Here is a 60,948-nt window from a genome sequence, read left to right as displayed (position 1 = left end):
AAGTTAATAGTGGCCAGATTTCTACACCTATGTATTTTGGGTGTAGATACAGCATGATACAAAGGTGCAAACTAGGTATTGAAAGCAAATGCTGTCCTGCTAATGCAGAGCCCTGACTGTAAGTAGAACATGTTAAAACAGACACTAATTTTACAAAAAATGGAAATGTAATCTTGCAGTCCCAAATCCAACACAGCCTTCTCCAGTTTAAACCCTCTAATTGTGCTCCTGGGAAGTGCATGCCCACTATGCATCTTCTCTGTGAATATAGCTTTGGATTAGATTTTTAGGTCTCTTAAAACACAGAACGGTAATGTGCAGGTTATTACAGATGGAGACAGATCAATACATCACAATACATCACATGTTTACAGGTAAAGTGGAGTCAAATAATTCCTTCCACTTGAATTTGATATTATATTTATTACTTCTTTTTAAGTTCTAAATACCATTGACACAAATTAGAAATTTTGTGATAGTACCATGATTTTTAACCTAGCAGGAAAAGGCAAAACATGATTTGAAGGTTGGAACTCCAATGAGGTGCAGAGACCAGTATTCTGCACATGAGGAAGGGTGGTACAGGTCATAATGCTAGATCCCCAGCAACATTTGTACTAAAAGCTGGTCTATTTTTTAAAAAATAAAAAAAAATTAAAAAAAAGAAAAGAAAAAAGAACTGAATTTCATCCCTGATTTTGTCAACAAACTCCAGTGTCAGATAAGTGCAGTCAGTCATATTAAACTTTTCATAAATGACTCTCCTAATTTCTAATTTTCTGAGTAACCATCTTAAAAATATTGAGTTTGTTTTTCAAAGGTCCTGAATAATTAAATCCAAGGGAAAGACACATAGAAAATTTTTTAAGTATGCTGAAGTCTTTGAAAAAATCAATATTTTGTGATACAATGTTTGCAAGTTTAAGCTGCAGCTGTTTTGGTACACATCTTGCTCACATGCAAATGGAGATTATCTTCTTACGTTGCCTAATGGGCATTTAGATAATAAATTCATTACATGTAAGGCAAAATTTCTGCAATACTTGGCTACCTAAGAAAGTCAGATGGAAGGCTGGTAGTATTTTTTTACACATCACATTTCCCAGTGGCTGCACGTGAATTCTGTACTCATATGACTCCCTCACACAGTAGTGATATGAGAGAACAAGTTTCAGACCTATACCATCTCTACTTCATTTTTTTTTTCCATTTTTTCTTTATAAACTGGTTTTTATGGAAATTTAGTTGAGCTGATCACTCATAGTATACATTAATCATCACATAGTGTTTAATAGCTTTACATAAGTATGGTGGTGCTTAGAAATTCAGGAAGGCATAAGGCTCTCCAGTTTCATCAGATGTGTTCTGGGCAGACAACAGTGTGTAGTTAAAAATATGATACTGAAACAAAGAAAATTACATTCTGTCCATTTTTCACTTGAAACAACAGCCAAACACATTGCTTATAGCAGTCAATTTGGACATTTCTAGGGCCCTGAAGAGAGATGGGAAAGCTGTTGGGCAGAGCCATCAGGTGCACTAATGAGATAAGGGAGCTGGAGAGATCCTTTGAAAATAGTTGTTGGAGAGGCTAGGAGGAGGGAGTTTGGAGGTTTGGGTTTTTCATTTTGGGGCCACATATGCTCCAGGAAAGATTCATATTTCCTATCTCAAAGGAACACACATAGCATACCAGTAGGAAATACCAAACAATCATAAGCAGTGCCCAGCAACTTCTGCTCTCAGTGGATGTAAGTACAGAGATGATGAAAAGGCAGCTAAACACCAAATTGAATAACAGTGACTCTAAAATAAATCACAGTACTCAGTTCAAGTGTAACCAATATTATCCACATTCTTTTGCCAAAACAATAAGAAATTATTGTCAATTCTGGACAGACATTTTAAGACAATATTTCCTTTCCTTCATTTCTAGAGAAGAAAACAATTGTGTGGAGAATGTTTAAGAATGTATCTTTTTTCTTTATCAGACATTCCATAACTGACTAACCTGCTTATTCTCTTGGAAAAAAAATAAACCAATAAAAACAATTAGTTGAGTTGAAATTGTATGTTTGACAGTTCAGCAAAAGTTCAATTTTTTCCAAAAGTGGATATACTAAACTCTGTGGATGAGTTTAAGTAATCTAGATTATCAAAGCAAACTCGAAATTACTCAGGTAAATAGACATTTTTATTTACAGAATTATTTAAAATATTTTTTTTCTCTTATGATCTCTACTTGATTAAAACATACAAAGATTGTTCCAAAATCATACATGACCCAGAAAATAGAGATCTGAAAATTTTTCAGTATTTCTTTTTAGCTTGCAACCTTTTTCTTTCCAGTCAGTTCATGACCATTAAATTTTATATGTATTTTCTTCCACTAATGATGACAGAAAACTGATCCAGAAAAGTAATTGTGCTGGATTTCTTCAGTTTAAAAGAACACTTCTACTTTTCATATGGAAAAAAAAAGAATATGAATAAAAAATTCACACATGGTCTTATGTTGTTTCAAAGTCAATGCTCTTTGGATCTTTTGTCTCATAAACCTGTGGGGTTTTCTGGAAAAAATATTCACACAAATAAATGCTTTGTATATTTTAAAAAATAAAAATAACTCATTATGCTTTTTTATGACTATGAGATAATCATATCTCTTTTGAAACACCTCTCTGCAAGTGTAAACTACAAAATGCTCTCAGATCTTTAGGAGATCAAAAAGCTCATAGCTTTGAAAGTCAGTCTCAGTTAACTGCAGAAACTTCTACACATTTGGATATTTTATGATTGTTAAAATTTTGAATATTTAAAGACAGGACTAAGATTGGCAGAAAGTGGGGTAAGGTACTTCTTGAATGTGTTTGTGGTAAGGTACTTCTTGCATGTATTTGTGTTCAAAGGAGACTAGTATACAAATCTGCTTGCAGAAGAATTAATTTTGGAAATCTTAGCCAGTAAGAACATTAACCTTTTCAGACACTTTAAAATAGATTTATTCAGAAATTCTTTTCCTAATGATCTCACCCAGGGTTTGCTTTGACGTAACTGGGGCTTGTGTATCGAGCTGCTGAAGATTACTAGATTTGCCCTCATTCTATCTGAGGAAGAATATTTCCTCCTTCCATCCAAATGAGGTCCTCCCAGACCAGTCTATTAGGCAATGAAAGGAAGAATGGGGTCAGCTAAAGATGGCAGAACATCATGGAAAACAAATGTCTTTTGAGAATAATGCATTACAAGATCTTCTGATGAAGGAAAGAATGGACCAACCCCTTTTCCTCTCTTCTCTTCTCTTCTCTTCTCTTCTCTTCTCTTCTCTTCTCTTCTCTTCTCTTCCTAAGATTAAGATTTAATAATTATGTATTTGAAATGCAAAGGCAAAAATCATGTCTGTCATGTTATTTCACTTATAATTTTCATCATATCTGAAAATTACGTTGTGTATATTTTTTGTCAAAACTTGAATCAACACTAAGGGTCAAGAACACTACAATTGACTACCCTAGCAATGAACTTATCTATTCTTCATTTTCCAGATACTATCGCCTAAGAAAAAAAGAAAACCTTTTATAAAAGGAATACAGAATAAGAATATGGTAATGGGAGGAAGGCAACATAAACCAAATCAAGGAACAACACAATATCTTAGAGTTATATTTAGTCACACTCAGCTGGGACGTGGGAAAGGAGACTAATTACAGAGGTTAGATGGGTCAGAAGTTAGGAAATTAACCTTAGATTTAGAAGACTCACAATCTATTCCCTACTCTGCCACAGACTTCCTAGGTGAAACTGGTCAAATCCTTTTACTTCTGTCTTGATTTCAATTCTTCACATGCAAAACTGAGGATAATAATACTTCCCCCACACATTCTGTTAATGATTTTCATTATTTGAATGTTACAGTGGTTTAGATTGTATAGATTCGGGTAAGGGCAAAGAGAAGGACAAAAGAAACGGTGTTTTTCTGAGAAGCTGAACTGCCTACAGAGAAAAAGACTCCAAAATAATTATAACCATTAAGGCAAACTCTGCCTTCAATGGGTTGCAATTCAGATAGCTGAAATTTATGCTGTAATGTCACTGTGGGTATTTATTTCCTTAAATCTCCTCTTTGTTTAAATCAGAGCCCTACCATTACTTTGGCCCATTTTTTTTTTGTGCTGAAATAGAATGGTATTTATTAATAGGTTGCTCTTTTAGTTTAAGTCTATAATTTAAAGTAACTATGAAAGTCAAGATTCAGTAAAACCTGCATCCAGAAGTTCACAGAAGCTCTGGTAAGGGTGGCAACTTTTTTGAAAGTGTTCCTAAATTATATCAATTGCATGGTTTGTTTGTGGTATTATATACACTTAACAGTTTTCAGAGAACTAGCGGACAATTGAATCTGTTTCTGTACATTCATTTAATTTAAAAATATATATTTTCTCTGTCTTATATTTATTATTTTCAATATAGCTGATAAACTGCTGAGGCTGAAATATATCAGGCCACTATGAATCCAGTATAGTAAGGACAGTTCATAATTGCATCAAATGCATGATTCTTCCTTTAAAAAGTCAGGCCATGAAAAGACATTTCACAGGGAAAGTTAAGGGTAGCAAAAAAAAAAGACCAGCCAGTAACTTAATTTATATGCACACCCACAGACTCTTTCCTACAGCAAATAGACAGACAGCTCAGCTATCTACAGCTTTCTCTCACCTTTTCAGTACCTCTGTGTATCATTTATCCACATGAGCATTCCAAGGGGTAAATGGGAGTGAGAGCAATTAACTGGGCAGTGCAGCCTAATGGAGTTGTGGCCCTCGTTATGTTCCCCTTATTTGCGTCACCTGCTCCAACTCTGCTTCTTCAGAGGCATCTGCCCAACTGCACAGCACTCTTCCCTGCTTGTGCAGGTAATGCTCTTCATGTGGCCTCTTAAATGGAAAAATTTATCCTCCGGGAACTGAGTCACACTTCAGGTAATGATGATGCTGAAGCTAGTAGGGGACAATGCAAAGGTTAACATTATTGTTTGGCAGCTGATATATTAACGGTATCATCCAGTTTTCCTGGGAAAAGAGCAGTGGTTAGCTTGGTCGTGGTCACTATAAATTTCTGTAAAATGAAGAAGATCCAAAGAATAAATTTAATTCAGTCAAGAACTCACTAAAAAGCATTCAAAGATAGGGGAAAATATTTCCAAATTATTAAAATTTATTTCATCGGGTATAAATGTTGATCTCTATTTGATAAAACCACCCTTTCAATCCACCCCCCCAGAGACTTCTCATGTAAATCAACTATGATTTACAGCTCGTGCATGACTTTATGCCCTTCTAGTAAAGTCTAAGAGTTACAGACTATTGAAATCAATTAAACTACTTATCACTATCCTTTAGAGTAGGCTATAAGGACAATACAAAAGTTCTGAGATTAAGTTGTTTATTAAAAGCAAGAATCAACAGAATTGATAGGTAATTTATTTCCAAATATTATGAAAATGCCTACATGCATAATGATTACAATGGTATTATAGGTTATGTCAAAATGGTATGAAAAATCTTAGAGATTAAACACATCTAATCAAAGATTTGTAGCATTTTATAATAGAGATCTAGCAAATTTCCATTAGTCTATAAAGAAATCTATAAGTAGGATTTATAAAATACATCCATTTTCTTTTTTGAATTCATGAGTGTCACTATATAAGAATTTGCATCTTAAATGAAAATAAAACACAGAAATTCGACCACACAATAAATATTGCAGAAATGAGACCTTTTTCAATACCTGTGAAAGCCTACAAATTAAGAGTTTAATGTAATATTTTGCATACTATTTCATACTTAATTTTATTTTCATTATTCTTATTATATATGACAAAACATTCATTAATTTAGGGTTTCTGTTGACATTTTTGTCTTTTTTTTGGACTTTAAGCAGCACTCTTGCATGCTGCTCTGGGGAAGGTTTGAGAGGGTATGAGTCTTGGGTTTTGTCATTGAATATTTGAAAACAAACAAGCTTCGAGTAGTAAATTTGCAGACAGATTTGCTCAAAATATCTTTCCTAAAGCATAAGAATAGATTGTTTTCCTTGTTTGTTACTCCCAACTCCCACTCCAGTAGCAGATCCAACATATCCTGAAGACAGCACAGGACCCAAGTGGAAGTACAACCAATATACTAATGACAAAAGTTGTAGTTCAGAAAAATAAAGATGAAATAGCTCTCCTTTGCACCTACACACCTAAAAAATAATTTTAACCCAGTTTTGTCATCTGAAAATACTTTCCTTCCACAAATTCTTTTTCTTTTTATCTCACACAATTTTAATATAACAAAAAAGACAAATCTCTACATTGGATTCCATTGCTCCCAGGACTGACTTGGTGTGAGTCAGATCTCAAGACCCTGAGTGACAGCAAACATACCACTCAACACCACTCATATAGCAAGAACTGACCAGGGCCAAAATCATCTCTCTAGTCAATCTCATGTTGATTCTGCTGTGTAAAGATTTTGTGTACAGAACCAAGAGAGCAAGGAATTTAAATACAATAGATGACATGAAATCTAGCCCAATTTTGACTTAAGGTACATGGTGGAGTGACCCAAATGAAACATTGATGATCCCATCATATGCTGTGTGACTCCCAAAGGACCAAAATCAAAGCCACAAATAACTGTCATTTCTCAGGAAGATCCTTAAACATGTTGATAAACTTTACTCCTAGCCATTGGGGTTTTTTGTGCAGCTGCTGAAACAGTACCTTGTCCTGCAGTATTCAAACTGACAGCAGCCATCCATAGCAGTAATTGCATATAACATTCCCTACAACAGAATCACAGTTGTCCATGTTTGACCCTGGCATGGAAGCCACTCATAAACACACAAACCCTCGTTTAAGCAGCAGACAGATCAGGAGGAGGGGGAAGTTCCCAGCTTTACTCCTGCCAGAACCTGGCTGTGCCGCTTGGCTGTTGGATTTGGCTGTGACAGCTTCCACCAAAGGGGAGACAGGTCGTGCTGCCCTGTGACTGAGAGTGCTGCAGTGCAGGTCTGGGGAGCCCCCTCCAGAAGCAGCAAGATCTCCTCCTGTACCCTATGTGAAACAGTGGCTGTCAGGGCAAGTTTCCTTCTGCCTACCCCAACACAAACTTACCTGTAAAAGGGTTCTTGAAGCCATCTCAGAGCAAAAGCTGTATTCTCTCAACATATCCTTCCTCCTTTCCTTTGGTGAAACTCATCTTTCTGAGTTAAAAGGGAATATATCTTATGGTGTAAATTGGAATCCAGACTAACATCTCTCTAAAGACACTTATAATCAAATAGCATAAATCATATAGTTAACCTTTTGACACGGCAATTTTAATTAATACATTTTTAATCATACATGACAAGTTGTATCTCCTAATGAGTGATGACACTGGCTCAAGAAAGAAGTACGTATTGGGCCTCAGAAATTTTGCATTAGGCATGGCTGTGTGGATTTTAACAATCACCTTACTTCCCCATTCAGGAAAGCTCCTGAGCTGAAGCTTCAATACGAACATATGAGTTGCCTACTGACATTCTAAAAAAAATCTCTTTGAATCAAAGTCTTCACTTCCAGGTAGCTTTTTTCTCAATATGGACAATAGAGACTACTTAATCTAATTGCACTCTCACAAGAACAGAAGGATAATTCCTAAACTCTTTGGGGCTAAAAGATGTCACTCGCACTTTCATCTTGAGATAGTTTAATTACTAATCTCTACAGACGGGGTTTTCTTCTTATATGCAGTGAAGGAAGATGCAGGAAAAAGTTTTTATTTCCTTGTAATGTTAGTGATGTGTTTGATGGTCCAGTTCACTAGAAGATCAACAGCATGTGAAGATTTCCCCAGAGACCTTCATCGTTACTGGTGTAGATCTCACCACAATTCAACACATTTATTGCTCTGTCTCTTTTCACAGATGGCTGTGACACTAGTTTTCCTTCTTGGCTTTTTTTAGCAACTGTACTTTAAAGAAAACAAGCTGGACTAACAAATCTTGTTAAGATTCTAACATAAAGCACTAAAAGGGTAGAAAAAATCTCAGTTAAAAGTGAAATGTACCATATGCCCTCGAACAACTATGCATCATTTAGAACTGCCTTTGTGACTGTCTTATTGTCCCCAATTGCACCTGGATGTATGTAGAGATAAAACTTTCACTACAAGCTGTAAATAGCTTCCTTTTCATTATTCTTTTTGTCAGTACTGAAAAATACTTTTTTTATAGGTTTTTTCCTGAGAGATTTTATATACAAAAGCTGTGTAACGGTTTCATAGATATCCTTTGCTATGAACATTTTTCGTTCAAGAATGTAAACCAATTTTAATTAATGGGGATGAGTTTTTAACCTACTTCCCTTTTACAGGACTTACTAAAGATAAAAGTGATGTATGGAGAGTTGCTCTCTTTGAGTATGTTATAACCCTTATTTGCATAATAGAAGAGACTATGCATAAACCTAAGAGTAATCATAAATGTATATTAATGAAGACATTTATAGACACATGAAAATGTATGCCATGTCAGGAAAAAAAATCTAAGATATTATTGTTGACAGATTCAATACAGATGATGTAATGTATGTTAATATTATTATAAATTCTTATTGTTATTCATAGGCTTATATTAATATTGTCATTATGAATCATATTCTCTCAGTTCCCATGAGAAAATAAAAATACATGATGGAAATACACAGTGGCAAAGTGGCATTGTCATGTTTATATTAATGTCAAGTTCAAATTAAAATTAGTTCTAAAATTAGTGACAAAGACATTGTTTTTGCATTTAAAAACAATCAGTATTCATGTTAATGCTGCTAATAAATTGATATTGAAATAACCAGCTTCAATAACTATAGATTGAATGTGTTTGTTGTCAAAGTAAGTGGAAATATAAGCTTTTGAAGTTGTCATTACCGAGCAATGAATAAGGAAAATGATGTGCAGACTCTTTGCTTATGAATATGATGGTCCTGATTCTTTTTCCTGATGACATTTATTTTGCCCTAGAGTTGGTTTATGGATGTCACACTGTTCTGTGGGGTTTTTTTGCTTATGCCACAGAAGTCAGGTTTAGGACTTGTTGAAGGGCATATATGGCTCTGAGATTAAAACAGAGGGTAGTCACTGGGTATCATAGGGTTGACTGAGCAGTACTTCACCTTCCTTCACCTCAGTTTCAGCTTTGGACCACATGCAGTGTTGAATTATCTTTGGTCCAGCCTGCTGCAAGAAGAATCATGATGTTTGTTTGCTCCATTCAATTTCCTAGGAAACATTTAAATGAGAACTTATGCTAAATATAGGGGGTTTATTAACATGATGATTGAAATTGTTTCACCTTTCTTCTTCAGCCCTGTGCCAGTGAGGAGTTGTTTGTTGTATACAGAGTACAGTCAGCATTTTTGTTCATTGTAGGCACAGTTTGTGGTAACTGGGAGTGGGGCTGGGGCTGAGCCACATCCCCAATGGGCTGTAACTGTGTAGGACAGGTGAAGAGTGTTGAGGGCAAGGAGGCATGGAATGCTGAGGTGTACTGAGCAATCACAAAAGGGGAGAAAGGGCACACAGGTGTAAAGGATGAAAGAGGAAGGGTATAAAAGGTTGTACTGAAGAGCAAGAAAATGCTGATGTTTGAAGACTTCTTTGGTGTCAGTCATACCTCCACCATCAGTTCTGTTTACATCAGGTAAAATAAAGTACCCAGGGTTTGCTAATAACAAGCAGACACCTGATCCTTTCGCCACTTTTTCTCCTCTATTTTATTTTCCTTAGGCCAAAAAGAGATAGAAAAAATTGATATACAAATAGGACTTGGTATATTATCATTTCCCGGACAAAAGCTAAAACAGTTGTAATACACCAAAATATATAATGAGCACCACTTGTGAGAATCAGAGTTTGGATTGAATTATGTTGCTAATTTGAAGAGGATTTAAGAAAATCTAATAGTTGATCCTTTGAGAAATATGGTATCTATACAGGGAGAGGTTAATTTTGAAGTTGAGTTGTATATGGATTCTCATGGACACAACATACTTTCTATACCAAGCAGTACTTGCAAATGCACATCTGTATGCACAAAGGACTTTGAATGCATATAAGAAACTATCTCTTTATACAGTAATTTAATTTTCTTGTTTACTTTCCATAGATACTTCACAATGTAGATAGAGATTTTCATATTATTCTACCTATGGAACTTGTCCTTGTTTTCATAAATATTTGGGCTTAACTAAGGATACAAAAATCTATACAATGAGAAACTATGCACAAGATTTATACTTTAATTTTCTATCCATCTTTCTATTCCCTGACAGGTTACATTTCATTCAAACTATGCATTACTAGTGTCACAGGGGTATTGATAAAAACACAAAAAACCTGCATAGATGGAGCAACCATACTCAGTTGTTATCCCACTTGAGAAAAAATATCTCACTCTCTTTTACATTAATGTAAACTCTCTAGATTATTGCCTTCTCTGAGTTGAACTGAATTCTGCAGTCACACTGGTTAAAACCTAATTTAATCTACATGGGAAAATTTATTTCAAAAAATAGGCTAATTAGTAGTCTGCACTAGTGTACAGATGCCCTAGGTAGTAGTGCACAGAAACATTTGTGAAAGATGAAGAATTCAAAAAGATATAACTTCAAACTAAACAGATTTAAAGTGAGAAAGAAATGTTACATCAAGTCCACCCAATAAGAACTGATAATTTTGTCTGCAAAGCCCTAATCTTGTTTCCTGTTCAGGAAAAGATGACCTCAGTAATGCATAGAACCCTGTTTCAGACAAATATTTTATTGGCATGATTATTTTAATAATGGAAATTATCCCACTAAAATCTATTTACAAAATCAGTGAGTAAGATACCTCAGAGAGCTTCATCCTACAGTCTCTTTTAGAAAAGCACTCCTTTTAGCCTAGAAGCACAGATCTTTGTATCAATGTCTTGGCAAAAAACCAAAAGAGAACTGTATTCTAAAAAGTATTTCTGAGTTTAATTTTCCACCTAATGTGCAGAAAAACAATCAAGGTCTTTTCTTTAGGTGTATTTTCAGACTGTCTTGATTTGTGTATGGATAGCTCTGACATTAATAAGTGATGGTGCCACATTTGGATCGTGCCTGTTCTGATACCTCAGAACTGGAGAAAAAGACATCATTCCCTCCCCCCTTTTTTTTCTGCCCATCCACCTTTCATTTCTAGGGGATGAGAAACCATGTCTAACTCAGGGAAAGGAATGAAACACAGACATGCTACACAGCAATCTGCAGCTTAAGCCTGGCAAGAGATCAGCCTCTAAAGTGCTCCCTTTCAGAGAAGCAGCTTACCTACCTTCCATAAGTATGTGAAAGTCTGTTTCTTTTCTATGTTTTGTCAACACTTGTTTATCTCATCCTACCAAATCTCCTTGAATTGAGTTGTGTGTCTGCAAAATGAATCCGAAGCTCAAACAAGCCATTGACATTCTCTGCTCCCACCCAAGAGAAGTTTCATTTTTCTGCTGGCAATGATCCATGACATTTAAATTCTGTCTTCCACAACAGGCTTATAGAAAACTACAGAAAGAACTACAGGCCCAGTGCAGGAAACATAACTTTATCATTCTCTTTTAAAGCAACTAGCAAAGCTGGTCAGGATAATGTGAATTTTTGTTTACTAGCTCATTTCTTGACTTTTTACATGACTGACTTTGGAACATGCCGTAGTATGTCATTTTCAAGATCCAGGCATGCAGAACAACAATAATCTCCATGATCGTGAAAGAATAACAGCCTTGAGACTATACATGATTTTGTCAAGAACCAATTTTAGACCCATTTTAGCAAGGCCAGCAGCTGCTGTTTTAAACAGAAGTGAAAAGGGTGAAAAACTTCCCCAAACAACCCCAGCTCTCAGCTGGCTTCTGCCTGGCCATGTTCATGCCACCACTGGTCTGAAGGGACTCTAAAACAGACAGTCTGGCTGTCTGGTGTATTTCTTCTCACTTACTCCTAATGTTAACTCAAGGCAAAGCTTCTCTTTGATGTGTCGCCTTAAGGAAGCAGCATTACCAGAAACCTTGTCTCTGGGGTCTACAGAAATTCAAGCTGTAGGGAAAATAAGACCAGACTTCTGGAAAATTAATTTCCTTGAAGAGATGTCCCATTCAATGTCACCTGATAAAGTTCCTATGATTTCATGGCAGAACTCTGAGCACTCAAGTCTTCTTCCCACTGACCTTTAACTCATGCTTTGCATTCCATATTTTTCCTTTTACATCTGACTAAAAAGAAATTATTTCTTGCAGTAATTTGTGAATCTGATGAGGAGCATATAGCTACAACTTTTCTTCTTTCCTGCAGCTCACAATTCCCATACCTCTTATATTTAATTGAATATTATTTATATAATAATAATACTAATGAGAATGAGAAAGATATGCTAAATGCATTCTTATAACTACAAATTCATGATTGCTTCCTGACATATGCTCTCCAGGGTTTTCCTCAAACTTACTGTAAAAATGTTGGAATTCCTATGGGGAAAATATTACCATAAAAAAAATACACTGTTTTTATATGCAACCTATATTTATTTAACCATAGTTAAGCTTCGATATTTTTCTCATCCTGTTTCATAATTACATTTGTCATGTATGAGTTCAACCATTTCTATATTTGCTATTGGGCTGAGTAAAATAGTAGGGACCTTTTTCAATGTTCCTCCTCTTTCACTCTTTCAACCATTGCAACTCTGTATTTACTGGTACCTTTCTGTAGGTGGTGGAACTGGAGGCTATAGTGCAGGTGTGATCTGACCAGAGAGGTTTAACCACAACGATGCTGTGCAAGTAATTGTTCCATTGCTTTACTACACAAGATCACATTGCTTTTTATTGCCACTGCAATGCATTACTAGCTCCTTCCTAGCTATTTGCTAGCTGTCAGCTCCAGATCTTTTCTAGCACAAGGCATTTCACATATCTCCTTGAATATCTGGGCTTTGGAAGCATTTTGGTTCTGTTATATAAACAAATCACATTTTTCTGCCTGAACATGTGTCAGAGTATCCACTTATAGGAAAAAAAACCCAAAAAAACAAAAAACCAAAACTTTTAGTCACTACAACTAGGGACATGAAAATAGTAATATTTTCTCTGGCCAGTACTCTTCTGGTGAGATTTACTTGCTTTTCTCACCATGCTGCAGAAGGAGAAAAGTGTTATGTTCCATATTTCCCAGACCTAACAATCCAAAGACATGTGTGGCCTAATTAGTACTCATCAGCTCCTTATAAACACATGCATTAATTATCACTGAAAGATACTTGATACCATAGAAGACCTCATGCAAATTAGGCAACACTGGCTTTGCAGTTAACCTAGTCTTGACTTCTGTCCACCTTTCAAACTCTTTTTTCTTTTCCAAGTATCTAAAGAGTTTTCAAGAACAGAAGGAAAAGGAAGAATTGTACCAAGAAACTTGCTGACCCCAAGTGATTCTGAAGACAGACAAATCTCTTTTCTCTTGGTTCCTATGGAAACATCCACCTCTACTCTCCTTTATCACCATATACATTATTTCTCATGTCTCTAGGTATTTTCTTTCTGCTTCCCAAAATGCTTGAATTAAATATACTCTTCATATTTAATCCTTATGTGATTTGACACTTCCCTTATCATCAATGGAAGCACTCAGCAAGATTTCAAGATAATCTTTCACCCACCCATTGGCAAAATCCCCATGATTTCACTAGAGGAAAGGATGGACTGTCAGAATTTCTACACAAAACTGTTCCTATTTTAGATGTGCTTCTTCCAAAAAGACCATGGGTGTTCACCACTAAGGTGAACTGCTGAAGGCCACATCTACCACAGTAGGATGAACTGCTGAAGGCCATATGCACCTCTCTTCAGCATCAAAATCACATCTTGCCTGTGATATTAACATAGCTAATAACTGTAAGCATGTAATTATGTGCATGTAGAAATGTGAAATACAGGTTGGAAAGAACATATATTGCTTCTTTTTCTAGAGCAAAGTGGTACTTGTGATAGGTTCAGTACTTTAATTGTACCTTTAGGAAAAACACAGTATCAGAAGAAAACATTACAGACTGTGAGTGATATGACATACAAATCATTAATAGATCATTTCAGTACTGATGTATTTCCTATTAAGTTTAAATGAAGGGAGCACAGGAAGACAGAAACTCTTTTCTGAATGCCCAAGCCTGAAACAGTGTTATCCTGTATCTACATGTGAGTTTTTACATTCCCTGATGAAAAGCAAATTTTATCTGACTTCAAGATAAATGGTTCTTCAAGCTTTTTGTTTATAGCACTACTTCTACCTTCCCTAAGGAGAACTGTCTTTACCAAGGATATATCATCAATGAAAATTACACTGTGGTCTCATGAACAATTTTTTCAGCAACAGTACCTGAGTGCAAATAAAAACGTACGGCTGTGGATAAAGAGAGAGAAATGTTTTAAATTAGTTCTAATAACAAAACCAATTGCAACACCAAGTCATGAAATTATCACTAAACAGCAGTGATGGAACTGAATACTTAAGTGTGAAAAGAAAGCAAGCTAAAGACCAAGTGCTGGGCATATTTCTAAAAAAAGAGAAGGCCCAAGTAGCCTTCAACTTCCTTTCTTTTTGCACTCTTTGCGTTCTTACTAGATGATGTGCAAAGATAGAAACATTTATCATTTTAAAACTTGAGAAAATTTCAGAGAGGGCTTGTGTTTGGGGGCACATAAGTCTCAAGGTTGTCTTTTTGCCAATGTGCTGTACTGTTATTACACTCAGGGTGCACTGCTGACAGTCACTGTTCTGCAAAAATGACAGAAAATAGGGAACCAGAGTAAGCAGTTTCACTTCTTGCACACAAAATGTCAACTTAGCTGTTATCTTATGGCCTAAGTGATTAGCAGAAATACACAATCATTTCTGAGGCTGTTTACTGTATCTGCCACAGAGGCAGCCAAATTCCCAAGCTATCTGAAATCCTCTGCTTCCAGTTCTCAGGGTTGCTTGCTTATATTAGAGATGATGCTTCAATCTCTCACAGTGATTTTGCTGCCAAATTTTTGTGTGTTGCTGTATTATTTTCTAACTCACTTCCCTTTAAATCATGTTCTCTTTTACCAGAAGGTTGAAGTGATGGGGCACTTTTCAGTACAAAGCCACCAGTCAAACATTTGTTGCATGATTTAAACATGTGGTGAGGGAGAGACTACCTGTATAATTCCATTGTGTTGTTTACTCAACATACTGAGATAAAGTCCCTAAAGGCACTGTAAGTATTAAAAAAAAAGAAAAGAAAAAAAAGAAAAAAAGGTTTTTTTCCTTTCTCATTCTCTTACTCCCTCATTACTCACTGGGATTTCTTCCAAAATTCTGGAGGTCAGTGTGAGGGGTTTTTTATAACTTAATGCTTAGAATCTAATTCTACACTTGTTTTTCTTCAAGTAAAAGAAAAAAAAATAAAGTGCAAAACTTTTCTCTCAGTTATAGACTTTTCTGAAGAGAAAGTTGGATTCTTAGCTCCAGTGGGAATTACATTTTCTTTTCTCTCTTCAAAATGTGTCTGGTTTTCATAAGGCCTTTAATTATCTAACATATAATTGCCTGATTTGTCTTTTCTAATGTCTCATTTAAAGCAGAATGGTTAAATCTGCCCCTTCTGACAGACTGTAGCCAAAGTAATATTTTATTTTTTAATTCTGAGATAATTTATTATGATAAATAAATTACTTTGTTATGGTAGTGAATTACATTCATAATTGCTGTTTTATTGGCTTTAGGGCTCATTAAAAATATATGTTTCTGCTGTAGTAACTATTTTGCACCAATGCATCTTAGTACTGTGCTTTTTAAAAATATATACTATATTTGTAATAAAAGTACTGAATTTATAAGCTATTATTCACCTAGGTAGAGACAAGATCATCTACAATACATACTTGTGAGAGACTCCCCAGAGAATCTTAGCATGAAAAAAAGAGGGTTAACATTCTTTGGGTGGACACAGAACTCCAGTACAAGTCCTCTGACCCCTTATTCTTTATGTGAAATTACATCCAAGCACCAACTGTTTTCCACTAAAAGACTATTTGGAAATTGTATTATGAAACATTAAAGAAAAGCTTTTTCTGGGGACACCAGATATGTATCAACACTCCAGGATTTCTGAAACTGGCATCTGTGGAAATCACAGGTCAAAAACATCACCACACCCTTCTTTGGAGTGTACATATTTTTTTCATCAGTTCATAGTAGGGATATGATGGAACAGGCAATAAATGAGACTCTAAAAATGGTGTTCTATAGAAAGGGAATGTGTTCGCTGTTTATATTCACATAATGGTAAACTGAAAAAAGGGTGTCATCTTGCAGAATTCCTCCCTCATAAGTGTGCATCACACTTAAGAATTTTATGCTGAACTAGAAGCAGCTGTGAGAAAAAGGCAAAAAAAAAACTCCTCTAACTTTTGAGCTTTTTTAAAAAAGTCTTTAAGAAATAGTGCACTGTGTTTTGCTTCAGTGATAGTAGATGAAACACCTCCATGCAGGTTTACCACTGAACAGCCACAGTGGTATTTGTTCCAGACTTAAATGTGCTTCCCACTGACTTTGATTGACAAAGGAAGTCAAAGATGCCTAAGACTTTTGTTCCTCACGGGATCGACCAAAAAACTTTGATATATCTGCATTAGGCACAACAATGTCTGTTTTAAAGAATTTTTCCCCCAACGTATCATCCAAAATCCAGAGCTTTGAGCTGTGCTTCCTATATAATATGATAGATTTAAGTGCCTTATATGTATGATCCAAAAGCTCACACCCTTACCTTGGGAAGCAATTGGATAGTCAAAATAGAAATCCAAAGGTGTACATTCTGGGGTTTTCTCATCATATTGACGCCTATCAGCCAGGACTGCCCATGACATAAGGGTAGTCACAGAGCATTGCTTCCCTCCTAACACTTTGTCCGAGCATGGGTTTGTGGGGTGGGATGTGAGAAGTCATTTTAGGCCAGTCAGTTTTCATGTGGATGGTTTTCATGTGGACATTGCCATGACATGCAATTATTTAATTGCCTTAGCCAAACATGGAACCAGATACGAGGTGGTTTCGGCACAAAAATGGTTGGGGATTACACCAGACCTGAAAGTCGACATATTTTGCTGTGTAAGATCTGGAAAACTCTAGGAAGTAATGTACTCACCTTCAGGGAGCAATGTGAGTACCTTAATAGTCACCTCCTGTCCAATGGTCTTAACCTGAGCAGTGGCCGAGGCTGTGCTTTTTTTTAACTTTGAGGAGAGTGCCACTGTACAGGTTTGGGAGCTGAGCTGAAGGGCAGCCTAGCTTCATTCTCAAAGTAAAAGCTAAGCAGCAGCAATAATGAGCAGGATACCCTTGTCCATCAATGGCAAGCTAACTGCAATCTTTTTAGTGACCATGTATAGTGGCCAGGTCATGTTTCCTGTCACCAGAAGGCAAGAAAAAGCACTCTACAAGTCCTGCTCTGAGCTGAACAATTCTCAAGTAACTCAGGCTGCAGATTGCTGCTTCCTTAGCAATTACATTCAGGAGTGGTCCCCAATTTCTATCTTAAAAGTCAGCTGTCAGTTCCAATTGCCAGTTCTTCTCTTCCACAACTTTTCAGTTAATGGACTGATTTCTGAACTGACCTGGGGTTTGCTTAACCATAATAGGAAAGTTCATTCAAAATAGAATGTTGGGCCGTCTCTAACTCAGCTGATAAAATCACTCCCCTTGCAATGACAGAAACATCAATATGTAGAGAAAGTAAGGAGATTTTTTAGTGTTATTGAAGCATTAGCCTTGAATGCTGGGTTTTGGTAATAAGAAAATTACTCTCTCCCTAGCAGTGTTAGGGCAAAAGGTATTCAACATGATTACATTGCCAGCAAGAAAATTGACATAACAAGGTTTTCTGGCTTTATAACCTGTATCCACTAAAGCAGGTAATCTAGCTGCTAGCCTGGTGAAAATTACCTGTTTAGCGATACTCAGTGGTAACTGATTTCTAATGCAAACGTTTATTGCAGTCATTAGTTTCAATATCTTTCCTATTTGCTTTCGCTAGTGGTGATGATTTTGTTTGTTGAGTTTTTTCATTATCCTTTATTCCAAAACTTGAGTCTTACCAGGCCAGAGAGTCTCAGGTTAAAACAATTTATGATCAGATCTCATCACATTGTAATACCTCTACCTTTCTCATGTTGCCAGATTTACAGACCTAGAAAGTGATGGTCTGAAAGAGATTAGTTGGATTATTAGGACTCCAGATTTGCAGATAAAAAGGCTGGAGTTTCATCCTCCCAACCCTCCAAAGAGATCAATTCTTCTAAATCATTTAGTAGGAAAGGGATTTGACTGAATTAGTGTTCTCTATGATTTTAATTTATAGAATCAGACCAGTGGAAGAAGACCTATGTTACCAATATGGATTCAAACAGTTTAATGACCACATAAAATTCCTTTACACCATTTTCATAAATAATGTTTGGGCTAAAAAAAAAAGCCTAATGAATATTAGAAAGAAACAGAAAAGGAAAAAAATGCAGTTTGCTAAAGTTATCACTGAATGTAAAACTGAGATTCCTAAACTATAATTTTCAAGTAGCATGTGCCACTGAGCCATTAGCATGCACAGAGTGCAGGTCTTCACCACGTCTCAAGGCAGATATTCTTACAGGAGAGTTTCACTACAGCCAGTCTTCTGATGGAAAATTTTGAGTGAATCAGCACCCATTCATTTTTCCTTCCTTGGAGTCTCTGACAAGTAGTAGTTTTGTGATATTTGTCTATTAGGAACCTGGTAGAAATGAGCAAGATCTTTCACACATATCACATAGTTTAAGGCAAAGATTTATTTCCTGGTATTTTTGATAGTTACATTGTGCCAAATTATAAGGTGAAGTTTTAATGACACAGAACTCTATTCAAGTGTTGTCAATGAAATACCTTGCTCTTCCTTGCAGTTAATTAGGGTTAGCTTTAAAATTTCATCAAGGTCAAATATTTCTGATCAAATTTGAAAAATAGATTGACAGGCAGTACTGGACTTTTTAGTAATAGCATTCTCTTGTTTTTATATGGTTTTGGATTTGGAGACCATTTTTCCACATGAAAAATTACATGGAAAATCAAAAAGTTACACAGATCTGTTTGAAGTTGCTGTTAATAGGATTTCCAGCTATATTAAAGACACCTAAAGGATACTTTGTAAAAAATTCTTGGTACAAAGTAGCTAAAAGATTTTGGTGTAATGGTCAACATTGTGAGATGGTGAACAAACTGGTAAAGCAGATGGTGGCTGATGTGAAAGCAGCTCCAGCACATATAAATGTTAATGTCATTGAAAAACATGAATATGAAAGGGCATGCGGTTTCTACTTTGTAAATATATAAATTTCACTGACATTGTAAGAAAAAAAGTATTGGAACAAATTTGCCCTCCCCAGGAACCCTCCTCTGTGATATATACCTTGATCTACTACATGAAACCACAAGACCAGGTATTAAAATGGAAAATTTCCATTAGATGTGATTCTAAATGGCTTAGAAGTTCTTAAAAAGCTCTTCTGCAAGCCTCATCTAATTTTAAATTAAAATCCATGCTTGTCAGTCTTTTCACCTGAGATGAAGAACATTGCACCACTTATTAGGCATTTCTGGCCTTCAAAAGAAACCTTCCTAGAAAAAGATAGGTCTTGTAATCTGCTACACTGTATGAAAATTAAATATTTGCCTAATTTTGAAAAATAATTGGCATTCTTCTTTTTAGAAAGATTTTAGCAGTGCTGGAAATTGCTCCTGTAATCTAAAGTAGAGGCCAGAATCTCAACTAATGTAAAAGATTTTTAGTTCCATCAAATTCAAAGTTGCAAGCCCATGTACCAACTCTCAATCCAGAAAGCTGTATGTTAAGCTTCATTCTATTTGGGAACTGAAAGAATGAAGATATGATGTAGCCAGACTGCTCCTTCCTAGCATTGTCAAGATTATATTGATGTTGCCATACAAGTCTGACCAACCATCTTAACAAAGAGAGATTTGTTTAAACCAAGGATGTGTGTGCCTTGCAGGCCTGTCTCAGAGAAGATAGCAATTTCCTCTTGCCCTTTTTCAGTACTCTTTATACATAGTTTTATGAAAAGCTATAATATTCCCAGAGACATAGAAAAGATCCAGCCAGTCTTACTTACTCAGAACTGAAAGTTTTAAGGTTAGTCTTGAGGGACATTATTACACTGCAGGTCAATAATGCCTCATAACCTTTGCCATGCCTCCTGAGGGCAAACACACATATTGTGATACCCCATTCTGCTCTGCTCCAGATGAAAGCCTTTGGAAAGGCTGGCTTAAGGTTAGGAGTTGTATGAAGGAATGCCCCCAAGGATGCTCGGTTAGGGCACCAGCCTCGCGTGGAGCAGCAGCAAGTTTGCCTCCCCTGAACCTTGCTCTGTGTATCACTTTATCTTTGAAGCAAAGGTACTAAAGGAATTCTTGGCTCTAACAGGAGATGACAAAATGTTTTAGATCCATGCTTCCCAGACCAGAGAAGCATCTGAGACTTCTCTGCTCATAAACACGACATTTCGAGGCTGAGGAAAGATGACACTGGGTGGGAGGCTTGGTTTGGGGTGGAGAGGCCAGTTTAGGTGGGAGTTTAGGTTGGGGGAGATTGAGTTCTATTCATTTTAAGATTGACTATGTTCTATTCCATTTTGAAGTTTCTCAGATAAGGATAAAAATTGCTCCAGGAATTTTTCAGTGGAGAATCATTTCCATTTTGTAATGCACTTATTTCAACAACCTTATCTTAACCTCCTGAACTAGAATGACCATACTAGATTTTGCTTCAGTGACAGGCTAGTGTGATAAACTCAGTTTTTAAGTTACAGTCTATTGGATTATAGAAGTGAAAATAAAAATAGCCATTTGACTTACTGAATCATAGCTAAAGGAAACACTTGAAATCTAGACTACATATATTGTGTTTTGTGCTTACACTTTCCTTTTTATTTATTGTTCATTTTGGTAAATCAGGATGTCATATTTCCTTTCCAATTAAAATTATTCCTTTATATTGTAAACTAGAAATTATTTTTAAATTGAAAGGAGCAAAGAAAATTCTGCCTTGCCTCACAAGTCCATAGAAAATCAAAGTAAATTAATATCCTCTGTCTTCTGCTAATAGCAGAAGTCTTGCTGCACAATTAACCTTCCTATGTAGGCTGCATTGCTTAAATTCTAAAACACTTGGATCATGGGTCCATTTTCGCTGATAGGAACCACAAAAATTAGCAGAGAAAATCATATCTTCAGCTGACATAAATAAATTGCACTGAGCTGAAGTTTGTTGTTCTGTACTGATCTGAACAAATTTAAAATCTGGTCTTTTAATGCGTAGGAGGAAAAGTTCAATAGTTCAAGAAGTTTATATTGCAACAAACCTTTCTGATTTGGCTGTAAGAAATCTGTTTCAGAACCAGTCTGCTTCCAACTATCAAAGTTTGACCCCAAAAGTTAATAAGAGTGCATTGCACTCCCAAAGTAGAGGGTTTAAAAATAATTAATCATTTTGAAGGAGCGCTGTTGCCATATTTTTGCAGGGTTTTTTCCCATCTACATTTCCTACCAAAGGATTTTCTTTCAGATTTGGAAGAGATACAAAATCTAAACTACCTTTTTTTTTCTCTGCTTTTGCAATGTCCATTTCCTTCTTGGTTAAAGTAAGGTGCAGCTTTAATGCTTTCTCTAGAATCAAGAGAAATCCTTGCCAGCCTCACAGAAATAAACACAATAAGGATCATACTAGGAAACATGGACAGAAGATGCCAAGACATGTTGATGTGGTGTTGCATTTTCTTGTCCAACTTTAAAGTGACAATTTGCTGTTAACAATAGATGTATTTTCTATCAGGATTAATTACTCATGTCAAATTGTTTTTAGGCTCACTCAAGCACATTCTGATTTTCAGGCTGCTGAGCATTGAATCAGGACTATTACATCTCAAGTGCCAAGCGTTTGTCACCTAATCATCCCTTCTCCATGCAGTCCTAGGACTCCATCTCATCCAGGAATTTTGAAAACTTGTTCCATACCCTGTATAAGCCCCATCTCCAAATCAGTCCTTCATTTCACAGCTGAAGCCACTGCAGGTAGAGTCTCACACACCAGAAACCATTAAACTCAAGTTTCTTTAGTGGCTCTGTGGGACACAAGTAGGCTCAGCTCTTCAGAAAAGAAGGCCATTTATTTAATCACCTAAATGTAGATTTAAGTCCCTATTGTTGAGAATCTAGGCTGCAGAATATGAGCCATTTTCACAGGGACACCCTGGCCCCTTTTTCATTGCTCTAGCAAACAAAGCAGCTGTAAATCCAGCTGGGTTTATGGCTCTGTTGTATTACTGGAACAGCAGAAAGCAGCCAAAGAACACTAGCGAACCTGTCCATATATATCAAATACCTCAACATTGTCATTTTTAACTGTCAGATTTTTCAGATAAATAAATTTGTAACTTTAATGTTGGCTGTATAATGGACAAGGACAGTTAAAGAAGAAATTCCTGCTTTCTTTGCCTTTCTACTACTGAAATCTTGGCTTTTCTAGCAAGAATTTGCTTTCCTGAGAGCTACCTGTCTAGAACTTCTGGTTGCAAAATGATGCCAGTATATAAGTGATTTCACCTTTAAGTGCATGTTAGAATAGATTCCACAATAGACACTTTCATCGTCACCAGTCAAAGAGCACATAGTAACACTCTGTGCTTTGTCAGCACCAGAAAAGGTGCCTGTGTGAAGGTATCACAAAGCATTCTGTGATGGAGATGAAAAACCAGGTCTGTCACACAGCTGAAGGTTTAGTCAGCCATAGTTAATGTCCTTCTTATGATAAAGGGTGTTAATGCACACTTATATGTGCTTTTCATATGGAGTCAAACTCTGAGAAATAATCTGTCATTTTGCACTAGCTTGAGCATCTCTCCATCAGTTGTTTGAAACCATTTAACTATTCCTATTTATTTGGCACACACATGGGGGCCTGATTTGATGAGTGTATTTACAAAATTGCAGGTGAAAACTTTTAATCTGATCAGACCTTTGCCTTATTGTACATCACAGCTGGCAGACAGCCCTGCCATTGAACATGTCAACTCCATAGTTAGAAACTAGTTAGGCAGTAAGCCAAATCACAGAGCTATACATTAAATTGCAATAGATATATTCTGACTACATAATTGGTATATTCTGTACTGGGAGCAGTCACTTCACAGTTACTTCATTTTCCACTTTGAGGCGACACTTCCCTAAAGAGTATTTCAGTGCAAATATATTCACAATAGAAAAAAATCATAATAAATAACAAGTAGTAATAAATAACATATGAAACATTAAAAAAGTTATAACAAGTTGTACAATTTTCTGGAAATGTATTCTCAGTGCAATATACTGACAGAGGCATTAAAGAGCTAAAAATCTATTTATGCTAATTATTTCTGTCACTAGAAGGAAAGCCAGCTGGGAATAGTCACAAACATAGATATGGCTTGTGTTTTCTCCTCTAACAAAACCATGCAATGGCCTTCCCAAGGGGCCCAGTACATCACCACAACTGCTAGCAGCAGCCAGCACATACACTCTATGAAAACATCCATGTCTTTAGCTACAAATCACAACTTTTGTATTTGCTTCTATTGCAAGCAGGATTTCCTTGTTTCCACTTTTTTTTAAAACAAATCCAACAATTTGAATATTTTACTTCTATAAGAATCAAGCAATTTTTCACTTCAGCAGAAAGAAGTTGGTGCACAGCCATGACAGCATCACTTCTTGATAATACCACTACAGCTTTCTGTCCTACTCTTGCACTTTTCCTTCAACTAAGATTTGCTGAAACTCCTTAAGCATACTCCTATTTTCATTCTTTTTTAAGCCAAACCATCTCTTTCTCTGCAGATGAAAGAAGGATTTGTGTGAAAATATTTACAACTCCCTCAGCTGCTGTGATAATTTGTGTTAGCTGCCTTTTCATCCATCACTGACCCAAAGAGCTGAAATCAACACAAAAAACTTCCTTTTATCATTCTCCTGGCCATGCCTCTGACATGTCCTCTCTACCAGAGGCAGATATAATTCCCTGGGCAGGAGATGGACATCTACCAAAGGAAGTCCAAAAAAAAGGGGTATTTACACAATGCAGACAGTAGGAAATGTGTGAATTATGGTATCAACACACAGCAACCAAATTTCTGGGTAAGTAGTAAGTGCCAATATAAATGACTTAGTGCTGTGTGTGCCACACCAGACACCAGTGATAGGTACTCTGCCTTGGCCATAAATATCTGTTTAGTGTTCGGCACTGTGAGGTGGCAGGCCTTGGGTCCAAACTTTGATTGACTAAAAAAACTCTCATGAGGCAGAGCAAGAACAAGAGGGCATTTATTAATATAAAAGTAGCATTCAGGGGTTGTGCCAGGACCCCTTCATTTATTCAAAGATAAAACTAAAACCAGTTCCTTCCCCACAGATACATTAAGTTATGGTCCTGATTTACAGCATGTCTGCAGTAAGTGGCCATGTGCATGTTTTTGTTCCACTGTAAATGTGAAGTTCCAAAGGATGAAGAGGGGAAGATATATCCCAAAATTAGCTGTATGTTCCAATATGGGTCATAGGATATTTTTCTTCACCTTGAATAATACTTTATTGTTCAAGTAATACTGCTGGAATGCAAATACATTCCTATAATTTGGAGACAGATGATAGATAGATAGATAATAGATAGATAGATAGATAGATAGATATTAGATAGATAGACAGATAGATAGATAGATGATAGATAGATAGATAGATAGATAGATCACATGAGCAAGCCAGCTCAGTTTAAACACAGGGGAAAAAAATTGTGCCAGCTATAATTCCATGAGCTGTATTCAAGATATCCGTGCTATTTTGAAAACTCAGCTATTAATAGCTATATGTATATTTAATATTATGCCCCTGTTAGCATATGTTAAAAATTCCAAGTCTTCTTTTTGACAGTAAAATTGTCATAAATTTACTTGTTCGACTTTAGGGAAGGCTGGGGTCTGAAATAGCAGTGGTGTCACAGGTTAAATCTCCTCCAGTGTGTGCCTGCTAGCTAGGTCTTCTGATCATCAGCTGAAATTCTGGGGACAAGATGAATGGTGAATTGAATTTCTTTGCTGCCTTTCCCTAACATATGTGTGGCATCACTAGTTATATCCTGGGAAAGGTACTTAGTGCATTGAAAATGCACCAAAAAGATAATGCTGATTAAAAAAAAACCACTCAGAATAACTGGCTGAATAAGCAAATCTAAGCTCTTTTGGGGAAATATTAGTTTGGGCTTTAAACATTTTCAAAATGTTTAATCTATGTAATTTCTTAATTTTTTCACATTATTTAGAAACACAACAAGTACAGTGTACAGTGGGAGTAATATTATGTTTACATATAATAAGAATAATATTGTATAATTCTGTAATATTTTAAAATATTCTATTTATAATTTTATTGCTTAAACTTTGATAGCTCTGCTTAGTTGATTTTTTTGTTTGGCTTTTTTTTAATCAAGACATCCTCAGGTTCTTAAAGTTTTGGATTAAAATTTTTGATAGCAAATATAATTCCAAATTTAAAAGGAGAATTTTAAGAGCAAATTGAATATTCATTAATTTGATGGGCACAATTTATAAAGTAGAAAAAATACTGAATACTGAATATTCAGAATAAATGATTTTTTTTCTTGCCTTTTCCTACTTAGAATGAGGATTTAGCAATAACATAATTATATATTTTAATATAGTCTGTTACAATCCCAACCTTGGTATAATACATACATAATGCTTACTATATTACAGGTCTGATTTTATGATAAACTGTCTGGCTTTTTCAGCTCTGATATGATATGTGCTGACCACTGTTGGGAGAGGTTGCCTAAAGGAAAATGCATTTCCTGGCAAAATCAGCAGGAATTAGCCTGATAAAAAATGGTACATGAAAAGATGATGTTGGAGGAGAAGTGGTCTTTTCGTGACAAATTCAGCCATTGAAACACCTTGATAAAATGCATTTTTCAGTGAAGAAATCCACAGCCTTGACCTTCAATGTTATTCTATATCACCCCTATATATGCATAATGGCTCTATTTTTCATCAAGAGAAGTTAGTCTGTTCACAGCAATGCATGCACCTGAGTACTCCTAATTTGAAGGGATGTCTCTGCTTTTAAAACTCACAGTCACCTTTTGCTGCAACACGTGGGAGTTTTCCTAGCCTGAAACGCGTGAGTGGCGACATAAATAAATGTTAACATTAAATTCAGATATCACTGTTCCAAATGTCTGAAATGCAAAAAGCTATGTCTAGTTCTCTGCTTTATGTCTACACATGCCAAATGTCTCCTATGTGCCAATGTTTATAATAAGAACCTTTCCTAATCATTGATGATCAGAGCACAGGGCACTTCTCCAGGCTGAGAGACCTGGGCTTGTTCAGCCTGGAGAAGAAAAGGTTCTGAGGAGACCTTAAAACACCTTTCAATACCTAAAGGGTCTAGAAGACAGCTGGAGATGGACTTTTTACAAGGGCATGTAGTGACAGGACAAGGGGAAACAGCTTTAAACTGAAATGGGAGTAGGTTTAGATCAGATATTTGGAAACTTTCTAGTGGAAAGTTTCTCTGCCCCTGGCAGTGGGATTGGAATTAGATGGAACTTTAAGGTCCCTTCCAACCTCAATCATTCCATGCTTCTATGATTGTAATTATCTGTGATTTGGGGAGTTCATACAGTTTATTGCCCCCATCCACTGATATGGTTTTACTGCAGCTGTGATGGGCAACTGGCAAGAAACAGAAAAAATATGTAGCTTTTATTTGACTAATTGATGTTGCAGGAAAGCTTTGAAGAATGTAAACTTTCTTCAGTTTTTTTTTAATCCAAATTAAGCATTGTACTGACAGTTTGAACATTTTGAATGGATGTCAGTTAATTAACTACTGTGGCAGTGAGTTGACAAAACCCTGTTTCCTTTAACAAAGAAACTTTAGAAGACCCTTAGTGCATCTTACTGCCTAACAGAAACATCTGCATAATTTCTAAGCCATCTATCAAACATGCATCTGAATGCTAGCCACAGTTAAGCGAGCTACATAAAAAAATATTAGATTATGATTATACTCATTCCATGACAGGAAACCTGTTTATTAATATGGGGCTTTAAATGCCACTCCACAAGTTACAATACAGCACATATTTCTACACTGGATTTCAACATATATTATTCAGCACTTGTTACCTTATAAAGCTTTACTTGTTTCTTCCATGAATGTCTTATTCTCTGTAACTACAGATTTTTGGGTTTGGGGGAAGAAGAGAAAATAATGAAAGATCATAAGATATCTTAATTCCACCTCATGAAACTTTTTAACAATACTTTCTCTGTTATAAGGGCCTTACAAAAAGAAAATTCTCAGTTTCACTGGTAAAATCTTGAACAACATTCAGTTGAATATTGAGCCATGTATTCTTTTTTTTTCTCCATTTCTCTTCTGCTTATTTTTAGTTCTTGAATTTATGATAATCAGCTCTGTTTCTTTCTTTATATTTGCATTCTATTTTTGTAAGGGATGCTGTCTTGGAGCACTGGTGTTCAAAACTGAAGGGTGCCAGACCCAAATCCCACGCTGTGTGGTAGTCTGAAAGATTATCTTCCACATTACAGTGATTAAATTAGACCAGACAGTACCATAGACCCTGATGTGCATGCAGTTAATACTTTGAAAGGACAGAAACTGTTCCCAACAGCTTCAAAATTGTCCAGCACAGAGTAGCTGCTGTGTGGGCTTTTATCCTCCTACAGATAACGTCAAGCATATCTACTGCTGTGTGCATTCTGCAGCCTTGATAAGAGGAAGAAGAAAACTTTTCATGACCACAAGACATAGCTAAAACTAGAGCTTTCTCTCTGGCAGACTTTTGGGATTAAAATAGTAATTTTTTTAGTTTTATAGATATTGAGGCCATAAAAGTATTTGGATTCAGTTTTTTCTGGAGTTCCTACTAGAAAAGTCTATGCAGCTGCAACGCACTTAATAATTACATTAGTCTTAAATAACTAGAAACACAACCACAGAATATAGTGACCTTAGAGATGGGACAGATAATTACAGTACAGTGACAGAGAAAACTTCAGACAGCAAAGTTGTTGTCTTTACTGTTAGTGATAATGCTGCACATTTAAGTTATGTAATAGTTTTATATGTCAAATTAATCTTTTCCTCAGCACAATCCTAGGAAAGCACCTTTGTTTCTATGCACTCTCTAAAGTACCTGCCTCTGTAAATCATCAGTCCATGTTATTATTAGTCTTCTGCATTTACTCTGTAACATTATGGAAGGTGGCTTAAGCAAAATGACCTGAAGCACTGCAATGCATTTCATGGACTTGAAAACACTACTGGAGGGAGAGGAAGGAAACAAATGCCCACCTATCCTTTTTCATTATTATTTTGTTTTGCTTTGCTTTATTGGTTTTGTTTGGGGGTTTTTTTAACATAGTTTTCTCCTAAGGAGATGAAGGCACTTTGATGAAAAACATAAACAGGTTATATACTCTCAAATTAAACACATGAAGTGAGTATAGCAGGAAGAGGAATATCTGTATTAGGAGGCTAAAATCCACAAAGAACCTGTCTTCTGACTGCTGCTTTGTCTTGATCCCATGTTTTCTTTGGCAGTGAGGGCAACTTAAGCGCCCATGTTCCCAACAGTCCTCCCAGCAATTAGATATATTTGTTTGAGGAGATTTGAAAGGTTTGGGAAAACTCTTTGCTGTTGTTTTGGGATGTATTTTTTTTAACCAGGAAGGCTTCAGGAACCTGCTAAAGAACCTGGCACCCTAGCCTGCAGTAGCACAGCTGAGGCAAATGTTGAACAGAGAGGTGGGAGAGGACAGAAAAGGTCAAGGGAAGAAGAGAGCTCAGATGAGTAACATAAACATGTAGTTACACCAGAAGTCTATGGGCTCATTTTTGGCAGCCAGTGCTTGGCCCTGAGGATGCCATCAGGCTCTGAAAGCTCCTTTCACCCAGTGACTCCCCACCTGTCCTCAAAGTCAGTGCTAACATGGCACAGCCACCCTGGGACCAGGGACCAGGATACTGTGAGAGGGCTATACAGGATGAGCTGCTGGTCTCCCCTCCTCCCTTTTTGCTCCAGAGCTGCATTTACACTCAGGTCCTTGCCTGAGCTACTTGTCGGTGTGTCTGCACTGGCTGTGTGTCTTGCTGATCCTGACCTTGATTTATTTCCAGGTTGTCCCTGGACCTGTCCCATCCCTATGGACCCAGAGTGATCTGGACTGGGGCTGACCCTGGTACTGTCACTGGACCTGTTCTGCTCTTCTTGCTGGAGTTCCACAAAGCTGCATCCTGTTTGTGTGAGGGCACTGCCACGCTGTCACCCACACACACAGCTCTCCACTGCTGCTGCTGCATCTGGCTCTGTTGTTCCCTGATATCCCCAGAATCCTGATATTTCAGTGAAAATCACAGCTTCCCAACTGCTTCTAAGTTACATCTGCTGAAGGCCTGCTCTTGTCTGTGCAGTCCTCTCCTTTACCCACAAGATATGGTACTTTTCTAACTGTTATAAAGTCCCTCATCCAAGCTGCCATTAAGGCAGCTCCAATAAATCACTGCTTTTATTGTCTTGTTTTGTTTTATTTTGGCTTGGTTTGGTTTGGTTTAACCTTGCTTTTGGTGTGAGGGACAAGATAAAAAGAAGTTATTGAGGCCAGCAAGTCACTTCTTAGATCCCCTTAGCTGCAGTGAGAACATTCATTTAAAGCTGAATGAAAGCTCCTATGCAGGTATGAAAGTTCTTTAGTCCCTAACCCAGCTTAGTTCTTAATCACAGAAATGAACTGAAGGAAGACTGAATTTATCAACTGATGATTAAGGTACTTCTGTTCAAATTAGTATTTTATTAGTTATTCAAAATAGATCAGCTGCAACAAGAGCTCATAAACTAACTCTGTAATACACCTAGGTAGAAGGTTAGGGCAGTAATACATAAGCAAAGACAGCTGGATTAATAAATGCTTCTGAAGAGAGAGAGCAAAGTTTTTTAAATTAAAAGTAAACATTATTTTCTCTTTTTTTTTTCTGCTAAGACTCTAACTAAACTTGTTCTAAACTCATAAACTATTCCAGTCAAATTTGAAATTATATTGTGCAGCAAATAAAAAATCATTCATTTTCTCCTCTGTATTTTCAAGGTTTCAATGCTGCTGAAATAATCCTTCTTAAATACGCCCCCCATAAGTGAGACTTTCTCTCAGCAGTAGCTGCAGGTGGCAGCTGTGTTAAACCATTGGAAAGGACTCTGGTACATGATTCCTTTCCAGGTAAGCTGAGGAACTTATTTCCCCTGCCTGTTTCCCCTGCAAAAGATTGTTACAGGGGCAGCAGAGCAAGTAGTAGGCCTACTCCTGAAAGCAAGTCTACTCATAACCAAGGGAAGCAATTTAACTTATCACCTATTTCTGTTTTAAACTCCAATCACCAAGCAAGCATATCCCTTGATGAACTCAGGCAGTAACTTCAGCTGGAGCTGGTAACTGGGTTTATAATCTTTCCAGTCACTGTTCCCATGTCCAACACAAGTTCTGTAGGTAGGGTAGGATAACTTCACATCATCAAGTAAGCTGGCTAAGAGAAGTTAATGCTCTTCATGTGAGACAGACTGATCATTTGTCTACTCCTAGCTAGTTTCCAGTGGTGTTCAAGTTAGCTGTTCTTATTTTGCATGGGAGGAACTTGGGAACTTCCCAGCCCTTGTGGGCAACCACCAGACTTTCAGCTGAGGTTGCTGAACAGCATAAACCAGAGCAGGCCATGACCTTGTACTCTGCTGTGCCAGCACTGCTCCTTGAATGACTGGAGAATAAGCCAGTAAAGAGAGTCAAAGTAGCCCTTTAAAAATAATAATAATAATAATTAAAAAAAAAAGGAAAAAACGTTTAGTGTGATTTTTCTCTCTGAATGTTTCATCCTGAAGTGCATACAGGTGCAGGTGCCAGTGAAAGAAAAGGAATGGAAACATCTTTCAGGAGCTGCATGGACACGCTGACTTGGACTGACTGAAATTGTCACAGGATTGTCCCCTCTGGGGACAGTAATTTCCAGCTGCAGGCACTAGTCTCTTATAAAACAGTACTTCAGTCACTTGTGATTCTGTGACCATAACCTGAGGTTAATGGCTGACATTAACTCAGTCATGGTTAATGTCATAACAGAGCTGGCATTCAGTGTAAATGACAGCAATTTTAGGCAATGTGTGTTCGAGGCAAATAAACATTTCCAGACCAGGTCTCGATTAAGTTTCTCATTTAGTAGCCATGATAAAACACCCTCACATATTTATTAATGAGGCTGATGGATATGAGCATTAATGAAAATGGACAGGTAGGTAATGAGGGAGGTACAGTCAGAACACAGGATTAAAGTCAGGTACAATTAGAGTTCAGCTCCCTAGTCAAACACAGGCTCCTTTGGGGCCCTAAGTAAATAATTTATGCACAGCCTCTCAGTTTTTAAAGAGAGGATAATAATATTCATTATCTTCACACATACATCTTGAGAGTATGAGCAGTTTTGCTGTATTTTTTTTCCTTAATTCTCAGAAGTGCCCAGTAGATTACCAATATCATGATTACAATACTGGGCAGAGCTGGAGACAAACAAATGCTGCATAAGTTTCTTCACAGAGCTCTAATAACATATTGCAGACATCTTTAGCCCTTATCAGTTATGCTACTCCACTTTAAGCTTAAGATAAGCTGCCAGGAAAATACCTGCTACCTGTAGGAGTGATGCCACATCATGAGACAAGGTCTAATGCAGAGCTGCCCTTAAAGACCACATCTCTGGGAGTGACTTGAAAGACTCAGCAGACAATGGCAGCACAAATGTCAGATATCCTGTAAAGGAGAAAGCAGAATACCTGTCCTACCAACGGTTGTAAAACAGAACCAAATAATGCAGAGAAATTGCAGATAAGGAGAGGAAGGAGGGAGTTACTGAGAGAAAGAGAAACCACTACATCAAGCCATCTGGATTAAAACCAGATCCATCATTCTAAATTGGTGCTTGAGTGCTGAGCAAATGAGCTAAAGGAAGAAGAAAATCAGTGTGTTTGTATAGCTGCATCGCAGGGCATCAAGGAAGTGCTGGTTTACATTCTAGGCAGAGGAAAGTCTGTGCACAATCTATTATCTCTGGCTGATATTATGAAGCTGTTACTAAGAAGTGAAGTGTATTTTGGGATATCCCTATGCACATGTACTGCTGACCAAGGTCTGCATTACAACCTATCCAGAACTTAGGCAGCAGTTAGTAATTAAATCTTAATGGTTATCTGCTGAGATGAAAACACCAGGGACAGAAGAAACTGAAGTTTAAGAGGCTCACCATTCCATAGAAAGAGAGTTTGGAGCCAGGAAGGGTTACCACAGGCAAAATAAAGATATGGAACACAGAAAAAAGAAAAAAAGGAAAAAAAAAAAAAGAAAAGCAGGGAGATAGTGAAGGAAGTAAAGAAAGTAAAGAAAGAAGATCCCTGTGGACAAGCCAAACAGGAGTTAACAGAGGAACTGCAGAAGCAGCTTAGGTTGTCACAGAATGAAAAGAAACTCACACTGGGAATATAAAGAGGAGTTGTTATTTTAGGCAGGTTTGAAGATTTTCTTGCTCTATTTAGCAGAGAATAAAGATAATTTGTTTACAGCACCACATGCACCTGAGAAATGGGTTGCAGCTCAGCATGTTCATGCTAGATAAAAAATTGTGAAAGGGTAATCTGAAGTAAGGACAAATCTCAAGGACTAAAGGTAATCCTAAAAGTATACAGATTTTGCTCAGATTTCAAGGCTTAAGGCACACATATTTTAGTGTCTGGTCAATGTCTAGCCAGGCAGCTTAGCCAGATCTAAGACACAGGGGATATTTATATAGATACATGCCTTAAACAACTGAGCTTACACCTTGCCTTGGCAAGCACCCACTGTAACAGAACTGTCCCCAGACCATGCTTCTTTGTGTAACAAAGTCTGTCCAGAAAACAGGTGAATCTCTGTAGACAACAATCCATTTCTCTTCTTTCACAGCATTTTCTCCTCAAGTACTCTGGCTTTTGGTGATAAACCTGTTGGTCATCTTTTAAATGCAAAAAGTATCAAATGCATTTCAAACACTTTTTTTGCTTTGTTTTGTTACCTCTGCAGCATTATTCTGACTGGAGGGAAACTGCTGTTAACTCAGGTGCTTAGACTCAAGTGTCTGTGAGAAGAGGTCCTGGAAAGTTCACAGCTCCAGGAACATCAGTGGATTACAGAATACTGGAGTTAGAAGGGACCTCTGGAGTTCATCTAGTCCAATCACCAGGCAGGGTCACCTAGAGGAGGTTACACAGGAATGCATCCCAGTGGGTTTGGAATGTCTCCAGCAAGGGAGACTCCAAAAATGGAAGGGAAGGTGCTATTTAAAAGCACCTCACTCATCTACCATGCCAGTCTAAAACTGGAAAGGGATGTGGAGGAAATTTTTTTCCCCTCAAGGATGGATATACTTACCTTTGTGAAATGGACTAATTTCTGCTTCAGATTTTTTACTTTACAGTCAAATCTGGTTGAAATTGCCAGCAGATTTGAAAGTTTGACAGAACACTAGTACACATTACAGTCATGCAACCTGTACTGCCTTAGAAATCTGGATACCAATATCTTGAAATTACCTTCTCAAGGACATACATAGAATCCTAACTCATATTCTTTTTTCAGTTAGACCTGTATCAAAATAATCTGTTATATGGTAAAGATTGCTGGTTTGTTCCTTGCTCTAGTTTCTCTTTCTCTTAGTCTTCTAAGCTCAAGGAAAGCTCAATCCACTTACAGCAGAAGTTGAAAAACACCAGGTGTTTCACTATCTTTGCTCAAACTTGCTTAAGGAAGAAATAGTTTGTGTCATATCCTAGACTAATCCTTCTCAGGAAAACTATCTGTTTGGTGATTTTCAGAGATGTTGAAAGGAAAAAAATACTTAATACTTTAAAAAAATACTTTGAGCAAATTGGTTTTTCACTTAAAATTCCATTACTTCCTTCAGAAAGCAGCTCTTAAAATCAAAAGGGAAATCAGCTTCTAAAATCAAATTGGAGACAGACCCTACTTCTGAACCTGTCAGCTTGCAATATCTCAGAACTGAAAATCCTTGCAGCCCCAGAGTAATCATATCATTCTAGCTTGATTCCCTCCGGAAGTAAGGCTTGAACAGTTCCACTGTGTACAAGTGTGTACACATTTGAATCCTGTGGCTCCCCTCAACTGTGAAGAAAGGTGGAAAGCACAAAGATAATTTTCTACAAGTTTCTCATAAACTGGCAGCAGAGAGAAACTCTCTGCATGCTCTGGCAGATCTGAGAGACCACTTCCAACACAAAAGCTCACTTTATCAGACTTCCAGAATCCACACTGCAGGACCACTGCAGCAAAGATCCCAATCAGAGCTCCTGAATAATTAGAAGATACAAAATCATTAGCAAGAACTCCATCACTCTCAGAATAACTTGTTAAAAGTCAAATATCTCCATAAATATACAAACAGTTTGAGCATCCTCTGCTTCCTTTCCCACTGCAGGTTGGAGTACTGCCAGAAAAAAAAAAAAAAAAAAAAAAAAAAAAAAAAAAAAAAAAAAAAAAAAAAGAAAGATGAAGACCAAAAAGACCAAAAAACCAATATAAGGACTTCAAGCAGGTTCCACATTAGTGCTTTTGTGATTTGAAACAATGTGGTGTTCCCAAATGTAAATAAAGATATTTTTAGCGCTATGTTTTATTTCCTTCCTCTCAAATGTGATATAATAGTAATGGTCAGAGTCTATAAAGCACGTGCAAACTTTAGAGCCATAGGGAAGAGCATGGGGCTACTGGAAACTGCTGGTCAAATTACTTTGTTTAGAAAAATACATCCCAGACAGATGCATGACTCATATCCACTGCCATCTGTTAGACGGAAATAAGCCATCTTTGCCTCATTAAGGTAGAAATGATCCTCTTTTGTAGTCAAAGATGACCTACTGACCTGGACCCCAACAGCTCGGATCAAGCAGGTTGGGACAGTTGATGGTATTAGGACCATTTCCTTGCCACTCTAAAAAATCCTAATTTAACCAAATTTCCACCCTCTCCTTCTGAAATAATTCCTCCAGGTCACAGCATTAGGATTCATAACCCTCCCTTCTGTCCTTGGTTGAAGGCAACTAAATGGCATAAACTGTAGCAGAGCATTCCTAATGATAATAAATCCTCGTCTCTCCTGGAGCCTGGTGAAAATTCCCTGGATATGGGAGTGATGTGAGGTGGGATTCACAACATCTGTGAGGCCTAAAGACCAATTCTGTGGGTATTTCCAAGGTGTCAGCACCCAGACAGCAGGTAAAACTGTCAAACCCCATGAGGAACAAAGCCAGAGGATCACCTGTTTTGCAGCTCTCAGCCAAACTAAGGATTGCAGGTGCTCCCTGCAGCCATGGAGCCACAGCAGTGCTCCTGAAGGGGTCCTGCCAGACCTTTGCCACCTGTGAGAAACACTGACCACAGGGAGGCCATGGGCTGAGGGCACAGGGATGGCTTTTGCATCTAAGAATTCAAATTCAGATTCCAAAAAAGGCATATTGTGTTTGTAGTCTGTGTGGGTGAGGGCTAATTTTGTGTATGTGTGCACAAACTACAAAGGGTTGTATTTCTTGACCTTCCTCAGTCCCAGCACCGTATTATCATTTTGTGAAAAAAAAAAAAAAATAACACAAGAAGAGTGCTCTTGAATGCAGATATCCAGCAAAAGTGCTAACAGCAACTGTAAGCTGGTAGAACTACCAAACAGTCAAATATATGGAGAAGGATGAAGTTAAGGTTTCTATTCCAGAATTCCAGTTGTTTTACAGTCTACTTTCCATTTGTGGAACTCTAGTTCCAAGCACAGACTGCAGGCTGAAATACTAGAAAACACAATGGCTGAGCTGGGACTATCTCGAAATTATGGACTTTTCTATCATCACAGGTACAGCATCCAGTTTTCATAACATCAAATGGCTTCAGAAAAGGGAATATACATTCTCTTGTTGCAAAAATTGCCAAGATTACCTCCCCCTGTAGATCAATTTCATAGCTATGGCCACACTACAAAGAAGATTTGTCCTGTCTAATTCGCAGATAAAACAATTGAGACATTATAAATAAAAGGTCTAATCTTTACAACTTATGATAATTTAAATGCTGAAACATGAATCTACCTTCTTTTCTCTAAGACTGGTGAATTATGAGACCAAAACTTTTTTCTCATTCCCCACCCTCACCAACCACCATCTCAGGGAAAAAAAAAGGTTTAAACCTGCATTATACAAAATACCTGAGCTGTGCTGGAGTGTGTCTGACTTGATGCAAACAAGCAAGCACAGCATGATTCCTGCTTCCTAGCAGTGTACAGCCTAATTAGATGGAGACCCAAAAGTTCTTGTCAACTCCTGCACCAGGGGAACATTTTCTAGCTCTTCACAAAGCAACAGCATTCCTGTGATGCCTTAAGTTTAGTTTTCTTATTTTTCCAATTCTGTACTGCCTTAGTATGTAACTCTGAACTACATATAAAGTGTTAGTAAGTTCTCTTCACAGTTTAGTTAGACAAAAAAAAAAAATCCTTTTCTAGCCTGACAACCAAGGACACTGTTGCAGCTTCAGACACAAAAGTACAAACACTGAATTGAAGAGAGCAAACCAGGAGGATGTGACTTCATGACCTGAAGCTGTAATTGGACAATTAACCCCAATATGTAAATGGACCAAAACTTATACAAGTGGGAAAACTCATGACCAGGAGTCCATCTTGGGTCCATCTTGGGTAGAGCTGTGGCCAGGCTCTTGTACTGCCCAAGGTGTATGCTTTGAAGGCCTTTTAATAAATACCTACTTTACTCCTTTAACACTGTTTAGCCCCCGTTCCAGGTAGCCTCTCAGGCATCACCTGCACACCACAAATGCAATTAATTAGGATCTCTGTAAGTATGGGCAGAATGGCCAAAAGGTTTTGAAAGCTCAGTATTGCATGCAAAGATATTGAATACAGCAGGAGCTGCAATGTGGCTGAAGGTTTTGGGATTTTCACCTTGCTTAGGCTGGAATTTGGAAAAAAAATGGGATGTGAATATCCCAGAAAAACTTAGATGTTTTTCAAACAGAAAGCCCTACAAAAATGTTTGAAGAATTGCCAGGGACAGTTTCACTTTTCTTTTACTATCCATCAGACCTTTCCCATTATTTTCTGTCAGAAGGTGAAGAGAAGGGATAGATGAATAAAGGAGCATTGTGGAAAACACATTTATTTGTTTTGTTTTACAAAGTTGTAATCATGTTGTTAGAATTAGCATAATTTTAATTAGGCAGAGACAGAAGTCAGAAGCTGGCTTCCAGCTGTGCCTGTGTGCTTGCAGGGACATGCTATACCTGCTAACCACAGGGGATTTGCACGTGTGTGTGTTTAGAAATGACCTGCAACGTTTTTGAAGCCTTCTTTCTCAAGTCTGACATCCCTGCAATGATATCCAAAACAGAGGCTGAGTTAGCCTGAGCCTGGCAGGACATGTCAGTGAGATGGATTAAAGCTATCTTGGCTTAGATGAAAAATCCATGACTGAGACTGCGAGGAGACTTTTTTATGAACTCCTACTCTGATTGCTGATACCAATACTAATACTCTTTTTCACTATTATTTTCCATATTAGAAAAGCTCTTATTTTCTTCATCTCGTAGTTTTTTGGGTTCACTGTTCCAGTGCTGAGCTTTTTTCTTCCATGTAAGCATAAATTGTTGCTGGCTGACTGCAGTCACATCTTTAAAGCTCACTTCTGCAAATGCGCAAAGAGCTAACTGCTCTGAATACCTGATGTTCACGGGGGTTTAGGTCTAAACTGGTTTTCTAGCCCTTTAGGCACAAACATTTGAAAAATTTGTTCCCATGAATGTCCTTCTAGTTGAATAATTTTAATCATAGAGTTTGGAGTAGGTTTCTTTTTCTTTTCCTTCTCTTTTTTTTTACCTTTGTTTTTTCTTTTTCTTCTTTTTTTTTTTTTTTTTTTATCGTATAAACACTTGTGCGTGTGTGTGAAATGCTACTGCTGTAGAAACTGTGACATACAGTCTAGTGCAACTTATCAAATCCAGGCTGTCTGGCAGTCAATTTCCAGCACATCATGTTTGTCTCATGAGCTGTGACTACAGCCCATATAGTTTTGATTTCTAGATCTCGTGACTGACCACATACAGCTGCTGTTTACAGAACTGTCATATTTAGGCAGAGGGTGTTAAAGCAAACCTTCTTATGCTATAGAGATTAGCTTGCAAGAGTTTAATGAGGGAAATAAAACAGGAGCAGGCTAGAAAAAATGTCTAGGTACTGCAAAAGCTCTGTGTTAAAAAAAGCAATAAGCGCATATACAATACACCCACACACTCATACATAGACAGGTGGGTACAATTATATACTTAGGTGTATATATAGAAGCACACTTCTATGATCATTGAAAAAATAACTTTAATACTCATGAATTGTATTCAGTAAATAGCATGCATAGTCAAGTTACAATCTGTCATTAAAGAAAGTTGTTCCAATATATTTTGCTGTCAAAGACATATAAATCTCACTTGCAAGCAAATCCCTCTTTTATTTAGGAAAATATTTAAGAGCTGCTTCTTTTACTGAACTCTTTTTTCTGCCAACGCTTTTATAAGAGAAGGGTACAGTAAGTATCCTAAACTAAAAATTATAGATGATGACATTCTCTTTCATTATCCAGGATAATAAGCAATTTTCATTCCTTGGAAACAAGCAGACTCTACAGCAAGCCTTCAACGTATAAAAAGATGCATAATAGATGCTAGGATCATATAATGTTTCTCTTAATTTCCCTTTTTTTTATGGATGACAAAGTTGCATTGTGGATTAAAGATTATTTGGAACAGAAAATAAGATCTCTTGCAAGTAAGTTTTTAAAGTTGATTTTAGAAATACTATTATGCTTTCAAAAAATGATACTGTCTTGCAGTCAGAAGAGGTATTGAAATTTGCAGTTCTGGAGGTGTGCATTTGTTCGTTTTTAGCTGATTATAAAAGTATCTATGACTTGGAGCCCTCACCTGAAATTAAACACTGCCTTTAGCAAGCAAATTTTACAGAACAAAGAAATATTTTTAAAAAATTGAAAAATATCCACGATAAAATTGATTATAAACATCAGCAAGAATTAAATAGAAAATAATTCACTGGAAAAGGATAGATAGAAGCAGCTAGTTGATTATTTTTCTAAGTTTCTTACCCCCTCTGCAAATTTGCCTTAAATAGTAGCTTAGTTAGAGCCAAACTGACAGTCTAAGAACATCAAGATGACAATTCAAACACTGTTACTGCTTTTAGAAGAAGACAGTAACTAATTTTAAGGGGGTACATGTTATACAGATTCTGTCTGGTTTGTCTCCCAGAGCTGGGTAATTTCTTCTTCTAGCCCATTTCTGATGCAAGCCCAAATTCAGGAAAGGATTTACAATTCATTTTAAATAGATGAACAGGGTCCTTTGAAGGACCCTTTGAAGGACATATTTAGTTTCTTAAAAGGAAGGAGAAGGCTAAAGGACTAGGAATGGATTTACCAGAGTAATAAAAATGTCACATCAGTGCTTCCCTCCACCCTCTCACCAAGCCCGGATAAACACTTTAGTGCCATCTGAAACTGTATGCATGACTCCAGCTGTGCCATTCCTCATCTCCATGCATAATGGTGGCCACTCAGTTCTTCTCTGATTTGAGACATTTGTTCTTTTGTCCTCTGTGGTAAAATTGCAGGATGTGCTTCATCCCTCCATCTTTGCAGCCACAAGTTGACACATAGAAGAACTGAGGCATCGAGTAAATTTCAAGACACTTTGTCAGCAACAGGAAGAGGAGACAACATTCAAGACTTTTTCTGCATTTCAGAGAACGTGTGCTTAAATGACATTTGCTCATTACCTAGCAACAAGTGAAGAAACCCTGTCCCCTTGTTCCCAAACATGTACGTCCACATTACATGAAGCCTATCATATGAGTTTAAATATAATTTGCAGACATAAATAATAAAAAAAGGTAAAAAAAGAAAAGAGAAGCTGCTCAAGAACCAAAGGATGAAGGGCATATTTCATTTGGAAACAGGTGTCAAATCTGATAGGGAAGGACAAAGAATGGATTCAGGAACAGGATCAGCAGAGATGAAAACGCTGGTCAAAAAACCAACAACTACTATAAAAGCTATCAGATGCACTGCTTCTAGTGGTGACAAAGATAAAATGAGTTATTTATGATGAATTTCACATGCATCTTATGTTTTTTGCACACATAAAAATCCATCCCTCTACTCAATCATATCTCTTTTGAAACACAATTTGCTCAGCAACTGTTTCCTACTTTTTTTTCCCCAAATAGATGCAAGTCTAAAATTCATCAGAATACAGGAGGTATACAGACTTCAGTATATAATATGTTCTATTAAAATACAATGGTTTTTTGGCTTTGACAATTCACTGGGTGTTAAATTATTGTTTGAAGTAGCTAAAGGGAATCTAAAGGTCTACTCTCAAGAAAAGTTGCTCCTTTGTTGTTGTCAAATGGTAAAGGACACTAATAATGGAGTATTAAAACAAAACAGTAATTGAGAACAATAAAAATACACATACCTGTTCTATCCAAACTGAAATGCTGCTTGTCACTTAGCATAAAAACAAATCACAGTACTCATATTTTCTTTACTGATATGATGAAGAACCTCCTTTTCAAAGGCAGGTGACTGGGATAAACATTTACTCTGGTGAGGCTAGTGTAAAATGCCTAGGTTCTTTAGAGAACCATTAAACAATTAAACAGACTGTGTTTCTTTAGATTTGAAAAATTAGAAGACAATTTAGAATCTGCAGCACAGTAGCTGCAAAGTAGGACTATGCCACATGTAGGAGATAGACTGAAGCTCAAAACAGGAAATCTTGTGCTTGAAGCATTGGCATTTATTGCACAGCAGTGGCTTGCACAGCATTCTGCTGCTCAACACCACATCCTTAGCTTGTGTAAAATATTTGGAGGATTTGATAGCCCAGAGCTCTGAATGATTTTATTCTTCACACCTGCAGGGCTGTGATCACAGAGAAGTAGTGGGATGGCTCCTAGGGCTGGAGTGTTGGGAGGGAAGGATGCTTTAGGAAGGACAGGCAGAGGAAATGATGAAGGAGTGTCACCCTCTACATCAGAGATCAGCTGGAGTGCATAGACCTCTGCCTTGGGATGGATGGGGAGACAACAGAGAATTTGTGGGTCAGGATCAAAGGGAGGGCAGGGGCAGGTGACTTTATCGTGGGCATGGTCTACAGGCTGCCAACCAGGAAGACTGAGTGCCTGAGGTGCTCTATAGACAGATAAGAGCAGCCTCACATTTACAGACCATGGTCCTAAGGGGGAACTTCTGTTGGAAGGTCAATACAGCAGGTCAGTAAATCCAGGAGGTTCTTGGAACACAATGATGGTAACTTCCTTCTCCAAGTGACAGAGGAACCAAAGGGGAGAGGTGTTGTGCTGGACCTTGCTCTCACCAACAAGGAGAGGGACTAGTGGGGAAGGTGAAGCTCAAGGACAGCCTTGGTTGCAGTGACCATGAATTGGTGGCATTTGAGACCCTTACAGCAGTGAGGAGAGCTCACAGCAAGCTCCCTGTCCTGGACTTCAGGAAGGCAGACTTGGGCCTCTTCAGGGATTTGCTTGGTAAGATAGCAGGGAATAAATCCCTGGAGGAAAGAGAGGCCCAAGAAAGCTGGTTAATTCTCCAGAATCCTCATCCAAATTCAGGAGCAACGTATCCAAACAAAGAGGAAGTCAGGCAAAATCACTAGAAGGCCTCTGTGGATGAACAAGGAGCTCCTGGACAAACTCAAACACAAAAAGTTTAGACAGGATGGAAGCCAGAACAAGTAGCCTAAGAGGAGCACAATGAAATTGTCTGAGCTACCAGAGATCATGATAGGAAAGCTAAAGCCATGATAGAATTAAATCTGACCAGGAATGTCATGAGCAACAATAAAAGCTTCTACAGATATGCCAGTGATAAAAGAAAGATTAGGGAAAATGCTGCTTGTCTCCAGAAGGAAATGGGAGACCTGGTTACCTGGAATATGCAGAAGTCTGAGGTACTCTATGATTTTTTTTTTTTGCTCAGTCTTCACTGGCAAGTGCTCCAGCTACACTGGTTAAGAAGACAAAGGCAGGGACTGAGAGAATGAAGAACTGAGAAAATTAAGAATTTTCAGCTGTAGGAGAATATCAGGCTCAAAAATATCTAAGGAACCTGAGAGTGCACAGTGTGACCAGCAGGTCAAGGGACACAATTCTGTCCTTTTACCCTGATCTAGCGAGACCCCACCTGTGTCCACCTCTGGGGTCCCCAACAAAAGAAGTTCCTGTTGGAACAAGGGGAGAGGAGGGCCATGAATATGATCAGAGGACTAGAACACCTCTCCTGTGAAAACAGGCTGAGAGTGCTGAGGCTATTCAGCCTGGAGAGAAGATTACTGTGAGACCTTACAGAGAAATTGTGAATGTTCCATTCCTGGAAGGGCTCAAGGCCAGGTTGGATGGAACTCTGAGCAACCTGGTCTAGTGGAAAGTGTCCCTGCCTATAGCTGGGAGGCTGGAACTAGATGATCTGTAAGATCCTTTCCAACTCAAACAATTCTATGATTTTATGATTCTATGGGAAGTGATTGGTTTTACAGTTAAGTAATTCCAAATCTTTCAGCTGCTGCAGCAGTTAAGATCTGTTCTTTATTCACCAGGTAGGGCATAGTCTTCACATCTAGACTAACATCTAAAGGGAAAAGGTATGAAACTGCATGACTGAAAGCACTACTAATCATTTATGCATACTGTTTGGAAACAATTCTCAGGTCTGAAAAGTGCCTTTCGAATAAATACAGACCAAGGAAATGTAATCATCAAAAACGACTTAGACATCACACTCTTCAAAAGGAACAAATTATCATCATGACATGTAATAGCTCTTGAACAACATTCACATCCCTGTCAGGGGTTTTAAAAGATTGACAAAACGGGATGTGGATATTAAACTTATTTTTTTCCTAAAAAAAATACACATGCATGATAACAGTTTCCTGGCAAGCTGAACTTCACAGTTTTTGTCATTTTTTTACAGGCTGTCTTGATTTATAGGAAGTGTTATCTCCAGTATGCAATCTACAGTGCAAGGGGAACTGCTGTCTCTGGCCATGCACAACTGACCCAATTCTTTACATGTGGAGATTAAAAGCGAAGACTCTGGAAAAGATTATGTTGACCCCCTGCCATGGTTTGAGAGGAAGTGAGGTTTTTGGGATGCTGTGGTCAAACCAATGGGTGCTCAGATTTGAATATTGGCACCTGGTGTGGCCACTGGGGACATGGATACACCTCTGAGAACACAGGGGTTAAAAGCAGAGGACTCTCAAGAAACCACTCTCTTGGGTTCTGCCGGGGAAACAGGTCAGGCCTCCCCTGCCCAGCTGCCGGCTGGGTGGGGATGGGGAGCCATGAGGCCGGGTGAGGTAGGCCTGGGCCCTGAGGAGGGAAGGGTGGGGTGGGATGGAAGGGTGGAGAAGCACCAAGAGGCATCGGGCAGCCACCTCCACACCCCCCCACCTGGAGACAGAGAGAGAGAGCGCCTGTGCCACCTTGAAATTTGATATGTGCTGGCAGCACAGCCCGGCCGGCGGAGATGGAGGGAGTGCAGCAGGGGCACGGTGAGAAGTCCACGGAGTTCTGGGCAGGCTGAGCCTGAGATTTTAACCCTTTTCTTGTAACCTCTCTTCTAATGGAAACCTTACAACGACTGATCCTCCTGGATCTGAATGAGCAAGTGTGATGAAAGTTCGTGCAAGTGAAAGATGTTGGGAGAGTTGAGAAGAATCCTAGGTGGAAGGGGATGATGGAGTGGCCTTTGGCTGGACTTCTCTTGTATAGCCATGGACAGAACCATTTTTTCCTGTGACACAGAAACTGCATTTAGGGGGGAGGCAATGGCTCAGAGCCAAGAGAGTGCAGTGATATTATGGGAGTGCATGAATAGAGACAATGGATGATGAGGGTGGTGGTTGGTGCCTTTGATCTTCAGTGCAGGAGATCTCTGTTCTTGAGACCCCCTCGGTCCCAGGGGGTGAAATCTGGGGGTCACAGGTGTCCCAAGAGTGAGAGACTGTGCTCTTTTTGGAACTGGACAAAGCACCCTTGAAAGGAAAACCCTAGAAGCAGCTCTGGTCCATGCACAGTGGTGAGAGCACTGGACATGGAAGGAAGATGTCACAAGGGCAAAGGATCTCCGGGTGGTGCCACGTGTGACAGGAAACACAAGAGGTCTCAACTGTGTTTCCAGGGGAAGCCTATTGCACAAGAGGGATTCTTCTCTCCTTGATGAACTGAGAATTGATTATCTAAAGGGTGGTGATGGACTGAGAGGTGGTGATCTGAGGGATGGATGTATTGGAAATTTGGTGGGGGGGGAGAGGAGGAAATGTTTTTGGAAGGTTTTCATTCTTTCTTTTTGCTTTTTACATATAGTTGTAGGTTAGTTAATAAAGTTTTCTCTTCTTTATTTCTAAGTGGGAGCCTGCTTTGCTTATTCCTGGTCACATCTCAAGCAGACACCAGGGAGAGTGTATTTTCATGGGGGCACTGGCATTGCGCCAGTATCAAACCATGACACCCCCACATCCGGGTTCTGAAAGCTTCACAGCACTCCCAAGTTATGAGTCCCAGAAGCCAAAGCTTCCCTGGGACAAATCTTTCCCTTTGGTATCTGTTAAAACAAGAATGAGACCATTTCTGGAGGCTGTTTCTTTCATTCCATATTCTGCAGCTGAAGCCCTGGATTTGCCCGGGGAGCCCTCCAGCAAGCAACCTTGGAAGAGAAAAAACTGTGGGAAATTCTCTCCTCCCTCTGGGAGACCACCCACACAAGGTTGCCCCACTGATCCGAGGTTGAAAGGCTGTGGTTCCCTCTTCTGCCAGAGAAGTGTGTCCCAAAAGTCACACCAGCAGTCCCAGAGCTGCCTGGTTCCTCCTCTGCAGCTTCAGGCAGCGTAGGAGACAGGCCACTGACTGCCATGGCCTTGCTCCTCCCTCAGGCAACTTCGTGCTTCTCTTTTCTGTTTGTTCGTTGGCTTTTTTCCCAGTACCAGGGGCAGGTCTGAGTTGTCAGCAACTTATCACAAGACAAATATCGGGCTTCACTTCTCCTACTCCCACCCTGGCTGCTTCTGCTACTCTGCCCTGGTTCCCAGTGAGAAGGGGAAGGCATGGAGAAAAAGGATATCTTTTACATGTTCAGTGCTCTGACCTTTGCTATAAGCTGTTTTTTTGCTTGAATAATGTGAATAAGCTATCAGCACAGTGTTCCTCTCCTCAGTGGTGGCCAATGCCTCAGACCCATAGACATCCCCTTCCCACCTCAAACTGAAATCTGCATGCAGCATACTGAAGGGCACAATAATAACAATGGATGTATTCCTCAGGGTCAGTTTTCAAAGCACAGAGAATGAATGAAATCCCCATCTGTTGCTTATATCCTGCTGCTTTAATCCCCTGAATCACAAGCAGTGAGACAGGAAGTGCTGGACATGTGAGAGAGACATCCCAACTCCTTTCTGCCACACTGCCATGGCTGCAGGAAGAAAAGCTGCTCAAGCTGAAAAAGAGGGTGGTGGCTGCAGAGAAGTCTCTGTGAGGAGTTCTTATCTCTGGAAAGGACTCAGTGGTCTGAAATAGCCTGGGACTGTGGATCTCCACAGCGTGCTACAAGAAGCATTCCTCTGCTCATACCAGTGATGACCATGACATCTTCAGAAAAAGAATTTGTGCCAGGTCTGTAACAAGTGAGGGGAGAATGCGGTCGCCTGCTGTAAGTGTTGACAGCAAATTGCCAGGTTTTCTTACTTTGTCTTTATATGTTGTATTGAAAGAACCTTTGTGAGCATCCTAAAAAGGTGACATATATGTGCAGACAAATGGTGACTGTTGTGCCTTGGGTTCCCCCTGCCACCCTCCTGTGATGTCATTTACTTTTCAGTTGTTATTTACTGGAATTGAGCAATAGGCTCATGTTTCCCTTGTGCAGGTATATGCACAGCATGGACACCACCTGTAGCCATAATACTTTCAGCTCAGCTTTAGCCTTTAGGCACTAGCAGCTTTTCTCTCTTTAGTAGGGCTGGGAACAGGTGTCCTTTGTTCACTTTGCTTTAGTGTGGAACCTGTGCTGCAGGGAGGGAGATGAAGGAAGGGGATGGAAGGTTGATTTAGAAGTGAAGCTGTTAAAAGGGAGACTGGTGTCTCCTCTCAGTCTCAGGTGGATTTCCTTTTGTTTAGTCTAACAGAAGAGAATCATATTTCCTGCTCTGCATGCACTAACAAAAATATAAGAAAACAAAACCTCTGAACAAAGGTATTTGAGAGTTGTGGGATTAGTGGGTAAAAAATTAAACAGGAACAAAACAGCCCCCCTCACAATCCCAGCTTCCTTGGATGGTACAAAACATCATAAACAAAGTTCTACAGCTAATATAGTGCTGATATGCAGGGATATACAGTACTGCCCATAAAATTAGCCATGTGTTACTGCACAAAGTAGTGTGTTCCATAAGAGCTGCCTATTTAGCAAGCTTGATCAACAACATTAAATATGAAAATAAGAAGGAAACATTTAACATTGTTGAAAAGTAATTAAAAATATATTTCACCATATGCTTCCCTGCCATTACTTCATTTCAGCAAAACAAATGCCTGGAGCATTTATTATCCCCCATCATTTTTTAAAGAGGCCTAATGTTTCCACTTGGCACAGGAGACACATAGATAAAATGAATCAGCCCTGAAATGAATTGTGTGAAATGCATTTGTCTGAATTCAAAAAGCTTCTCTGTAGTCAAAAAATGCAGAAGTATTTCCATTCTCTCAAAATGCATATCTGGAAAACAACTATTTTTTGCTGGTTTTGCACTGTAATCTTTGACACAAAGGCAAAAATTCTTTTAGCTTTATTAGGGCTCTGCTCCTGTTAGAGTCAGTTTTACAAAGTTCAGGTTACTGACTCAGCTCCTAAACAGCCTTAGTATTAAAAAAGTAAAACAAAATAAAAAAAATTTAAAAATATAAATAAAGTACAACTATACATCAAAAAGCTTTCAAAGCACAACTAAACTCTTGAGACTGAGTTCATCCACTGTGAAATTATGCTGTTTCTTGCACTGTGATGCCAGGCATAAATTTGACCACAGGCTTTTAAAAGATAGATTATAAGCAATTTTATTTTAATTCATGGTGGACAGAAGAAAAAGGTATCTTCTTTCATAAGTGATGATTCAAAGAGGAGTAGTTTGCAGGGCTGCATTTTGAGATTTATTTTCGAAAGTATGTATCTCTGGCCAGTTAAAGGCAGGGAGGGGAGGGCAGATATTATTCTTCAGAAGAATAATGGATTAATAAAACAGCCACTTAAAAAAAAGTCCTTGTTTGTGTCAAGTGATAAGAACAACCATAATTAATGAAAATAATTTATAAACGCAGCTGGATAAAGATGTTCATGCTGTGTAGTTGATGTGGTAGTTTATTCATTACTGGCACTGAAACACATGCTGTGCCTCTTTGTCTTTACAGCAACTCCTTTTGAGCGTGTGAAACTTGACCCCCCAGCCTGTATACCAAAGCTCTGCCATGCAGGACAATTCACTGGCACTGACCTGGCACGTAGCTGTGAGACAAGTGACCTGAGACAGAAATCAAACACAGCCAATTCTTCCTGGGTGACCGGAGGCAAGGAATGCATTGGAAGTGATGTGAGAAAGCCCTAGGATGCCCTGAAATGGTCTGTAACAGTCCCTCCCTTTCTGGGAGCAATGAGGGGAGACAGAAGCAACTGAGGAGGAAAGAGTATATTACATTAGTCCAAAAGATCTGGCTTCTTCTGTCACTTCATAGAAGGAGGCACAGAGAAAAATGTGGTAGGAATCAGGGAAATGTGGACAAGGGCTTTGGGCCTTTTAGTAGACTCAGCAGGAGCAAACTTTGCCACGGCACCACAAAGGCCATAGCATGTTTTTCATAGCAAATAACATGTCTTTCCTTCTCCCTTCTTCTATTCCACCCAATAATGTATTTCAGTTCAAACACCGCATTCTGTTCTCATTTGAAAAAAAAAAAAAAAATGAAAGTGCAGCACTGGCTTCAAATGACATCTACAAATGGAAAAGCTGGATTGAAATGTTTTAACTGAAAACCACAATGGAGCTTGGTAGCCTGGAAACCCTGGAAACTCCCAAGTGAATTACTATCCTTCACTGCTGACCACCATTACAGAACATGACCGGGAGAAATGTCTAAATATTATCAGATGCATAGTGAAACCATGATAGCTAACAGAAGAGTGTGCTTTGCAGCAGATGCAATTTTGTTATGGTTCCACATGACAGAAGCTGGCTCTTCAATGCAAGCTCTACAGATGGGTTCGTTCAGCTCTGGAAGTCCCTTTTTAAGCAACACTTTATCAGGCAAGAGTACAATACTGGTGCAGAGAGAAAAGGTGATGGAGCTGGGGAATGTAACAGATTTCCATCTTTGTCAAGTGACCAAAGGCCTTTGCTGATCAATGAATCCCATCAATACAGTAATGTATTTTGAGCACAAGGGTCATTTGTCCTTTACAGAAGAAAATAATCTGAGTTTGAATGAGCTTCTTTAGCACTTTCAGCCCATGATTTGATCTACTCTTAAAAGTTTTGTGAGCATTACTGAGCAGAACAGGAGTATGAAAATAAATCACACTTAAAACCAGAATATGGAGACTTAGTTCCTCAAAAAACAGATTTTATTCTCTACTGAAAGAGGAACGGTTTTACTAATGGAAGTTGCATTTCCACTTCAGAAACATGCTGGTGTCAATGGGTATAGCTCTACTGGTAGACCATTTTAGATGTAAACAATCCCTATGAAACAAATTAAGAATTTAAGTACAGATTCTAAGAAGTTTACCTAATGTTTGCAAATTGCTGTGAGATCTCCAAGTGAAAGGAATTCTTAAATGCTGCCAGATTAACTACTAATAAAAGAACATTTGACTAATTCAGCTATTTGAAAAATCTTCCATTATTTTATTATGTCTAAAATAATCCATCATTTTCTAAAGCATGCTGGATTCGTAGTACAAAGCTGAAAAGCAGAGGAAGGAGAAATGTCAATAACACTCGGCATGGCCACTCCCCAAATTAGCTGCATATGCCTAGACAAGGCATATCCTACATACAGCCTGGATAGAAGTAATATATCCTGGGATATATGTCCCAAGGGCCTCTCAGCCTCCAGGACCCTGACATTCAATAGTACAAAACAGCATCATAACAATGCTATATCTATTCCCCAATTTGTCTGCATACTGTAGATATTAGTGCAAGATATGTTTTAATTAACTAGTATTTTTACCTACTCAGAATGACTGAAACTCACTTTTCTCCACCAAGGAAGTATTTTGTGTTAAGTACAAATTAGCTCTATTTTGAGGTCAGAAACTGTGCATAAGACTGTTGTTGTCCATAAAAAAAAAAAATTCTGCCTGAAAGAGAATGAACAAATAATTGTCATCTCCTGAAAAACATAAAAGCAGAGGAGGAAACACGTATGTGATTTGGAAACAGGATTACTCATAGATTCAGAAGTAATAAATCCAATTACCTTGCTTGATTCATCAATAAATGGGAAAGTAGTATTTGTTTTATTATCAAATTAAGTTATTCTTTGGAAGTAATCCACTTAAAATAATTGTTTCCTAGCATCAAGGAAAAGTAATCAGTAAAAAGGAACATAAAATGTCTTTCTACTGCTTTCTGTAAAAGGCTTTTTCACATTTTTCTGAGCACCAGATAAGTCCATTATAAACAGTGGAAGAGAAATTCAAGGAATCCAGACAAGTAAATGCTGCTTTTATGACATCTTTTGCTCTAACTGCATGGCACAGTGATTTAAAAGCAAAAGTTCTCACACTCTAGATTTAGAATAAAATGGTCTTCTGGGAACTCTGCAATTCAGCTACTGTTGAATTTTCTGTCCTCAGTGAAGCAATGTTGGTGAAACCTTTGACTGCCAGGGCTGAAGTATTCCCAGATGCATCTTCTGCTCACAGGACGTTACTCTCTGTGTGCAGAGTACAAAAATATTGGCAATACTGGTTCACCAATATTGGCACAACAAATACAGGTTCACCAATCTCAGGAGTAATGGCTTCGGCACAGACAGAGGGAGATGCAAAAACCTACAGCAAGCTATCTGTTGTGGATAAAATATACTCCTGAAATTTTTTTACTTATGTTTGTGGACGTGGCATACATAATATAAGGAGCAAAACAGAGAGTAAAATACTTAAAATCTCAACCTTTCTTTTTCTAAATCTCGTTTCTGCAAGGCAGCAATGTCTCCTACAGTCTTTAAACTCTCAAGCAGTAAGCCATCTAGAACACTGTCTCATGTTCAGAGTTTGGTATGCAAAAGAATAAAACATCCCTCTGCTTATTGAAAAGGAAATCATAAATCCCACCAATGCAGAAAAGGCTTTTATTTGTCATCAAAGAACTGATTCGTCTCATGCAGAGTGAGATTCAAAACTTGGATTACAGAGATTATCTGGGAGTGACCAGAAGTTTTTGTATTCACTGTATTCTAGCAAGACTAAGTTTTTTGTCCATCTGTTAGGGAAGCCTCCCTGTGTTTCTTTGGTGAATCAACTTGCATTGCCATGCTAGACACATCAGCACAGAGTTTAAGACAAAGCTGTGGCTCACTGATGATAAATTAATTTTTAAATGAAAAGTTTTCTCGCTTTGTACAAGTCACAGTCTGGAGCAGCCTTCTGACAGTGTAAGCTCCAAGCAAATGGACAGTTGCAAACAGTAAATAAAGGTATTGATTTATGGCAATGTCTGTGGAAAGCACCATGGTGTGAGAATCTGTTTCCATGACCCAGACACTCCTTTTTCCCCTGTATCCCATGCTCCTAAATTGCTGGGAGCTGCAGGGATTTACCAGACCACAGTTCTCCAATGAAAGCAGCCATTAACCCCTCAGATATGCATGCTGTTCAGCTCTCTACTCTTGCATATATTCAAGCTAGGACCTAGCATAGTAATGGACAAGCCACTGAATCCTTTGGAGTTAATTATTTCAGCTCAGCAATCTGTTTCTGAGTGTCACTAATATTAATGTGGAAGTTGTATGTTCTTGTCTAGGACTGTATTTATAGCTGGCAGAGTCCCATCTGAAGGCATAGTTGGCTGTCTAGGGTTGGAACAAAATGTCAAACCATCCAACATCTAAAAATATTAATGTAATTGCATGCTGAAAAGTGATAACTGAGTAAGTAAATACAAATGGATGTCAGCTTCAAATTGTGAAATATGCTATTCTATTTTTTCTTGCAATTGGCATCAATCACTTTAATTTTTTAAGATTCAGTATCCAAACATTTTTTCATACAACAGTAAAATATTTCGGCTTAACTTTGAATACCTTATGAAATAATGCATCTGAATACTTAACCACAACAAAAAAAAAAAAAAACAAACAAGCCAACATCCTAACACATTGTAATATTTGTAAATATTTACATATTTTTAAAATAATAATTGTATCTAAAAATACTAAGTTCAAAATCTCATTAAAAACTCAGGTGCTAGCATGGGGATTGGATTTACCACTATAAACATTATAGGAACATTATAACTGCACATTCTGCTTCTGAGATAGTTTAATCCCACATTGCCTTTTAATGATACTCATTCTCAAATGAGATTCCTGTACTTTGAAATTTTGGGGAGCCTGAATTCAGCAGAGAACTGTTTAGATCAGAATAACCAATCATGTATCAGACCAAAAATCTAGGATAGTCAAAGGGAGGGAAAACCAACAGTGATTAAAATAAATGAACAAAGAACAAAACTCATAGATATAAATTAAATCAAATACCTTTAGGCTCCTGTGAAGTCTGAAGCATATCATTACAGTCTAATTTCAGGGAGAAAAATCAGAGGAGGAATTCTGCAGTGATTCTAAATAAAGTATACTGTGAGCACAAGGATTAACCACAGTGCACTACATAAAATATTAAGCTATTTTTGTCATCTGGATTCTATGATTCCATATATTTCAGTTCCACTATGGGAGCATTTGTGATATTTTTTCTCCTCTTCACTACACATACATGATTTTTCACTGAGAATTCATTTCAATAACAGATCAGAAGCACCTCTGGCGCGTGTACACACACAAGACAGTATGAGCAAGAAGGAGTACTATCCCTTGCAAAATTCTAAATTCTGAAATCCTCCATTATTTCCTCACATGAAGTCCATGGCTATCACTCTTTAAGTTATGCTATGGACAGAACTCAGTGCTGAGGAGGGTAGCAAAAAGAGACTGAATATAGAGAGTGAGGACCTGGGTCCCTTAGCGTTTGAGGGTCTGGGCTGGATGCAGCTCTGCTAAAGAAGCTGGGAGAGCTCTGTAGTCCTAGACCTTGTTATGTTCCTCACCTGCAGGGGACCTCCAAACTGGGCAATACCCAGACTGCTCTGCAACTTTCCCACTCCTGACTTCCTCAAAAAAGGAAAATATGGTTGTGACTGAGGTGGGAACTGCTGAATGTTTCAGTTTGTGTGCAGAGGGGGAAATCAAAGGATGAGAACCCAAAAGTAGAGCCTCTGTGACAGGGCAGACATTGAACCAAATAATTAGAATTGCTTTGGGCAGAAAAATCTAGCCCTTTCCCACCTTATTTGTAAAATCTGAAATCCTCTAAAAAGGGATTATTAAGTTAAAAAGGTTAATAATGTATTTACTAATATTTCCATTATTTGGACTTCTGCTAAGACACTCTTATTTCAAATACATAGCCAAATCCCAACAGGATGTGTAATCTTAAGCCTTCTCATCTCTAGCTTGTAATTTCACAGAACTGGGCAAACAGAGGAGCAATTAATAAAATATGGGATTTATGTTTGAAAGGAGAGAAATTATCAAGGCAGACTCAAAATGCACAAACATTTTTGTTAAACAGCAGTTTACAAAACCCTGGGTCATACACAGAGCAATGAGTTTTACTGCCAAAGGTAAAGTTCTGGGTGCATTCATCAGTTCAGACTTCATTATTTCCTAAGTACTTTGTGGGACAGAAAAAAAGTCTGCCACCATTCTGTCTGAAGAAGGCCCCCTACAAGGGTGGAACTCACACCCAGAAGACATCAGAAACCTTAGAACCTCAGTGCTTTCAGAAACCACTGTGGAACTTGTCTTTTGCACTCTGTCTTTCTTCAGAAACTCACACAGAGCAATCTCATTTTTCCCACCAGCATGGAGAAAGCAGATAGTCACAGAGATCCCTTTCTGTCTGTGATGAACAGCTGCAGGTCCACAGATGATGGGTTTCATTTGGTAGAGCTCACCATTGTGTTCTCTGTGTTAAAAGGTGCTGAGCTGGGGTTTGATGTGCTGTTGTTAAGTGGCACAGCTCCATTTGCACTTCTTGGACGTCTGTACCCGTTTCTCTGTCTGGGTTTGTCCTTTTGCTAGCTGAGCTCAGTGAACTTAGGTTCATACAGAGAGCACAGGCTTTGAAGTTATCTGAGGCAGGTGTCAATGTTATCATCAATAGCACTTCTGACACATGACTTCAGCTGGGATTTTAACTGCATTTTTGCCAATACACAATCCTTTAACTTCCTCTAACTTAGCATAATTGCATTACAGGAATTTCAAGGAGTTCTTTGAACCAAGGTACAATTAACATCCTTTCAAAGAACATTCCCACCCAGCATTTACCCTAGGTAAACTTCCTTTCTGAATAAACTCTCTGTTTAAGTGTAAATCAGCTTTTTCACTTGTGGAAACAGTTTCCAGTCTCTTCTCAAATACACTTTCACACCAAAACCAGTCTGCAAGGCTTTGCATGTTACAAGGTACATTTTTAGCTAGAAAGCAGGTAAAGAAGTCAAAGATTATTAGAAAATAATCTTTGCCTCTAGATCACTCGCCCATGAATTCAAGAAAGAAAAGCTACAGACAATGGATTCCTAGGTAAAAAGATACCAGTGGTCTTCCACTTTTAATCTAATTTTCAAATTATCCTGAGAAATCCTTATTGCAAGCTTTGGTTCACTGGAAAACAAACGACAGCTGTAGAAGACAGAGGAAAACCAACCTGAATGAAGCAAAGATAGGATTATCCTGTCTTCTGTCCACTGCTGAGCAAAGAGGAGACTTCAGCCTCCAGAGCTGTCATTTTAACACCTCTATATAGCACTAAAATATAAGTTAAGAAAAATCCAAGTGTCTTAATCACTACACGGTGTCATTTAGGGTATCATCTGACATTAGCTAATCATACACATCCTCTTCCCTTCCCTAAGTCAGGCACTGCTACTGAATGGGAGAAGATAAGAACCCCATTTTAAAAAGATTTTTAAATGACAATGTTCAATTTCATCATTATTTTTAGGAAAGAAAAACCTTTATAAGCCTTTTAAATAACAATCCACAGCCCTGTGGTAACAGGCTGGCAAATGTAGGTAAGGGTACTGTGCTATAAGAAGCTTTGAAGTGTCATAACAAATTATCTCCTTTCCTTTGCATCTAATCATGCTGTGCTCAAGCCATGTAATTTCTAGAGGCAGCCCATTCATGTGCTGTGAACATTTATGAGTTTATACATCATATAGTATTTATTAGAATTTGGATAGAAACCCAAGAGTTTTAATGGTGGAGTTGTATCACATTTTGCTGAACACACACACAGAACAGCTTGAACTACTGCCTCTATTTTTTTTTCTCTTGGATTATCAAGGATTAACTTAATGGTTTCTGTGGTAAAAAAAGTCCTCATAAAAGGAAAGAGAAGGAGAAGAGAGTTCTCATAATATTTAAACAAAAGAAATCATTGCTAATAGCTAAGTAGATGTGATGAAAATATAATTTCCACAACTTAGATGTTCAGGTTGTTTTTTTCCTGAGCCAAATGTTCAGCCTTTACATGTCTTTGCATTGGAGATCTAATAAGCTTCATCTCTTTTCAGAGATACGTGATGCTATGATTAGAATACAACCTCCTTCAACAAAGGTCTTTTAGTCAGAAAAACACTGTTCAGGGATAGCACATAACCACTTATGGGTCCCTCAAAATACCACTTACCTGTCAAGCCAGGGTCACACATTTGTTCCTGGACTGCAAGGGAAGGTGGGTACCATTGGATAATCCATATCCAGAGTTCAGGGCCTGGAATAAGAAATCTTAATGATCATTAACTTCTGAGTTTAGTGGCTTACACTACATATTGTGATATTTCTTGTTTGGGTCCAAAGCAATGGAAGTGCTTATAAAGTTCATCCTACATCTGGCAAATACACGGTAGAGGAGATCTAAATCTGTGTTCCGGAACTAATTCTGTCAAAATGGAGTCAAAGGAGGATTTAGTCAAGTAGAGTTAATATATTCACCAAGGCCTTATGATCACTATGGTCATGCTTTTAGAAAAGATCACAAATCTCAAAGACAGCTGCTCTCAAAAAAAACAGAAAAAAAACCAAATAAAGCGGAACAAGCTTAAGCTCCCAGAAACTTGCTTCTTGCTGTGCTAGTCCAGATTGTGTCTGGGGTGAGAAGATAAAAAGCACTGGATTCACACTGCTCCAAAATTGAAGGAGAGCAGGGGTGAATCAGGCCATTAAATTTGTAATCAGATCTGTTGATTGTCTGTAGTGCTTTTAGTTCTGCTCTGTTTTAAAATAACTGGAGTTCTATTTCAAAAGAGAGCATATACCACAAACAGGCTACCAGTCCTGGAGAGCTGCTTGAAAAAGATAAATTCTCAGATTGTCAGATAATTTCTTAAAAATTTCTATTCAAATTATTCCATTACAAAATCCATGTCAAAACATTATTGGGAGAGGTTTCAACCAGTGATCATTTCTTTCCCATTGAGATCAATGTCTTCCAACCTGTTGCAATCGGGAGTGTTTTGGTTGGGTTTTTGTTTGGTTTGTTTGTTTTCCATTTGCACTGACAAATCACTCCTGCTGGTGCTTCCTTCCTTCCTTCCCAGGCAAACAAAAAAAAAAAAACCCTAACTTTTCTCAGAATTTATTTAGCCAAAAGGTTCAAATTTTCCAATGAAATAGAATGGATTTCATGCTAAAACAAATGTTCATTTACTTACCTTTGCTCATGCTTGTTTCCACAGTCATTTCTTTGTCAGAAAGACATTAAAATATAATTAATATTTTAAATGACTTATACATATACATAGATATGTTTACATATGCAGACACACGTGTGTTCAGATATGAGATTAAAAAGTTTTTCAATTGCAGACATAAGATACATTGGCAAAATTGCCCAAATAAGCATCAATAACAAAGAAGTTAGCAAGTCCTTCCTGGGAATAACCTTAAACAACACTGCTTTAATCATTTGGTGGTCAACCTTGGAGTAGAGACAGAGAGCATTATGTATTTCCCCCACAGCTATGGAGTCATTTATCGTGTACATTATGAGTGTATGGAAAGGACATTCTTTAAACAAAGGCGTCAGGAAATAAAGTCATCTTCAATCACTGTCATGAATATTCTGCTTAATTGCTGATGGCTTTTTTCACTGCATTGCAATACCCAGTCTGCTGTCTTGCAGCCAGGCATTGCAACATATCAAAAGCTACAGTGGGCTCTTACCCTTCTCCAGAGGTCCAGAAACAAGAGCAGAACCTGCCAGGTCAGACCAATAACTGCTGCGAGGCGATGACGGTGCTGCAGGAGGAAACAGATTTCTCCCTGAGAAGGCACAAGACAAATACCCTTCCGACTCACTCTCCCGTGATTAAAATGACACATTGCTCCATCTTTCTCTTACACATGACTCTTACAATCACAGCTCATAATCCTTGACCTGTCCTTAATGATGTAGTAAGGGCTGAATAGACTTTTTGACTGCCCTGTTCCCACAGAAAACTTCTGCTTTTCCTGTCAGAAGCCATATAGTTTTTTAAAGTGTCTACCTTAACAATTCCAAGAGACCTTGTCTGCATCAGCAAAGAGTTCTGCTCTTTTAAAAGAAATATCCTCTAGCCTTGACAAGAAGTAAATAGATCACCTAAAGCTACCTCTGCTTTTCTCCTGTTTTTGACATCCAAAGGGAGATCCAGAGTGTGTGGCTGGTTGGCCGTGGAAGAAATGGTAATTCTGTCCTAATGAGGATAACAGGTAATTCTGGAGGGAATCCAGTCTACGAGGAGAAGGAATCAAATTCAAACACCATGCTGTTGTTGGTTGCCACATGTTATGGTCTTCCCATTTTAGAAAATTCCACATTCCTTTGAAGCACTCACAGAAACATCTGTGGATTTGTGGGTTGATCCTTGTAAAATGTTAACTACTTTATGCCACAGAGCAGGACCTCTCACCAGAGCCTGTCATCTATTTGAACAAAATAGTGCAAAAGAAGCAGGGTAAGTTTTGAAAAGATGTCTATCCAAAACTTAGTGAACATAAATAACATATTTTTTCCTGGCCTTGGTCTGCTTTAACACAGCAGCAAAATAGCAGCCTTGCCATTGCTGCTGAGTGCAGCTAATGGTCTTTTTTGTCTAAATTACAGTTGGTCCCTCTAAAAGTGTGTTTCCTGCCAAGTGTGGTTTCACAAAATGCTGAGTCAGAGCAGCTGGGGGAGGGACCAACAGCAGCAGCGGCAGCTGGACACGGGCCCATGGCATTAGTGGCATTTCTAAAAGAAGATTAAGAAACAAGAATGTTCCTGGGCAAAAGGTGCAAAACTGGAAGGCAAATAAACTGTAAGGCAGGGTAAGTTACAGTGTATCATTTCCCAGAAGGGAATGCCATACTATAGCTGCTTGATGACATATAGACTAATGCCTTAATATTTAGGAGTTGGTCCTTTAAAATATTCATGTGCTTCCTATTGGACTAAGGACTCAGATGCAGGTCACCATGCATCATCAGCACAGTGGTCTGCCCCAGGAAATTTGAGGCAATTTGCCCTAGTTCAGGGTTCTGCAAGAGAGACTTAAGTAAGGCAGCTCACTTTATTTTTGCTTGAGGACACACACATTTGCAGCTATTGTACTCCAGTTGATAAGCTGTGGGCTGTTAACTCACACACTGTTAGTATCCAGTGAACACAGTCTTGTGAGGCTGTTGGCCAACCTTCTGTCTTCCAGCTAGGGTAAGAAGCTGGACCTCATCTACATGGAGAGGTCCATGTAGATGAGGTCCAGCTGCCCTCAGCACTTCCACCCAGAACCACCTCTGAAAGACAGAGGACAACAGGGGCATACAGGCAGCAATGGAAATGATGAGATGAATTGAAATATCATTTTCTTTCTGCATTTCATGTCTGAAAATAGAAATAGCAAAAAGGTAAAGTGAGGTGGTGTTAAAAGCAGTTTAAGCAGCTCCCAGCTTCTCTGGCCACTTGTCCTTGTTCCCTGTCACCCTCAGTTGTTGTGACTGCAAAGCATAAGTGGGAGCACAGAATGAACAACATAAGGGATTACATGCATTTGCAAATTAACCCCCGCCAAAACTCCTTGTTTTCTACCCAGAAAAGTAATTTAGCTCCATGTACAAACTCCAGGGTCAGTGTAACAAATAGGGCAAGAACAAGTGACTGCAGGGCTGTTTCAGTCAGCACAACAATGGAAAAATGTCCATGTAACCACAACCACCTTCTTAACTTTCAATGTCTTTTCCTGCTCCAAGCTCTAATTCTAGCAACCAGTGACCTGATCTTTTTTCCACTTAAATACACTGTAAATTTGCCATTAACCTTGATATAAGTAAGATTGATTCTTGATATGTAAAGGATATGATTTTCCACATTTCTTCAAGGGTAGCATCAAGGAGTACATTGGCATTACTGAGTCCAGTGCCCCTCACTGGCTGCCCTGTAGCTGATACTTGGTCCCCAAGAAATCAGAGGCCAAACTCCACAAGCCCACCCATACCCTACAGAAGGGTTCCCAACACCACAGCATCAGAGAGCAAGGACTCAGCAGACTGCAGGTGATCCCACAGAGGAACACATTACTCTTCTGCAATGTGACCCTTTTTTTTAGGGCAGAAGGTGTGTCCCATGCACAGGGTGGGGTCCTGCAGCAACTACTGCCAAGTGAGGGCTGCTCTGCCCAAATCCCTCCACAAAAGAAGGGCCACAGAAGGAGGAAGGGAAACACCACATCAGCAATCACAGAGAGAGCCTTCATTTGCAGTGAAACCACATGTGTAGGCTACCAAGTTCAAAGCAAATAAATACAAACTTGCTTGCAGCTTCGCCACAGGCAGGAAGCCATGGCCAAGAGGACTGAGCCTGGCTTAGCCCTGCAACCTAACACAACTGCTGAGCAAATTCTTTGCCCAAAGCAATGAAGAGGCACAAATGCCCCTCATTGGTCCTTTTTTATCTCCATGAAGAAAGTAATCACAGCAAGACTTCCTTTTTACCCTGGTCCCTATTGCCTCCTGACCTGTTTCTCAACTTTGAAAGGAGTTAGAGGTTTTAGAGCAACCTACTCTTTCTGTTTCTTTTTTTCTCTCTCCTTGCTCATACTTTAAATGGATTGCTGATGCAGATAAGCAATACAAAGGGGGAAGGCACTCCTTATGTTCTTTTATACATCTTATGTTCTTCTCAAACACCGTTTGTGGAACAGAATCAGCAACACTAACCTGGAGAGATAGTTTGAGCAGCCACTAATAGATTGATAAAGTGAAGGTTCAGCTCTGATGTTGATGGGTCCCTTTTGGAGACAGTTATACAACGAAATAATAATAATAACAACAATTTCTATAACTGTTTTCTGTATCATACCTATTCTTTCAGAGTTGTTAGGTTTTGGTTGGGCTGCTTTTTTTTCAGGATATATATTTGTTGCATTTAGCTGACTCTTGGCCCAGATTTTCACTTGTAAAGAATGTCACAATCTAACAGCCTAAATTTATTCATGCTTGGTTTATTTATTTTCTCTAAGGAGACATTTTGCATATCAATGGAAAATATGAGGGTGTTTCCCTCAAACAATTTATTAGAGTAACTGTTGAAGAATACTGTTCACAGTGCACTGAGGAAGCAAATGATACAGACCTTTTGGGCATTCAAATGTCAGGCTGGACATTTCTGTGCTGCAGGAGCAACCTGTGGGCTTTCTGCCAATGGCTCAGCTCTATTCTACATGTACTTTTTATCACTACATTTTATTGTTGTTCACAGTAGCTCACTTATACATTCCTTTTCATTCCTTAATATTTTTCCAGATGAAAATCTGCCTGAAGCATTTTATGTACTGATAGACATTCTCCTTTCTTTTGCTTTAAGTTTTATTTCACTTTTTTGTAAGAAAACTAGGCAAAACTGATAAGCTGGGGTACATAAGGACAACAGAGATACAAACATCTAGAGAGAGAAATGGCACTATGGCTCAGGAAGGGAATTCAAGTTTGTACAAACACCAAGCGAAGCAGCCTCGGAGAGTCCCTCCAAGATGTAACTGCTTAGTGAGCCACTTTGTCTGCTGCTGGCTCCCTTACTTCTCTTTCCTCTGCATTTCTAAGTGTTCTTCCAGATGTCTCCA

At 38.3% G+C, this 60,948-nt stretch overlaps 1 long non-coding RNA gene across 1 annotated transcript; it reads right to left on the bottom strand.

Annotated features, from left to right (window-relative positions):
- Positions 1-1,829: 1,829 nt before the first annotated feature.
- On the bottom strand, positions 1,830-57,675 carry LOC143695110 (uncharacterized). The gene is made up of 4 exons (XR_013184038.1): positions 57,038-57,675; positions 55,503-55,586; positions 4,717-4,997; positions 1,830-3,345 (listed from the first exon to the last, which is right to left on the bottom strand). It is a non-coding gene; the product is annotated as an uncharacterized LOC143695110 (long non-coding RNA).
- Between the last annotated feature and the right edge of the window lie 3,273 nt (positions 57,676-60,948).

Source organism: Agelaius phoeniceus, chromosome 1 (genome assembly GCF_051311805.1).
Source record: "Agelaius phoeniceus isolate bAgePho1 chromosome 1, bAgePho1.hap1, whole genome shotgun sequence".
NCBI classification, from domain to species: Eukaryota; Metazoa; Chordata; class Aves; order Passeriformes; family Icteridae; genus Agelaius; species Agelaius phoeniceus.
The sequence above is the reverse complement of the archived record's forward strand: the minus strand, read 5'-3'. Positions and strand labels throughout refer to the sequence as shown.